Source organism: Nicotiana tomentosiformis, chromosome 2 (assembly GCF_000390325.3).
Source record: "Nicotiana tomentosiformis chromosome 2, ASM39032v3, whole genome shotgun sequence".
NCBI classification, from domain to species: domain Eukaryota; kingdom Viridiplantae; phylum Streptophyta; class Magnoliopsida; order Solanales; family Solanaceae; genus Nicotiana; species Nicotiana tomentosiformis.
This window is the reverse complement of record NC_090813.1, coordinates 26,818,914-26,886,335: the sequence shown is the minus strand read 5'-3', so window position 1 is coordinate 26,886,335 and position 67,422 is coordinate 26,818,914. Positions and strand designations below refer to the sequence as shown.

Here is a 67,422-nt window from a genome sequence, read left to right as displayed (position 1 = left end):
TCAAATGTTGATGTTGGTAATGCCTTAGTGAATAAATCTGCTAGATTGTCACTTGAACAGATTTGTTGAACATCTATCTCACCATTTTGCTAAATATCGTGTGTGAAAAAGAACTTTTGTGAAATGTGCTTTGTTTTATCTCCTTTGATATATCCTCCTTTAAGTTGAACTATGCAAACAACATTGTCTTCATACAATATCGTTGGAATCTTCATTTTTAAAGAAAGACCACACAATTGTTGAATATGTTGAGTCATCGATCTCAATCATACACATTCTCAACTAGCTTCATGAATAGCTATTATCTCTGCATGATTGGAAGATGTAGCAACAAAAGTTTGTTTTGTTGAACGCCATGAAATAGTTGTACCCTCACAAGTAAATAGATAGCCTGTTTGAGATCGGAATTTATGTGGTCAGACAAATAGCCTGCATCTGCATAACCAATCAACTGTGAATCGAATTCATAAGAATAAAATAATCACATATCAATAGTCCCTAAGAGGTATCTAAAAATATGCTTAACACTATTACATTGTCTTGTTGTTGGAAAGGAACTAAATCTTGCTAATAAACTTACTGCAAAAGGTATATCTGATCGAGTATTATTTGCAAGATACATTAGTACCCCAATTGCACGAAGATATGGAGTTTCATCACCAAGAAGCTCTCCATCATTTTCATGAGGTCGAAATGGATCTTTATTTATATCAAGTGATCTCACAACCATCGTGGTACTCAATGGATATGTTTTATCCATATAAAAATGCTTTAGGATCTTTTCGATATAAGTTGATTGATGGACAAAAAATCCATCTTTCATATGCTCAATTTGTAGACCAAAATAAAATTTTGTCTTTCCAAGATCTTTCATTTTAAACTCTTTCTTCAAACAGTCTACTGCTTTTGGAAGCTCCCCAGGAGTTCCAATGATATTTAGATCATCAACATACACAGCGATTATAATAAATTCTGATCCAGACCTTTTTATAAATACACAAGGACAAATTAGATCATTTTTATACCCTTCTTTCAGCAAATACTCACTCATGCGATTATACCACATTTGCGCTGATTGTTTCAATCCATATAAAGATTTTTGAAGCTTTATTGAACAAGTTTCCCGAAAACTTTTATTAGTTTCAGGAACTTTGAGCCCTTCAGGGATTTTCATATAAATTTCGTTGTCTAATGTGCCATACAAATAGGATGTGACAATATCCATTAGATGCATATCAAGTTGTTCATGGACTGCCAACTTTATAAGATACCTGAAAGTGATTGCATCCACTACAGGAGAATATGTCTTCATATAATCAATGCCAGGTCTTTGCGAAAATCCTTGTGCCACAAGTCGTGCTTTATATCTAACGACTTCATTTTTATCATTTCATTTTCGCACAAAAATCCATTTGTATCCACTGCTTTATCCCTTCAGGTGTTCGGACTATACGTCCAAATACTTCACGTTTTTCAAGTGACGCTAATTCTGCCTGGATAGCGTCTTTTCATTTTTGCCAATCATTTCTCTGTTTACATTCATCGACAGATCTTGGTTCAAGATCCTCATCTTGTTGCATTATTTCAACAGCAACATTATAAGCAAAAATGTTGTCGACAATAATATTATTTCGGTTCCACCTTTTTTCGTAGAGACATAACTTATTGAGATCTCTTTATTCTTATTATTTTCAGGTACCTGGACCTCCTCCGAGGTCTTATCATTTGTTATGTCACAGGGCTCTTTTTGAGCAATTACCTCCATATCATGATCTCCTAGATCATTTGCTCCTTTTCGCTTTCGAGAATTTTTATCTTTGGAACCAATTGGTCTACCATGTTTCAAGCATGGCTTAGACTCATTTGCATTTATAGATTGTCCAACTGGGATATCAATTCGAATAGGAGCATTAGCAGCTAGAATATGTGACTTAGTCATGTCACGATCCGAAATTTCCCACTGACGAGACTGTGATGGCGCCTAACATTTCACTTGCTAGCCAAGCCAACGTTAGAGAATCATTAAACCAATTCCTTATTTCCATTCAGTAATTAACAATAATTAACTAAGATGAAATATAATAAGTGCGGAATATCATAAAACTGTATTAATTACTACCACCCGAATCTGGAGTCACAATTCACGAGCATTCTAGAATTTACTACAAGTAATAGTATGAAAGAAATACAACTGTCTGAATGAAAGAAACAGTAGAACAGAAAAGATAGATGGGGACTTCAAGGTCTGTGAACGCCGACAGATCTATCTTGAGTCTCTGGACAGTGGACCAATAGCAAAAATATCGATCAACCCGAGCCGGTATCAAAATCTGCACAGAAAGTACAGAGTGCAGTATCAGTACAACCGACCCCATGTACTGGTAAGTGTCGAACCTAACCTTGACGAAGTAGTGATGAGGCTAAGGCAAGGCACCTACAAATCAACCTGTACAATTTAATAGTGTATATACAAATCACAGAAATGAAGAACTATACAGGAAATGTTGGGAAGGGAACATACTGAGGGGAATGCAAGATAAAAAACTACAATAGAATGATCACCGGAGCACTCAATATACCAGGAATCAACAGGAATAATGAATACAGTAAGAAAAAATTCACGGCACCACCCTTCGTGCTTTTACTCTCAATCTCACCATAAAATTAATAGAAACGGCATGGCATCACCCTTCGTGGATTAACTCTCATATCATGGCACGACATCACTCTTCATGCATTAACACTCACAATATGTCACGGCATCACCCTTCGTGCATTAACACTCACAATATGGCACGGCATCACCCTTCGTGCATTAACACTCACAATATGGCACGACATCACCCTTCGTGCATTAACACTCTCCCTTACCATAATGCAATGCATAAATAACAATAGGGAGATATAATAACAATAGGGAGATATAATAACAAGTACAAACCTTACTTTAACATTTGGTTCCATAACATCAATCTCAACTTTGAAATAAAAACTCAATTATCACCGAAAAATCCGTAAACATGATAAGGACGATAAATTGAACAACACGAGTATAACACATAGCAATTAGGCATAGGAATAAGGCAATATAAGAAAAACTGAGAAACATGGAAAACAGGTAAATTGGCGGCGCATAAGTACTCGTCACCTCACATATACGCCGCTCACATGAATTTCACTTAGCAAGTAATCTAAGGTTCCTAATTCCCTCAAGTCAGGGTTAGACACAATACGTATCTCGCTCTGAAGGCCACTTAATTCTCAATCACATCTTTTACTTTGGAATTCACCTCCAAACCACTCGTATCTATTCAAAAATGACTCAATAATATCAAATATTGCTAAAGGAATCAATTATATTGCGTAAGTTAAAGTTTCCCAAATGTTTTTCCAAAAAGTCAAAAAATCGACCCCGGGCCCGCTTGGTCAAAACCCGAGGTTCAGACCAAAATCCTTTTACCCATTCACCCCCGAGCCCGAATATGTAATTAGTTTTGGAATCTGACGTCAAATTGAGGTCTAAATCCTTAAATTTTGAAATTCCTAAGTTCTACCCAAAAATCATAATTTCACCATAATAATTCCAGATTCTAGGTTGAAATCTTGTTATAAGATGTAAAAGATTGAAAGAAAAGAGTTAGGAATCACTTACCTATGATTTGGGGAAGATTTGGTCTTTGGAAAATCGCCTCTTAAGGTTTAGGGTTTTGAAAATATGAAGAATGAAAAATACCGTCTAATCCCCTTTTACTCAGCTGCAGGTGTCGCAATTGCGACCTGAGCTTCACAAATGCGAAGGAACAATCGCAATTGCGATGCTCTTCACAATTCCGTTGCCTTCGCAAATGCGAGGAAAGTGTCGCATTTGCGACCGCTGAACCTCGCAAATGCGAGTAGATGTTTGCATTTGCGAACCTGCCCTTCCCAGATTCCCTTCGCAATTGCGAAGGTAACCTCGCAAATGCGAGAACTGCTGGCCCAGGCTTGTGATCGCAATTGCCATGAAAGCCTCGCAATTGCGGACCCTGTTATATTCGCATTTGCGATGTCTGATCTCGCAATTGCGAGATCAGAGGCCTGAAACAGGTTCAATTATACCAGCAAAAGTTTCTAAGTTCAAAACATCTCGTGGCATATCCAAAACTCACCTGAGCCCTCGGGGATACAAACCAAACATGCACACAAGTCTAAAAACATCATACGAACTTTCTTGTGCGATCAAATCGCCAAAATAACACCTAAAACTGCGAATTTAGCACCAAATCAAATGAAATTCTTAAGAACACTTTAAAATTCATATCTTCTCAACTGGACGTCCGAATCACGTCAAATCAACTCCGTTTCTCACCAAATTTCATAGACAAATATTTAATATCATAATGAACCTGTATCGGGCTCCGGAACCAAAATACGGACCCGATACTAACAATGCCAAATATCAATCAATTCTTAAAAATAAATAATTTCCTGACTTTTTATTTTCATCAAAAACTTCATAACTCAAGCTAGGGACCTCCGAATTCAATTCTGGGTATACGCTCAGGTCCCATAATTCGATAAGGACCTACCGGGACCGTCAAAGCATGGATCTGGGACCGTTTACCAAAAATGTTGACCGAAGTCAACAAAAATTAACTTTTAAGGCAAAAATTCTTAGTTTCATTAGTTTTCAACATAAAGGCTTTCCAGAAACCTGCCCGGTCAGTGCACGTAAATCGAGGAGGGTAAAAATGAGATTTATAAGTCTTAAGAGCTCAGATTCGAGTTCTAAAACATAAGATGACCTTTGGGTCATCACATTCTCCACCTCTAAAACAACCGTTCGTCCTCGAACGGACATAGAAAAGTACCTGGGCTGGTGAAAAGGTGGGGATATCTAGTCTGTATATCGGACTCGGACTCCCAAGTAGATGCCTCAATAGGCTGACCTCTCCACTGCACTCGAACTGAAGGGTAACTCTTTGATCTCAACTAGCAAACTTGCCGGGCTAGAATTGCCACCGGCTCCTCCTTCTTAAGGCAAATCCTTGTCCAACTGGACAGAACTGAAATCTAACACATGGGACGGATCGCCGTGATACTTTAGAAGCATGGACACATGGAATACCGAATGAAAAGCTGCTAAACTAGGTGGCAACGCAAGCCTGTAAGCCACATCTCCCACTCTCTCCAGAATCTCAAAAGGTCCGATATACCTAGGGCTCAACTTGCCCTTCTTTCCGAACCTCATTACACCCTTCATGGGTGATACCAGAAGTAACACTCTCTCTCCGACCATGAATGCAACATCACGATCTCTACGGTCGGCACAACTCTTTTTCCTGGACTGAGCTGTGCGAAGTCGATCCTGTATAATCTTGACATTGTTCAAGGCCTCCTGAACTAAATTTGTACCCAATAACCGAGCCTCCCCCGGCTCAAACCACCCAATTGGCAACCTACACCATCTATCATATAATGCCTCATAGGGAGCCATCTGAATGCTCGACTGGTAGCTGTTACTGTAGGCAAACTCTGTTAATGGCAAAAACTGATCCCAAGAACCTCCAAAGTTAATAACACAGGCGCAGAGTATATCCTCCAAGATCTGAATAGTACGCTCAGACTGTCCGTCCGTCTGAGGATGGAATGTTGTGCTTAACTCAACCCGCGTACCTAACTCACACTGTACTGCCCTCCAAAAGTGCGAGGTAAACTGCGTACCTCTATCAGAAATGATAGACACGGGCACACCATGAAGACGGACGATCTCACGAATGTAAATCTCTGCCAACAACTACAAGGAATAGGTAACTGCCACATGAATGAAATGCGCTGACTTAGTCAGCCTATCCACAATAACCCAAACTGCATCGAACTTCCTCTGAGTCCGTGGGAGTCCAATAACAAAATCCATAGTGATACGCTCTCACTTCCACTCAGGAATATCTAACCTCTGAAGTAAACCACCAGGTCTCTGATGCTCATACTTTACCTGCTGGCAATTTAGGCACCGAGCTACATAGGCAACTATATCCTTTTTCATTCTCCTCCACCAATAATGTTGCCGCAAATCTTGATATATTTAGGCGGTACCTGGATGAATAGAATACTTGGAATTGTGTGCTTCTTCAAGAATTAATTCACGAAGTCCATCCACATTAGGCACACAAATTCGACCATGTATCCTCAAAACGCTGCCATCTCCAACAGTAATCTGCTTCGCACCACTGTGCCGCATTGTGTCTCTAAAGACAAGTAAATGAGGATCGTCATCCTGCCGATCTCCGATGTGCTCAAACAAAGAAGACCGAGCAATTGTACAAGCTAAAACATGGCTAGGCTCAGAAACATCCAACCTCACGAACTGGTTGGCTAAGGCCTGAACATCCAATGAAAGCGGTCTCTCACCAACGGGAATATTTGCAAGGCTACCCATACTGACTGACTTTCTACTCAAAGAATCGGCCACCACATTGGCCTTCCCGGGATGATACAATATGGTGATATCATAGTCTTTCAATAGCTCCAGCCACCTCCTCTGCCTCAAATTGAGTTCCTTCTTCTTGAACAAATACTGCAAGCTATAATGATCAGTGAATACCTCACATGGGATGCTATAAAGATAGTGCCTCTAAATCTTCAGCGCGTGAACAATGGCTGCCAACTCTAGATCATGAACAGGGTAATTCTTCTCATGAACCTTCAGCTGCCGCGAAGCATATGCAATAACCTTTCCACCCTGTATCAACATCGTACCCAGATCAATACGCGATATGTCACAATATACTGTATAGAATCCTGAACCTGTGGGTAATACCAATACCGGTGTCGTAGTCAAAGCTGTCTTGAGATTCTGAAAGCTTGCTTCACACTCGTCTGACCACCTGAACGGGGCACCCGTCTGGGTCAATCTGGTCAACGGGGCTGCTATGGATGAAAACCCCTCCATAAATCGACGGTAATAGCCCGCCAAACCCAGGAAATTACGAATCTCTGTAGCTGATGTGGGTCTAGACCAGTGCTGAACTGCCTCAGTCTTCTTAGGATCCACCTGAATGCCCTCTACTAATACAACGTGACCCAAGAAAGCAACTGAATTCAACCAAAACTCACATTTTGAGAACTTAGCATATAATTGGCTGTCTTTCAGAGTCTGAAGAACGATCCGAAGGTACTGCTCATGCTCCTCTCGACTGTGGGAGTAGTTCAAGATATCATCAATAAACACAACCACCAAGGAATCCAAGTAGGGTTTGAAGTTTGAACACTCGGTTCATCAAATCCATGAATGTTGTCGGGGCATTTGTCATCCCAAATGACATCACTAGAAACTCATAATGCCCATACCGAATCTGAAAAGCTATCTTAGGAACATCGGATGCCCTAATCCTCAACTGATGGTAGCCAGATCTCAAATCAATTTATTTAAAATACCTTGGCACCCTGAAGCTGATCAAATATATCATTAATCATCGGCAATGGATTTTTGTTCTTGATGGTGACTTTGTTCAACTGCCGATAATCTATTCACATCCTCATCGATCCATCTTTCTTCTTCACAAACAACACGGGTGAGCCCTAGGGCGAGACACTAGGTCTAATGAAGCCCTTATCAAGCAAATCTTGCAACTGCTCCTTCAATTATTTCAACTCTGGCGGGGCCATGCGATATGGCGGAATGGAAATAGGCTGAGTGCCCGGAGCCAAATCAATACAGAAATCAATATCCTTGTCGGGTGGAATCCCCGGCAGGTCTGTAGGAAACACTTATGGAAACTCACGAACAACCGGCATCGAATCTATGGAAGGAACCTCTGTACAAGAATCGCGGACATAAGCCAAATAAGCTAGCCACCCCTTCTCGACCATATGTCGAGCCTTCACATAAGAGATAACCCTGCTGGCAGAATAGCCAAGATTCCCTCTCCACTCTAATCGAGGCAGCCCCTGCAAGGCTAAGGTCATCGTATTGGCGTGACAATCTAATATAGCATGATAAGGTGACAGCCAATCCATACCCAGTATGACATCAAAATCAACCATGTCAAGAAGTAAAAGATCTACACGGATCTCAAGACTCCCAATGGTGACCACACACAAACGATAAACACGATCTACAAGAATAGCATCTCCCATTAGTGTGGACACATACACAGGAGTACTCAAAGAATCACGGGGCACAACCAAATAGGAAGCAAAATAGGATGACATATAAGAGTAAGTAGATCCCGGATCAAATAGAACTGAAGCATCCCTACTTCAAACTGAAACATTACATGTGATAACATCGTCAGATGACTTAGCCTCAGGCCTGGCTAGGAAAGCATAACACTGGGGTTGGGCCCCACCACCCTGAACTACGACCCTGGATGACCTCTAACTGGCTGGTCTCCATTTCTAATGGCTTGGCCTCCACCCCTAACAGTCTGGCCTCTACCTATGGCTGGCTAAGCAGGTGATGCAGAAACTGGTGCCGGAACTATGGCACGAGAACTCTGATGCTGTGAGCTGCCTGTTGCTCCAGGGCAAAATCTATCAATATGTCTCGGATCACCACATGTATAACATAACCTCGGTTACGGTGATTGCTGACCCTGAAGCTGACCCTGTCGACCCGAATAACCACCCTGATAAATATGGAGTAGAGGTGCACTAATAGGAGATGGTGGTGCACCGTAGGATAGCTGGTCGGAATAATGCATCTGAGGGCCACGACCACCTGAAGCACCGTGGGATGACTGAAGCGCTGATTGAAACGGCCTGGGAGGATGGCCTCTACCAAAAGTACTATTGCCTTTAGATGAGGCACTGCTGAACTCACCGGAATGACGAGGTCTCTTTTCAGACCCCTAACCTCCCTGAGTAAGAACCATTTCAACCCGTCTGGCGACATTAGCAGCCGCCTGAAAAGAAATCTCACTCCCAATCTCCTTAGACATCTGCAATCTGATAGGCTGAGCAAGTCCATCAATAAACCTCCTCTCTCTCTCTCTCTCTCTCTCTCTCTCTCTCTCTCTCTCTCTCTCTCTCTCTCTCTCTCGGTGGGAAGCAGAAGAATGGCATGACGGGCCAAATCCACAAAGCGGGTCTCATACTGAGTAACAGTCATACTGCCCTGCTAGAGACGCTCAAACTGACGATGACGCTCCTCTCTCAATGTGATAGGCAGAAACTTCTCTATGAAGAGCTGAGAGAACTGGTCCCAAGTAAGAGCAGGCGACCCAGCTGGTCTGGTCAACAAGTAATCTCTCCACCATTTCTTGGCAGAACCAGTCATCTGAAATGCAGCAAAATTGACCCCATTGGTCTCCACTATACCCATGTTTCGTAGAACCTCGTGACAACTGTCAAGATACTCTTAGGGATCCTCTGAAGGAGCACCACTGAAGTGAACAGGAAAGATCTTGGTAAACCTGTCCAATCTCCATAAAGCCTCAGAAGACATAGCTGTCCCATCTCCGACATGTGTCACAATAACCGGCTGAACTAATCCGACCGGCCGAGCTGCTGGAGCCTAATACTGGGAAGCTATCTACTTCGGAGCGGGAGTGGTAGGAGTCTGGGCTCATCCTCCATCCTGAGAGACTGTTGGTGCCATGGGAAATGCGCCAGTCTGGGCCACACTCTCCATAAGGCCCACCAAACGGACCAAAGCATCCTGAAGTACTTGGGTGGCAATGAACCCCTCAAGAACCTGAGCTGGTCCGGTAGGAACACTCTGGGCTGGAACCTCCTCGTCAAGCTCTATTTGCAACTCCACTGCTGGGGCTGCTGATCGGGCCCTAGGCTGAGCCCTGCCCCTACCTCGGCCTCTAGCACGGCCTCAACCTCTGCCCTGCGTAAGAGCTGCCACTGGAGGCTCTGGCTGCTGCTCAGCTGAGAAAGCGGTGCGTGTTCTCGCCATCTGCGAGAGAATAAGAGTAGAAGAGTTCAATAAGTATTGAGAGAGCAAAATCACATGACATAGAAGAATATAAGTGAAACTTGTTCCTAAACTTCATAGCCTCTGGAAGATATGCACAGACGTCTCAGTACCGATCCTCCAGACTCTACTAAGCTTGCTCGTAGATCGTGAGACCTAGGCAACCTGGCTCTGATACCAACTGTCACGACCCGAAATTTTTTATCGACGGGACCGTTATGGCGCCTAACATTTCACTTGCTAGGCAAGCCAACGTTAGAGAATCATTAAACCAATTCCTTATTTTCATTCAGTATTTAACAATAATTAACTAAGATGAAATATAATAAGTGCTGAATATCATAAAACTGTATTAATTACTACCACCCGGATCTGGAGTCACAAAATCACGAGCATTCTAGAATTTACTACAAGTAATAGTCTGAAAGAAATACAACTGTTTGAATGAAAGAAACAGTAGAACAGAAAAGATAGACGGGGACTTCAAGGTCTGTGAACGCCGACAGATCTACTTTGAGTCTCCGGACAATGGACCAATAGCAAAAATATCGATCAACCCGAGCCGATATCAAAATCTGCACAGAAAGTACAGAGTGCAATATCAGTACAACCGACCCCATGTACTGGTAAGTGTCAAACCTAACCTTGACAAAGTAGTGATGAGGCTAAGGCAAGGCACCTACAAATCAACATGTACACTTTAACAGTGTATATACAAATCACAGAAATGAAGAACTAAACAGGAAATGTTGGGAGGGGAACATACTGAGGGGAATGCAAGATAAAGAACTACAACAGAATGATCACCGGAGCAGTCAATATACCAGGAATCGACAGGAATAATGAATACAGTAAGGAAAAATTCACGGCATCACTCTCTTTTCTGTTCTACTGTTTCTTTCATTCAGACAATTGTATTTCTTTCAAACTATTACTTGTAGTAAATTCTAGAATGCTCGTGAATTGTGACTCCAGATCCGGGTGGCAGTAATTAATACAGTTTTATGATATTCCGCACTTATTATATTTCATCTTAGTTAATTATTGTTAATTACTGAATGGAAATAAGGAATTGGTTTAATGATTCTCTAATATTGGCTTGCCTAGCAAGTGAAATGTTAGGCGTCATCACGGTCCCATCAGTGGGAAATTTCGGGTCGTGACAGTAGACCAATAGCAAAAATCTCGATCAATCCGAGTCGGTATCAAAATCTGCACAAAAAGTGCAGAGTGCAGTATTAGTACAACCGACCCCATGTGCTGGTAAGTGTCGAGCCTAACCTCGATGAAGTAGTAACGAGGCTAAGGCAAGACACCTACAAATTAACATGTACAATTTAATAGAGTATATACAAATCACAAAAATAAAGAAATAAACAGAAAATATCGGGATGGGAACATACTAAGGGGAATGCAAGATAAAGAACTATAATAGAATGAATACCGGAGCAGTCAATATACCAGGAAACAACAGGTAGGGCTGCTTATCGGGCGGATTGGGCGGTTAATTGCTCTTAACGGTTTGGCTTAACGGTTATCGGATTTTAAATGTATTAATCCGCTAGCCACCCGATAAGATATCGGGCGGATTGGTATCGGTTTAGCTCTTATCGGGCGGTTATCGGGCGGTTTATCGGCCTAATTAAATCTATATTGCGTGCATTAATTGTTTGTTGACCACCTAGCATACAAATTCATAATAGGAAATTACACATTGAGTCCAGACAAACATGTCTGCTAACGCCTACATAAGAATGATGTAGTGTGTCATGTGTTGTAGAGTGAAAAAAGTAGAACACATTGTAGGCTAGATTACATCCCAAAGCAGACTACATATGAGTCCAGACATATGTATGTTAACGCCTACCATTAAATCCCAAAACAGACTACATTACATGAGTCCAGACATACATATGTCTGTTAACGCCTAGCATACAAATTCAAAATAGGAAATTCCAGTCTATATTCAAAGTGAGTCCAGGATACATATTTCAAAATGATTAACCCATAAGTGAGCAGACTACACAGAAATGTTTGGCCTGCAGCTAACGCCTAACAGAGCTTGAATTTATGTAGCTTCAAAGTTCAAACAACAACTTCAAATTTCTAACTTAAACTCTCAACCAGGCATTTCACGCTATATCATTAACCATACAAACAACACCGAGCAAAAGCAGTTATGTATAGAAATAGGGATGGATTATAAGTAGTAAACAATTTACAGGAAACGCAGATGCGCTATTTCCCCGGAACATAATTCAAGACAGTACTATCGTCAATATTGTGGGATAAAAGTTGTGGCAACAACACTATTGTTCTTCTATTAAACATAGACAACAGGCATTAGTTTTAAAAAACAAAAGCAGAGGTGAACCATACACAGCAGCTTAAACAATCTTATAGTAGGGTGGGAGAATAAGCTAAGCTAATAGCCAGAAGAAGTGGAAGAATTTTTGATATTTAATATATATATGGATAAAAATAAACTATATATCTTATCTATCTATCTATCTATATATATATATATATATATATATATATATATATATATATATATATATGTTCTTAACGGATTAACAGATTATCCGTTAAGAAAATTAAATAATCCGCCCTCAAACCGATAAGCCGTTAATAAAAAAATTTCAATCTGTTCCCCGTCCGTTAAACCGTTAACCCGATACCAATAAACCATTAAGCTTCGGTTTCGGTTCGGTTTTTGATTTCTGTTCGGTTTTGAACACCCCTAACAACAGGAATAATGAATATGGTAAGAAAAAATGTACGGCATCACCCTTCGTGCTTTTACTCTCAATCTCACCATAAAATTAATAGAAGCGACACGACATCACCCTTCGTGCATTAACTCTCTGTGATGATCCAAAAATGTCATCTTTAAATTTAATAAATAATTTTATGTTCTAAGACCTCGAAAAGTATCATTTATCATTTCTCGACTTGCGTGCGCAGTCCGTGCAATTTTTCGAAAAGTTTTTATATGAAAAATAGATTAAAATAGAAAATAGAGCTTTAAAACTCAACTAAGTTGACTTTGGTCAACATTTTGAGTAAACGAATCTGGATCAGTATTTTGAAAATTTCGGTAGGTCTGTATCATATTTTGGGACTTGGGCGTATGCCTGGAATCAAATTCCGAGGTCCCTAGCTCGAGATATGGAATTTTGATGAAAAATTAAAAGCTTAATGATTTCTAAGAAATTACTGATGTTGAATTTATTTACCTCGGGTTCGTATTTTGGTTTTGGAGCTCGGTATAGGTCCACTATAATATTTTTGACTTGTTTGCAGAATTTGGTGAGAATCGGAATTGATTTGATGTGATTCGGACATCCGGTTGTAAAAATATAAGTTTTAAATTTTCTTGAAAACTTCCTTTGATTTGGTGTCCGATTCGTAGTTCTAGGTGTTATTTTAGCGATTCGATCGTGCGAGCAAGTTCATATGATGTTTTAGAACTTGTATGCATGTTTGGTTTGGAGCCCCGAGGGCTCGGGTGAGTTTTCGATAGGCTACTGGATGATTTCGGACATAGGAAATCTAGTTTTCTGCAGATTTCAGGTTTCTGGTGTGTTCTTCTTCGCGTTCGCGAAGGTACTTTCGCGAACGCGAAGAGCAAATTGGGCTGGCACATTTTGTGCTTCGCGTTCGTGACATAGTGACCGCGTTCGCGAAGGATTGAGGTTCAAAGCTTCTCCTTCGCGATAGAAGCCTCGCGTTCGCGAAGGGAAAGAGACTGGCCAGGAAAAATTAGCCTCCGCGTTCGCAAAGGGCATCTCGCGTTTGCAAAGGCCAAGCCAGGCATGCATCGCGTTCACGAGGTAGCCCTCGCATTTACGAAGAGTAAAATTTGACAGCACATAATTGTGCTTCGCGAACGCGAGGCACTGACTGCATTCGCGAAGGGTAAAAATCCCAGAAACAGAACTTAAGTTCTGGAAATGAGATTTTGACCCATTTTCAATTCTTTCCCATTTTTGAGCTCGGGTAAGGCGATTTTCACGGGAAAACATTGGGGTAAGTGTTCCTTATCCTATATTGATTATATTTCATGATTTCATACTCATTTATATCATGAATCCGTGAATTTATGGAAGAAAAAACAAATTTTTATAAAATCTTGCAAAAATGAAAAATTAAGATTTAAAGGTCCATTTGATATCGAAATTGGACAAATTTGGTATGGTTGAACTCGTATCAGAACGGGTGTTCGGATTTCGTGAGTTGTGGGTCCCACTGCCGAATATTTTAATGAATTTCAGATTTTTATCGGGAAAATTTGTAAATTCATATGGAATTAATTCCTATGATTAGTATTGAATATATTGAGTTATTTTTGAATAGATTTGAAGCTTTCGGAGGCAAATTTAAAAGGAAAAGTTGTGGTTGAATAATTGATTGGAATTTGCAAAGCGAGGTAAGTGTTGGGGTTAACGTTGACTTGAGGGAATAGAACCCTTAAATTGTTTGTTATGTGAATTGCATGTAAACGACGTATAGGCGAGGTGATGAGTGTCTATACGTCGTTAAATTAGTTGTTTGCCTGTTTACCTGAAAAATCATAAATTATTTTTAATCATAAATTAATTATTATAATAATTGTTTCTCTCTTATTCTTTGCAAATATGAATTCTTGAATTCCTTCATTAATTGTTACATGTTATTTGAATTATGTGCCTTAAATATTATTTGACATTTAGCATAATAAATATTAAACTGCCTATTTGCTCCCTGATTTTCATAATAATTTGCTATTTGTCATTGTTTGCTTCATAATTAAACCATAATTATTGTATGCTTGTTGTCTTGAAATTTTATATTAATTGTTACATTTATTGGGAAATTTCTTCTATAAGAATTGGTAAATGAAAATGTTGGAAGAGTGTGTTGCACGCCGCAACATGATTGATTATAATGAATATATTAGAGGATCGGGTTGCACGCCGCAACAGACTTATGGAAAGTCTATATTGGAGGATCGGGTTACACGCCGCAACAGACATATTAAAAGTCAATATTGGAGGATCGGGTTGCACGCCGCAACAAACTTATTAAAAGTCAATATTGGAGGATCGGATTGCACGTCGCAACAGACTTGTTAAAAAAAGTTAATATTGGAGGATCGGGTTGCACGCCGCAATAGACTTGATTAAAATGAATATGTTGGAGGAGCGGGTTGCACGCCACAACAGAACTGAATGTGGATATATTGTGAGAGCGGGTTGCACGCTGCAACAGAAATAATGAAAATGATAATTGGTTATGACTGCTGAGTTGCCTTCAATTATTATAAATAAATTACCTTATTTATTCCTATTATTGTTGTTGTTACTAATAATGTGTACTGGTTAATGTAAGTGAATCGCCTTAGCCTCGTCACTACTTCGTCGAGGTTAGGCTCAGCACTTACCAGTACATGGGGTCGGTTGTACTGATACTACACTCTACACTTCTTGTGCAGATTTTGGAGGTGGTCCCAGCGGCGTACCATAGACTTGCTCGGATTTCAGCTATCAAAGGAGACTTGAGGTATAACTGCATGGTGTTCGCAGTTCTGAAGTCCCCGTCTATTGTACTTTAGTTGTGTGTTTATTTCCAGACAGCTTTATTTTATTTAGACCTTTATTTGTATTTATTCTAGAAGCTCGTGCACTTGTGACACCAATTCTGGGGTGGTATTTAGACACCATTATTATTATTGATTATTTCAAAATTACTTCCGCATTTGCTTCCTTGTTATTAATAAATTTAAAAATTGTTTTAAAAATAGATAGTGTTATTCTAACGTTAGCTTGCCTAGCAAGTGAAATGTTAGGCGCCATCATGGTCCGGAGATGGGAATTTCGGGTCGTGACAGTTGGTATCAAAGAACTAGGTTACATAAGTCTCACGAGTCACGAGCAAACTTAGTAGAGTCTGAAGGATCGGTACGAAAACGTCTGTACTTATCTCTCAGAGGCTATGAAGTTTAGGAATAATATCACTTCTTTCTTATTCTGTCGTACGATTTTATTCTTTCATCGATGATTGAACCATTCTACTCTTATTCTCTCGCAGATGGTGAGAACGCGTAATAGTTCTACCGATGGACAGGGACCAGAACCCCCGATGGCAACTATGGCCAGGGGTAGAGGTCGAGGCCGAGGTCGTGCTAGAAGCAGAAGCAGAGGCCGAGGTAGAGCTCAGTCCATAGCTCGAGCAGCTGCACCTGTTGAAGAACCTCAGATAGACCTTGAGGAGGAGGTCCCAGTTCAGAATATACCAGTTGGACCAGTTCAGGTCCGGGAAGGATTCATAACCACTCTAGTGCTTCAGGACGCTCTAGTCCAATTGGTGAGTCATATGGAGGGTGTGGCCCAGAATGGTACATTTCCAGTGGAACCAGTCGTCTCACAGACTGGGGGAGGAGCACAAACTCCCACTACTCCCGCCCCGAAGTAGATGGCTCCCCAGAATCAGGCTCCAGCAGCCCCGCCGAGGTAATTTTGGTAGGGGTCATCCTCCCAGACCGTTTCATTCAGCACTTCATGTATCTCCAAGTGCTTCAGGGAGTCACGGTCCTATTATGCTTTACTTTGGGCAACCAGTATTCAGTGCACATTCAGCTCCTATCAGTGCACTACCACTCCAGAGTTACTATAGTGGTTATCCGGCCCATCTGGGTCAGCTTTAGCTTCAGCAGCCACGGCATCAGGATGCGTGTTATGAGTGTGGGAACATTGGTCACATCAGGATGTATTGCCCTAGATTGGCGAGTAACACATCTCGGCAAGATTCTCGTGCCATCATACCGGCACCGGTTGCTTCACCGCCTGCTCAGCCAGCTAGAGGTAGGGGTCAGGCAGTTAGAGGTGGAGATGAGACCGTTAGAGGTGGAGGCCATCCAGTTAGAAGCCGTCCCAGAGATGCAGTTCAGAGTGGTGGGGCCTAGCCCCGGTTTTATGCTTTTCCATCTAAGCTTGAAGCTAAGTCATCTGATGTTGTGATCACAGGTATTATTCCAGTTTTCCATAGAGATGTTTCAGTTCTATTTGATCCAGGATCTACTTATTCCTATGTGTCCTCCTATTTTGCTTCATATTTGGTTGTGCCTTGTGCTTCTCTGAGTGCTTCTGTGTGTGTATCTACACCGGTGGGAGACTCTGTGGTAGTAGATCATGTCCACCGTTCATGTGTGGTTACTATTGGTAATCTTGAAACTAGTGTAGATCTTCTACTTCTTGATATGGTAGATTTTGATGTCATCTTGGGTATGGATTGGCTGTCTCCTTATCATGCTATATTGGATTGTCATGCCAAGACAGTGACCCTAGCTATGTCGGGGTTACCTCAGTTAGAGTGGAAAGGAACTTCTGTCCATTCTGCCAGCATGGTTATTTCTTATATGAAAGCTCGGCGTATGGTAGAGAAAGGATGTCTAGCCTATTTGGCTTATATTCGCGATCCCAATGCGTATGTCCCTTCTATGGACTCAGTGCCAGTTGTTCGTGAATTTTCAGAAGTATTTCCTACATATCTGTCAGGGATGCCACCCGACAGAGATATTGACTTCTGTATTGATTTGGCTTCGAGCACTCAACCCATTTCTATTCCACCATACCGTATGGCCCTGCCAGAGTTGAAAGAATTGAAAGAGCAGTTACAAGACTTGCTTGATCAGGGATTCATTAGACCCAGTGTCTCGCCCTGGGGTGCACCAGTATTATTTGTAAAGAAGAAAGATGGTTCGATGCGGATGTGTATAGACTATCGATAGTTGAACAAGGCTACTATCAGAAACAAATATCCGCTACTAAGAATTGATGACTTATTTGATCAGCTTCAGGGTGCCAAGGTATTTTCGAAAATTGATTTGAGATCTGGTTACCATCAGTTGAAGATTAGGGCATCTGATGTCCCTAAGACAGCTTTTTGGACTCGGTATGGGCATTACGAATTCCTAGTGATGTCATTTGGGTTGACAAATGCTCCAGCAACATTTATGGATTTGATGAATCGGGTGTTCAAGCATTATTTGGATTCTTTTGTGATTGTATTCATTGATGATATCTTGATTTACTCCAGCAGTCGAGAGGAGCATGAGCAGCATCTTCGAAGTGTGCTTCACACCTTGAAGAATAATCAGTTATATGCCAAATTTTCAAAATGTGAGTTTTGGTTAGACTCAGTTACCTTTTTGGGACATGTTGTATCGGCAAAAGGCATAAAGGTGGATCCTAAGAAGATTGAGGCTGTTCAGAATTGGCCTAGACCTACTTCGGTTACAGAGATCCGGAGTTTCCTGGGTTTGGCAGGTTATTATCGTCGGTTCGTGGAAGGGTTTTCATCTATAGCAAGTATATTGACCAGACTAACCTAGAAGGGTGTTCCATTCAGATGGTCAGACGAGTATGAGTTGAGCTTTCAGAAGCTCAAGACCGCTTTGACTACGGCGCCAGTATTCGTATTACCCACAGGCTCAGGATCGTATACGGTATATTGTGATGCATCTCACATTGGGCTTGGTGCAGTACTAATGCAAGATGGCAAGGTAATTGCATATGCGTCGTGGCAGTTGAATGTTCATGAGAAGAATTATCATGTTCATGACTTAGAATTGGTAGCCATTATTCATGCGCTGAAGATTTGAAGACATTACCTCTACGGTGTCTCGTGTGAGGTATTTACCGATCATCGTAGCCTCCAGTATCTGTTCAAACAAAAGGATCTTAATTTGAGGCAGATAAGATGGTTGGAGTTGTTGAAAGACTATGATATCACCATTTTGTATTACCCCGGAAAGGCCAATGAGGTGGCCGATGCTTTGAGTAGAAAGGCTGTGAGTATGGACAGTCTTGCATATATTTCGGTGGGTGAGAGACCATTAGCTGCAGATATTCAGACTTTGGCTAATCAGTTCGTGAGGTTAGATGTTTCAAAACCCAGTTGGGTTCTAGCTTGTACAATCGCTCGGTCTTCTTTATATGATCGCATCAGAGAGAGACAGTATGATGATCCTCATTTACTTGTCCTTAAGGACACGGTGCGGTACGGTGATGCCAAACAGGTTGCTGTGGGGGAAGATGGAGTTCTGCGAATGCAGGGCCGTATTTGTGTGCCTAATGTGGATGGACTTTGTGAATTAATTCTTGAAGAAGCACACAGTTCCAGGTATTCTATTCATCCAGGTACCGCTAAAATATATCAAGATTTGCGGGAACATTATTGATGGAGGAGAATGAAAAAGGATATAGTTGCACATGTAGCTCGGTGTCTGAATTGTCAGCAAGTTAAGTACGAGCATCAAAGACCTGGTGGTTTGCTTCAGAAGTTAGAAATTCCTGAGTGGAAGTGGGAGCGTATCACTATGGATTTTGTTATTGGGCTCCCATGAACACAAAGAAAATTTGACGCAGTTTGGGTCATTGTGGACAGGTTGACCAAGTCAGCCCATTTCATTCCAGTGGCAGTTACCTATTCTTCAGAGAGGTTAGCTGAAATTTACATTCGTGAGATTGTCCGCCTTCACGGTGTGCCCGTGTCTATTATTTCAGATCGAGGTACGCAGTTTACCTCACATTTCTGGAGGGCTATACAGCGTGAGTTAGGCACGCGGGTGGAGTTGAGTACAATATTTCATCCATAGACAGACGGACAGTCAGAGCGCACTATTCAGATATAGGAAGATATGCTTCGCGCTTGTGTGATAGACTTTGGAGGTTCTTGGGATCATTTCTTACCACTTGCGGAGTTTGCTTATATTAATAGCTACCAATCGAGCATTCAGATGGCTCCATATGAGGCATTATATGGAAGGCGATGCCGATCGACAGTTGGTTGGTTTGAACCGGAAGAGGCTCGGTTGTTAGGTACCGATTTGGTACAGGATGCCTTGGATAAGGTCAAGATTATTCAGGATCGACTTCGCACAGCTCAGTCTAGGCAAAAGAGTTATGCCGGTCATAAAGTTCATGATATTGCATTCATAGTTGGAGAACGAATATTGCTACGGGTTTCACCTATGAAAGGTGTAATGAGGTTCGTAAAGAATGGTAAGTTGAGCCCTAGGTATATCGGACCCTTTGAAATTCTTGAAAGGGTGGGTGAAGTAGCCTACATGCTTGCATTACCACCTAATTTTTCAGCGGTTCATCCTGTGTTCCATGTGTCTATGCTCAGGAAAAATATCATGATGATCCGTCCCATGTGTTAGATTTCAGCTCAGTCCAATTGGACAAAGATTTGACTTACGAGGAGGAGCCGGTGGCTATTCTAGCCCGGCAGGTCCGATAGTTGAGGTCAAAGAGTTATCCTTCAGTTCGAGTGCAATAGAGAGGTCAGCCGGTAGAGGCATCTACCTGGGAGTCCGAGTCGGACATGAGGAGTAAATATTCACACCTTTTCTCCAACTCAGGTACTTTTTCTAACTCCGTTCGAGGACAAACGTTTGTTTTAGAGGTGGAAATGAAATCTTGTTATAAGATGTAAAAGATTGAAAGAAAAGAGTTAGGAATCACTTACCTATGATTTGGGGAACATTTGGTCTTTGGAAAATCGCCTCTTAAGGTTTAGGGTTTTGAAAATATAAAAAATAAAAAATCCCGTCTAAGCCCCTTTTACTCAGCTGCAGGTGTCGCAATTGCGACCTGAGCTTCGCAAATGCTAAGGAACAATCGCAATTGCGATGCCCTTCACAATCTCGCTGCCTTCGCAAATGTGAGGAAAGTGTCGCACTTGCGACCACTGAACTTCGCAAATGCGAGTAGATGTTCGCATTTGCGAACCTGCCCTTCCCAGACTCCCTTCGCAATTGCGAAGGTAACCTCGCAAATGCGAGAACTGCTGGCCCAGGCTTCTGATCACAATTGCGATGAAAGCCTTGCAATTGCGGACCTTGTTATATTCGCATTTGCGATGCCTGATCTCGCAATTGCGAGATCAGAGGCCTGCAATAGGTTAAGTTATACCAGCAAAATTTTCTAAGTTCAAAACATCCCGTGGCCTATTCGAAACTCACCCGAGCCCTTGGGGATCCAAACCAAACATGCACACAAGTCTAAAAATATCATACGAACTTGTTCGCGCGATCAAATTGCCAAAATAACACCTAGAACTACGAATTTAGCACCAAATCAAATGAAATTCTCAAGAACACTTTAAAATTCATGTCTTCTCAACTAGACGTCCGAATCACGTCAAATCAACTCCGTTTCATACCAAATTTTACAGACAAGTCTTAAATATCATAATGAACATATACCGGGCACCGAAACCAAAATACGGACCCGATACTAACAATGCCAAATATCAATCAATTCTTAAAAATAAATAATTTTGAGACTTTTAATTTTCATCAAAAATTCATAACTCAATCTAGGGACCTCCGAATTCAATTCCGGGCATACGCCTTAGTCCCATAATTCGATACGGACCCTACCGGGACTGTCAAAGCATGAATCTGGGCCATTTATCAAAAATATTGACCGAAGTCAACAAAAATCAACTTTTAAGGTAAAATTTCTTATTTTCATTAGTTTTCTACATAAAAGCTTTCCGAAAACCTGCCCAGACTGTGCATGCAAATCGAAGAGGGTAAAATGAGATTTGTAAGGCTTAAGAGCTCAGACTCAAGTTCTAAAAGATAAGATGACCTTTTGGGTCATCACAAGTCACCCTTGGTAGGTTAGTGAATGCATCAGGTAGTTGATTTGCAATATTTTGCCAATAAATTATCTTTTGAACCTCGTGTTCACATTGATTTATTCGAGGATCTAAATGAGATAGTGATAATGCATTTCAATCTATCTCCTTTTGCAACTGCTTATTTTCTCCCCCTAATATTGGGTATACTAATTCATCAAAATGATAATTAGCAAATCTTGCCGTAAATAAATCCTCAGTTATAGGTTCCAAATATTTTATAATAGAAGGAGATTCATACGCAACATATATTCCCAATCTTCTTTGGGGTCTTATCTTTGTGCGTTGTGGTGGAGCTATTGGAACATATACTGCACATCCAAATATTCTAAGATGGAAAATATTTGGCTCCTAACCAAAAGCCAATTGTATTGGGGAGACTTTATAATAACTTGTGGGTCTGATCCGCACAAAAGCTGTTGCATGCAAAATAGCATGGCCCCATGCCGAAATGGAAAGTTTTGTTATCATAAGCATTGGTCTAACAATTAATTGGAGGCGTTTGATCAATGATTCTGCTAGACCATTTTGAGTATGAACATGAGCAACTGGATGCTCAATTGTTATCCCAATTGATATGCAATAATCATTAAAGGCCTGGGACGTAAATTTTTATCAAGACGAAGTGTCTTAATTGCATAATCTAGAAACTGTGCTCTTAATCTTATTAATTGAGCTAGTAACCTCGCAAAGGCCAAATTGCGGGTTGATAACAAGCACACATGTGACCATCTTGTAAATGCATCTATCAAAATCATATAATATCTGAATGGTCTACATGGAGGGTGTATGGGCCCACATATATCACCATGTATACGTTCCTAAAATGCAGGAGATTCAACTCCAACTTTAATTACAGATGGTCTAATAATTAGTTTTCCTTGAGAACATGCAGCACAAGAGAATTCTTTTGTTTGAAGAATCTTCTGGTTCTTCAATGAATGACCATGTGAATTCTCAATTATTTTGTACATCATATTATAACCGGGATGGCCTAACCGGTCATGCCAAATAATAAAATCATTAGTAAACTCCTTGTTTACTATAGCATGTGATTCAACTACACTAATATTAGTGTAGTATAATCCAGAGGAAAATGCGGGAAGCTTTTCAAGCACATACTTCATTTTTGCTTTTATTGTAGTAATATAAAGGTATTCAACCTTTCCTTCATTGGTGGTATCAATATGATAGCCATTTTGGCGAATATCTCTGAAACTCAACAAGTTTCTTTGAGACCTACTACAATATAATGCATCATTAACAATCAATATAGTTCCTCGTAGTAGTAATACATTCGCTCTTCCAGAGCCATCAATTAATTTTGTACTACCAGATATTGTTATGATATTGGCTTCTTTCATAATTAAATAAGAAAAATATCTCTTATCTTTTAATATGGTGTGCGTCGTAGCACTATCCAGAAGACATATTTCTTCTTTATTATTCATACGCCCAACTGAAGACTGGGAAGTTTTCATATTCTTCAAGAAGAAGAAAAAATACATCATAAGTAATATTGAAAAGTTTAAGAATAAAAGAAACTACATTTATGAAATTAAATACTGACAATATAAAAAGTTTTATTCAAAATATGAACTTCATAAAAATAAATACATTTATTCTTATAAGTTTTTCCAATAATAAGTCTTCAGTTATGATGCTCAAAGAAGTCTCCACCTTTTAAATGAGTAATATCTGCAAGGCCTTCAAAAATATCATCCTTATAAGCAAGGTTTGCTTCAACTTTATCATGATTATTGATAGGGTCTGCCTCAACATCATTTTGAAAAGTCAAACGAGTCGCAACTTTATTTTGTTTCTCTTTTATAGATGCTTGATAAAGTTTGACAAAATATTCAGGTGTACGACAAATTAGTGCCCAATGATTTTTCATACCACATCGGTGGTAAATATTACATTTGCCTTTTGAAGGATTATTCTGAGAACCCTTATTGTTCTCTTGTTTATAACGACCACCACCATGGCGATTATTATTTCGCCCCTTTGCCACGCCCACGTATATTTATATGGCCACGATAATTATTTTATTTTTTTTCAGACTTTAGATCTATCGTTCCCAGATTTGCTTCTGGAAATGGAGCTGATCCAGTGGGGTGGGCTTCATGATTTTTCATTAAAAGGGCATTATGCTGTTCAGTCACCAAAAGGCATGAAATTAACTCAGAATATTTCTTAAAGCCCTTTTCATGATATTGCTGCTGTAAAACCATATTTGAGGCATGAAAAGTGAAAAGAGCCTTTTCCAGCATGTCCTCATCATTCATAGGTTCCCCACATAATTTTAGTTGGGAAATTATTCTATATACAGCTGAATTATATTCACTTATGGTCTTATAATCTTGTAGCCGTAAGTGCATCCACTCACGACGAGCTCTTGGCAATACCATGGCCTTTAGGTGGTCATATCGTTCCTTCAAACTAGTCCATAATTGAAATGGACATTTCAAGGTTAAATATTCACTTCTTAACCCTTCATCGAGATGATGGAGAAGGAAAATCATGGCTTTTGCCTTATCCTGGCTTGATGCTTCATTTACTTCTTTAATAGTGTCACCAAGACCTTTAGCGCCAAGGTGAATTTCAGCATCAAGTACCTATGACAAATAGTTATTCCCAGAGATGTCAAGTGCCATAAATTCAAGCTTTGACAAATTCGACATAGTGAAAACTATCATAGAAATAAGTGAATTAGAATGACAAGAATTATTATCAATTTAGTGCAGTACATAATCGTGTACTAATATCGTGTATACAAGCTTATAAAAATAAAAAGTAATTACATGCAATGCAATGTTACTATATCATGCTTGACTGTAAATTAGCACACAATTATTACCCTATGTATACATGAGAAGCCAAATACGTTTACTCAATAGACAATAATCAGAGAGTTACAAAATTAAAGTAAGTATATCATGTTCCGACACTTATTGTATCTCTCAATAGTGTAGTTAGGCATAAATCTTAATGATATCACTATTTCTAATTTCCAGCAAAAGACACGTCAATATCTAATTGATAGTTTTCAAAGTTCATATTTCTAACCAAATAATAGCTCTAACATAGACAGAAAATATTCCTTACTCTATATAATTATCTACCATATTAAATGGAACTCGTTCAAAAGCATAATATCACAAGGTTCTTTTAATATCATGGCAAAGAATTGATAGCATATTGTTCTATTTCATAAAAGTAAACTTAAAAGTAGACATACCGGCATGACAATGTAAAATTAAAGCTTACTCTTTAGGAAGAAGATAAAACTCAGACGAAGCAGATAACTTCAATTGGTTAGAGACTCATGCTGATAATGTATTATAAAATTATGGTAATATAAGCCAAGAAATATAAATAAAACTTTTCTTCTATCAAGTTGTATTCAAGTCTATCTTATTGATATCTTTTGTAGAATTAGAAATACCGTATATATAGTGTACAATTTACTTGAGAGTTACAAAATATTAAATGAATGTAATAAACATATTCATGTATATCTAAAATAGTTCATGGATGAGTTATTGGACATTCACAAATTCAATGTTCATAACACTCTGTTCATTTTCCGTTATTGACTTTTGACTTTATACTCTCTTCAAGAAAAAGTAAATGAAGTGTGTATTTTATAATTTTACTCATTATAATAATAGCATTTTAAAAAGTATCGATAAATAAGTTGGAGAATAAATAGTTCATGATAAGAGTATAACAGAAAGAAAAAAATTATCTTTATCTTGATTTGCTAAAATGAATAAGTAAAAGTATAATAGACAAATAAAAGTAATCGGAGGAAGAATAATTTGGTTTTCACGTTGTGCAGGGAACATAAAATTGAATACGGATGGTAGTATCAAAACGCAAATCGGCGATTCTATTTTGGAAGGCTCTTTAGAAATAATCAAGGAGAATGGATATTGGATTACTTAAGTAAGTTGCAGCCAACTTCCAGACTTGTTACCAAAATTATGTAGCATCAAAGATCGGTTAAAACTAGCAAAGACACGAGATATAAAAATTTTGAAGTGGAAACAGATTGCCTATTAGCCGTCAAGCTTATCGATGAGGAAGACATACAATCACCAATCGATGGTTATTATTAAAAGGCAGAAGTCATCGATAAATCTTTAAAGTTGTTGATATTTTTCACTTAGACACTCCATATTAAATTCAGTTTATTTGAATACTCCAATCATATCTCAAATATGTCATTTAATCACAAAATTCATAAGCAACCAAGCATAAAAAATGCATGTAATTCATTCGTCAGAGTGACGAATAAAAAGAGGACTCGTGGATTTAACTTGAACAAAGTAATAAAATAAACCTTTTGAAAAAAAAAAGTTAAAAAGAAAAACAAGAACCCTATCGGGGATTTGCAGTCGTACCCTATATTTGTGCCACCTTTTAACTTGTACCCTATTTTTAAAATTTTTTGATTTGGTAGTCAGCTCACAAGAAATCAGTAATAATATGACAATTATACCCCTGACAAAAGATATAAAACCTGCATCACACATTAATCGCGTGATCTGCAACCTCATTCGTGAAAAAAGATCTCTTCCTCTCCTCTCAGCAGCCTTATCAAAAAATCAGAAACTTGAACCAGATTCATCTTCAGAATCACAGTTGCATGAAATTGTTTGACGGATATAGCATGAAGTTTTCACTTATAGATCTTCAAAAACTTTTCAAAACTTCAAATTTAATGCGTGAAGGATATAGAAAAAAGTTGTTTCATGTTGAAGTCTGAAATTTTAATCAAATACAAGCTAAAACTCCATGCTAATGTAGCATGAAATTGTTTCACATTGAAGCTAAAATTTCATGCTAATATAACATGAAATTGTTTCAGATTGAAGCTAAAACTTCATGCTGAAGTTATTTATCCTGCAGTCTACAGTTGTGTCATGAGTTTTATCCGAAACTTCAGTCTAAACATGTTGAAATTTTTTAGTTCATTTGCTAAAATTTCAGACTAAACATGCTTAAGTTTTTATCCTGCGGTATGTAATTTTCTAATGAGTTTTTGCTAATGCATGTTGAAGTTATTTAGTTCATTTGCTAAAATTTCATACCAAAACATGCTGAAATTTTGTCCTGCAGTCTACAGTTTTGTCATGAGTTTTATCCAAAACTTCAGTCTAAACAAGCTGATATTTTTTAGCTCATTTACTAAAATTTCAGACTAAACATGCTTAAGTTTTTGTCTTGCAGTATGTAATTTTCTAATGAGTTTTTGCTAATGCATGCTGAAATTATTTAGTTCATTTGTTAAAATTTCATACCAAAACATGCTGAAGTTTTGTCCTGCAGTCTGCAATTTTGTCATGAGTTTTATCCGAAATTTCAGTCTAAACAAGCCCAAATTTTTTAGTTTATTTACTAAAATTTCAGACTAAACATGCTTAAGTTTTTGTCTTGCAATATGTAATTTTCTAATGAGTTTTTGCTAATGCATGCTGAAGTTATTTAGTTCATTTGCTAAAATTTCATACCAAAACATGCTGAAGTTTTGTCCTGCAGTCTACAGTTTTGTCCATAGTCTTTTATTAAAGAAGGGCAAAATTATTTTTTTAAAACGCTTTTAACAAAAAAAGGGTACGGATGCAAACAGAAAAATAAAACGGGTACAAGTTAAAAAAGGGCGACCAAATAGGGCGCCCCATGTAATTTTTACAACCCTACCCCACCCTTAGTCATCTTCCCCGACACCCCGTCTTCATCTACCAAAGGTAAACATCAAAGGTACCCACATGTCCTCTTCTCCACTGACTCACACCTACCATCATTTTTCATTCTCCTAATCTCCACCACCAAAGTACAATAATTAATGGCATTCTCTTAAGAATGTTGCTAAGACTTTTGCAGCAATAGCCATAGTGACAAAACAGATGACAATCTAATAAAACGATGATCTTTAAATCAGGTGTTTTGAAGATCAAATGAAATGGAACAGGGTAATAGTAAACTACCACCATTAGTGTTCCTCCAACCTCAAACTATCCTCTTTAGATTTTCAGATCTAGGGAAGGGAGAATTTTATGTCAATTTTTTTCTCTTTTTTTTTGTGTGGTTAAAAATTCCTTCTTCTAACTAATTGGAGAAGAAAAAACCCGAATTGAGATAAGAGGAAAGAAACAAAAAAGAATAAAATATTTGGGGTTTTCCCGACGATCTCTCATTTTTTTGGCAATAAAAATTAAGACAATAAGGTATTGGTGGTAGCACTCCGAAAAATTTTCAAATGTTAAAGGCCTCACTAGAAGGTCATTAAGAGCTAAATGACAAAAGGTATGAATAAAATCCATTTGATATGTTAACACATGGTTTGAAGGGTTATAAGGACATTTAAAAGTGGGAGAGAGTAGTTTGGAACAAGTTAAAATTGTTATAAGGAAGAAGGCGACCAAAGTCGCACATAACCTATCTTCAAATAATCATATATCCATGTGTATAATCACTTGCACTAGGTTCAACCTATCAGATTAAAGAACTTTGAATCTAGTTTCCAACAGTTTAAACCGTTTGTTATTTGGACTTTTATACACAAAGTTATGACTAATTTTCTAAGCATTATGTGATACGCACCCGACTGTGCGGCTGCGCACCTTAAGAAGTCGGTTGCCCTAAGTGCGCGCCCAGATGCGCATTTAAGTCCCAGATGCGCGGCATCGCACCTGAAAATATTGTAAATAACCCCTAGGTCAGGGAGAGATGATTTGGTTCTTTTGAAGAAGATTTTGACCAAGGCTTCACTTAGATCATACAAGGTGAGTTTTTATCCAAGTTTTATGTTAATTTAAGTTGATTAATACCACTAATAACAAGATTCAACCATAAAATTCGTTAGATTCTTCCAAATCCTCAAAGAACAACAAATAGATATTTTTAAGATTTGTCTTCAAGAGGTAATCTCATTACTCAATGTTCATCTATTGTGTATAAATAAGTATATAGAAGGTGATTTGGAATAAAAATTATGGTTTTGCTGAGTTGGGAGATGAACCCTAGAAATGTGTATTGTGAATAAGAATGACTAGTGGATAGAGACGATGAATAGTGTATTTGGTGAAAATGAGTTAAATGATATTCTTTATAATCTTGTGAGCAATTCAATTATTGAATATCATATTGTTGTGTATGCAATGAGAGATTTAGAGTTAAAAACTCAAGAACCGACTTCTATGTTGGGAATATTAATTTTTTACTAGACTTATAAAGTTGGACCTAAGTGTTGAACACTTAGTTGACTTAGTTGGTGTTATCGTAGCATGTCGTTGATGAATATGAGTTGTTATGTAGATATTGGCTTGTTGGCGACGTTTGAGAGTTATAAATGAATTGGAGTCTTATATTACTATTTTGGAGTTTGGACTTAAGGTAAGTTGATTAAAATTTACTCTACTTGAGGGATTTTCTCTGAACATATATTTTGACTTAGTTCATGAGATTGTTCGTAAATTTGTATATGTACTCGTGGGAACAAACGGAAAGGATGTCACCATGTATTTTGAGTCGTGTTGCATATGAAGTGGTGTCATGTTATTTTGAAAAATCTTATTTTCAAAAACTTGTTAGCAAATTGCACTTGAGGCAAACGTTATAAGTTTTATTAAAAAATTATGTTGATGATAAAGAGATTAAACATTTGAGTTCTATTGTTACCTTTGTTTTATAAAACGAGAAATGCAATATTTCTAAAATCTTTATATTTTGAAGTAGCACTTGTTAAACCTTTAAAGATTGAAATCTCATATTTTTAATTGCTTAATATAAAATGAGAAAGGATACTCATTTGACTTTGTTCAAACGATTTGGATTGACTATGTACGTCATGATTTATAAAAATAGATACTTTGAGGCTATTTGGTTAAATATATTTTTGGAGTATTAAATATTTTGGGAGTTATTTGTGTTCACCGAGATTGGCTTCGAATATATCTTGTTTGTCGTCATGAAACTACACGTGTCGGTGTAGGCGTAGATGACCACTTTGTGGTATAGACTACGACATAGCATCCTCCTTAAGAGGGTGCTATTTTGTACTATTACTAGCATGGAGTTGATTCGTATGGCACTACGATGAGATGACCTGAGCAAGTAGGGTATATGATATTTGTCGCTAGGTACATAACCTAGTTGACCTTCTTGTGTCGGTGATGGTATAGTACTCCCGGTGAAAGGTAAAAGATGATTTTGTTATGTATAGGCCTAAGGAGTCGAAAGTGATTTTAATGACTTAATAGAGTTGAAATGATTTTGCATGATTTTTATAAGAATTATGGGTTGATATAAATATTTTAAAAGTTTGTATCATGATTTATATTTTACTAGTCTTTTTATTTAAAATAAAAGAGTATGAACTGGTGTAATGGTTTATCGCTTTATATAAAGTGTTGGTTGCATATATTTTGTAAAGCCTTCTCCCATGAACTTGAGTTATAGAGAGTCTATGGCATTTATTGAGTACCATGATAGTGTACTCAGTCCTTAAGGCCCCCTCTCTAGGGTCCCGCTTTCTTTACATATTTTCAGGATAAGATGTGGCATATGATGAGCGGATGAGGCTAGGATGACTCTCTTTTCAAGGTATATAGTGAGGCACCACTTCTATTTTGTGATAGTTGTCATGTTAATATTACGTTCTTCTGGTTGGGGTTTGTCCCAAGTGTTTATTCTATCCTTGTGTCATAGAGATTTCATAGACATATATCATTTTTTGGGGTTATAACTGAGAGTTATTCGTATTGCATGCATGAACTATATATCGTTATCTTTATGTATTTTCAATTATTGAAAATAATGGATTTAAAGATTATATTTCATATATTGTGTTAATCATTTAAAATGATTGTGTTTTCAAAATGGCTTCTGCATGCATCTATTAGGCATATAGATGGGTATTCTTGTACGGGTTGGTCCACCCAGATTAGGTAGTATGCCGGATGTCGGTCACGTAGTTTTAGGTCGTGACAAGAAACATGGTGACGTGGACAGTAGTGTGCCAAAGAATAGGTGGACAAAGAAAGTGAAAAAAATTAAAAAAAGAAATACTGGTCTCTCACGCTCTAGAAAATGGTATAATACACGCACTATGCCACATCACCAAGTGTGTCTAAATGACATTTTTGAAATATGATTGGAGTGTTCAAATTAATTTGACTTAAGATGAAGTGTTTAATTGATAAATATAAATAATTTTACGGGGTTATCGATGTATTCTGCCTATAATAAAAATTATAAATATTTGCTGAAAAGGTAACAAGGCCACAATTACACATATTTGGAGGAGGTGAACTAATGTGCCGATTTTGTGGCAAACAAAGTGCACAAACATTAAGACGATTTGTCGATCTGGGAAGTCTCTTGGTTTGACAATTTTCCTGTTTGGACTGTCAACGAGGCTTCATGTGGTTTTGTACCATTGACTGTTGGTTTGATTAATGCATACTTTGTTCCTCGAAAAAAAAAGATCTGGGAAGTTGCGCTTCAGAATATGGAGTTTCTTCTCCGATCTGACTTAAGTCATGTAGCTTACGAAAGATTTTAAGGATTTTGCTTAATACTTTCTATTCTACCAAAAAACAGTTAAGTTATTTTATACTAAACAGTGAATTTAACATATGTGATAGCAGATTAATTATTATTTTTATTATATTATTAATCAATAAGCATTATTAATTTATTTGTCATTATCTAATAAATGACCAATAACAATGACAAATCCAATATAATCTCACTAGTGAGATTTGAGAAAGTAGAGTGTACACATACCTTATACCTACCTTAAGGAGGTAAAGAGACTATTTTCGGAAAAGCCTCGGCTCAGAAAAGATTGAGAGGAAGGAGTGTTGGGTTTAAGCTTAAATAGCTTAAAATAGATGGGAAATGTGGGAAATTTTGAAATTTTTGAAATTTTTGAATTTTTCTCTTTTACAAAGGGACATTGTTTCATATTGGAGGAGGAAAATATTTTTGATGGGTATAAATACAATTGCACTTCTTCTAGATCTTAAAGAGTTGAGAAGAAGGCAATTGCATTTCTTCTAGCTCTTCGGCTACAGATCTGAATTCGGATTTGGTCAAATGATCTGATTTGATTAATTAAGTTTTTGGAACAAATTTATTTGTTAATATTAAGATTAAATTAATATTATTTTAATTCAAATCAATCATTTATATAACGGTAATTTGATTTTTCTCAGTTTTGATTTTCCCACTAAATTTTGAATTTGGTAGTTTGCGTAAATAGTCGTTTTACAAAACAACCACTTTGAATTGCAGCCTTACAAGGAAGAGTTGCAGCTCTTCGGTATTACCTAAATTTTTGGCTATGAATACATGATCTTTCTATCAAATTTTTCTTACGAAAATTCTGAATTCTCCTTCTTCCTTCTACATTGTTTTTAACATAAAGAAAATAATAGTAAGTGTGATTTGCTACCGATCTTTGAGTTCGTTAGTCACTAGGATTTGAAGTATCGCTACACTAGTGAGGGTAACCTGTTCTATCCTAAGAGAAAATAATCCTAAACCTCGGGTATTAGGAAGGGATTAAGTTCCTTAAGAAAACACTGTGAATTTAGTGAACGCTTTTCTGCTTCTTCTACATTTCTCACTTTTACTTGTTTTTGTTTTTGAATATATTTCGAATACAGATTACTAACAAGGAGTAACATCAAGCAACAACACTAGAAAACCAAACAAATAACTGAAGTGAAAGAAACAATAAGTAATAACAGAAATATAATAATAAGAAAATACAAGACTAACACTCAGTAATGCATTAAAACTACTGGAACAAGCAAGGACACGGTCGGCTGGTACGTCCAATCCTATACCTCTTAATGAAACGTAGTACGGTCGTTATCAATAATAAACCCAACAAAGGTTGAGGTCGAATCCCACAAGGAGTAGGTGCATGTTAGAGTGTCCAAATATATGCAAACTCAGTGGTTCTTAATGTAATCTTCAAACAAAGAGTGGTTGTTCAATTACTTCTAAGCTTACTATGAAAACTAGTCTAGCAATTTTATCAAATACTTGGAGTGCGAGTAAAGATGTAGTTGTAACAAATAAAAGAAAGGCGCTAGGATTGCTTCTCCTTTATGTAGGCTATGCTTTTGGGTATATAAATATTCAATTCTAGTTAATTAAGCATGTGTTATGGCCTCAATTTCTATTCCACCAACTTAATATCTTCCAACACTTAAGAGATTTTTACCCCAAATTACTCTTCCAAGTCAACTAAGGCTCAATGATGAACAATTGATTAGCCCAAATAGAAATCACACCATTCCTAGTTAGATTTCATTAATCAAGTGATTAGTCCACTTAATTCCTTACTAATTATCTTGTACCTAAGCTAAGTTCCACTCTTCCAAGTTAGAACAAGCAAAATAGGCATGAATTTAGTGTTTGCAACCACATAATCGATCAATAAAGAATGAAGTAATTAGATAACACAAAGCTTAATCAAATATAGAACTAATATTAATAACCCAAAAATATAACCATACTTGGGGTTCACAATCCTAGCTTAATAAACTTAGCTATACATATTAAGGAAGAAAAATACAAAAAAGAGATGAAAAACTAAACATAATAGCTAAAGAGGAAAGAAAGATTGTGTAGAATAATGGTGAAGTCACCCAAAATCTCCAAGAAGAAATCCCAAAAGTTGCTCCACAAGTCTCCTTGCCAAAAAGATGCCCTAGAATGACTTAAAATAGCTATTTATACTAAGTCCCAAAGTGGACAAAATTACCATGTCAGGCCAACCGTGAGATGCAGCTGAACCGTAACGAATTCTAGAAGCTTCATTTCTTCAACTCTTCGGGCTTTTGTTGAACCGTGTCCAACGGTCTGCCTAGCTAAAAGTCTTTTTGCTTCAACTTTTCTCCAATTTTAGCTCCAAAGTGATGACTTCTTGTCCATTTTGATATTCTCCAATTCTGTTCTCACACAACTTCAAAACCTGAAAATACACCATTCAAAGTACAATTATCCAATTTATTCCAACAAATGGGACATTAAACTCTATTAAAACATAAGAACAATTAGCTAAAAAGCTAACGAATCATCGGCTACATAGCCTTCTATCTTAATTCTCAACCTCCACACCTTCCTATCCAAGGTCATGTCCTCGGTAAGCAGGAGAATCGACATGTCTTGCCTAATCACCTCTCCCCAATACTTATTCGGCCTACCTCTACCTCCCCTTAGGCCCTCCAAGACCAACCTCGCACACCTCCTTACTAAGACATCTCCCTTTCACATGTCTATACCATCTAAGTCTGGCTTCCCACATCTTGTCCTCCGCAGAGGTCACACCCACCTTGTCCCAAATAACCTCATTCCTTATTTTATCTAACCTGGTATACCCGCACATCTATCTCAACATTCTCATTTCTACTACCTTTGTTATTATCTAGTAAATGACCCAATTATATAAACGAAAAAAGGGTCAAATATGCTCCTGAACTATTGAAAATAGAGCAATTATGCCCTCCATTTTTATTTGGGTACAAAATTTCCCTTGCCGTTAATAAAGTGGTTCACTTTTGCCCCTCCCCACTAACAGACTCCACATCAAGGATAATTTTGTACCCAAATACAAATGGAGGGCATAATTGCTCTATTTTTAATAGTTCAGGGGCATATTTGACTCTTTTTCGTATAAAATAATACTTTTTTGCTGAGTTAAAAATTATGTTGGAGAAAAAGTCTTCTTTGTAAAAAAAAAAAAAAAAGAGGGAAAGGAATGTCTTGCCATATTTTTTGTGTAGTAATTACTACAATGAGAAATCTCACCGGAAAATTCCTCCGGCCAACTGATCACAACCTCCTGCTTCACTTTTTTTTTACTTATTATTTTCTTACTCGATCAAATTCGTGTGATTTGATTTTTATATTCTTTGAACTCCTAAGTCCTAGCATGTAAGATAACCAAATAATACCCCATTATAGGAACTCGAATTTGGATCTGCTCAAAGGATACAATGCTATTGTTCATCATTGATGTATCCGTAATAAAATGACCTTTTACATTGTAATATCAATTCTTAATGTAAAATTTTATTATTAGAGTACCGAGTAATTAATGGTGAATTTTTTTCGTTTCGTCTTCCCGTTTTAATTGGCAACCGCATATCGAAACGTCTTCAGGGGCATATGCGGTTGCATATTAAAATAGGAAGACGAAACGAAAAAAATTGCAGATCCGGATTCGAGTCCCTCTAATGGGGTATTGTTTGGTTATCTTATATGCTAGATATTAGGAGTTCAAAGAATATAAAATCTAATCATACGAATTTGATCCAGTAAAAAAAATAATAAGTAAAAAAAGTGAAGCAGGAGGTTGTGATCAACTGGCCGGAGGGATTTTTCAGTGAGATTTCTCGTTATTGTAGTAATTACTATGTAAAAAATATGGCAAGACATTCCTTTCTCTCTTTTTATTTTTTTATTTTTTTTATCTTTACAGAGAAGACTTTTTCTCCAATATGAATTTTCAACTCAGCAAAAAAGTATTATTTTATAAGAAAAAGAGTCAAATATGCCTCTAAACTATTGAAAATAGAGCAATTATGTTATCCGTTTGTATTTGGGTACAAAATTATACTTAATGTGCAGTCTGTTAATGGGGATGGGCAAAAGTGAATCACTTTATTAACGGCAAGGGCAATTTTGTACCCAAATGCAAACGAAAGGAATAATTGCTCTGTTTTCAATATTTCGGAGCATATCTGACCTTTTTTCGTTATATAAATACTTTTACATTATCACATAGATCTCAAACTCACTCATTATTATTGGCTATCAATCATATTACATTCTTCCCCACTTCTCACGCTTCTCTAGCTTGCACCGAGTATATCTTGACATTTGCCTATTTGCCCCTTCTAAATGGAAGTCCAATTGGCGAACAATCATCGTCAGTCTCTCTTTTCATATGTAAGGATAAGGTTGAATTATTCCTCTTTTTAGTGGGACGATGAGTACACAAGAAATCAATTATTTATATATATATATATATATATATATATATATATATATATATGCGTTGAAATTTCCCACACCATGGGAGTCAAGACGGTTTACGGACAGTGGCGAATCCAACATATTAAGGTTATGAGTGCTCACTATTAATTAGTACTAGCAAATGATGGGAGGAGTCGGATTGATATGGACGGACTGAATACATTATAGACAACACAGATAAATTTTTGTACCACTCATACTTAATACATATAAAATATAGATTGAAAGACGAAAATATGAATATCGATATTTTTTTAAATGATATCATTATTGTGAGTATTCCAAACGATAATATGGGTTGTCAATTTGGTGGTGGTAAATTTAAAAAAAAAAAATGTGCCACGATGAAATAAATGAATTGTAGAAAGCAAAAACGGTAAAGTTAAGAAGAACCAAAGGGAAAACAATGTAAAAGGGACACGAAAAAGAAAGTCAAAGAGTGCACTACGTAAGAATCGAAGTCCGGATCACACAGAAAACATACTTATATTTCATTAACCAGTAACACCCACCTGTATGTTTGAGTAATGGGTGCTTCTCTCTCTCTCTCTCTCTCTCTCTCTCTCTCTCTCTCTCTCTCATATATATATATATATATATATATATATATATATATATATATATATATATATATATATATATATATATCATGAGCAATGGGTGTTTGAGCACCATAATTGTCTATGTGGATCCGCCCATGTCTACGGAGAACAACCGACCGCAAAGGAGATGTTTGCTGTCGACGAGGTAATCACGATGCCTGCGGGTTCGACATCAAGGAACGCGGAGCCGACCAAAAAGGAAGAAATTAAATAGCAATCACTGATGCCGGCGTCGGTCGACCGGAGGAACGAGGTGCAGACGAGGAGGATGATTACGGTGTCCCGAGATCATTCATAACTCCTGATGACACCGACGCCACCAAATCGATGATAGGAGAGTTGGAGCAAGTCATATTAATCGGTATATATATATATATATATATATATATATATATATATATATATATATATATATAGTGTGTATGTATGGTAGGAACCTTCCTTTTGTCGAGGAGGTAGGAACCTTCCTTTTGTCGAGGAGGTAGGAACCTTCCTTTCAAGTTTCAAGCGCTTGTACGTAATATTTTCCTAGTCCCTTCCGAACAACACTTTGGACCACACTACATACCAATCACTCAAGGCTTTATGTGTATATATCTTTTTGGTAAACAATTCACACGAAGAATTTCATCCATCCACATATAGTCTGATAGTAAAAGATGCTATGTGATGATTGAAGGATTCAACTATTACTCAAAGTTTAATCACATTCAAATGTTGATATATGCCTAGCCTAAAAATCGCAAACCATTGATCCAAAAAGACGTTGAATCGACAATGTTATTTACACCAGATATCCACACTTTCAAAATTAGACTTGTGGTTTGAATAATAGTTTTGCATTTTAAATTTGAGATAAGGAGGTCACATTCAGAATTCATGATCTACTTTTGACAAATTAGCCATTTCTAAATACTATGCTTAAACAAGTGGCTATTTCTGCAAATCAGCCTGGGCGGCATACCTCATTTATTGAGAACATGTTTGGTTTAATGTTCACAAAGAAATAATCATGGTATATAGAAGTTGTAATAGTTATTTAAATTTGGTTTTATACATCATATTCATGTATAGTTAATCGAGAGAAATCATTTATAGCCCATCGGGCCAAACATATATCATTCGGTAGCCACAAATTGACCCATACAAGTCATAGCCTAAAAACACTAACAACTGCTAGCCGGAAACCTCACTGACCGAATTCTTTTCATTTAGATACCTCGCCGAAAAATTCTAAAACCGGCCAGATCTAAGAAGATCTGGACTTTTACCCGTTAAAACAACAACAAAATAAAAGAAATAGAGATGAAGGAGGAGAGGGATGACATATTAATAGCATGGAACAGTCGCCATCGATGGGGGTAATACCGTCGCCAGCCAGTGGTCAATTCCGGCGGTGACTAGTAAAAATCAGTAGCAACAACCTATAGGGAAGAAGAGGAAAGCGAGAGGAGCAGTCATGGTCATCGTTGGCCGACCGGATTTCGGCAGAGGTGTAGCATAAGGCAATGAGAGAGACAGCATTGTCCTCTTTTTCTGATTTTCTCTTATAGTTTCTGTGAATATGAAGTTAATATTTTGAAGATCTTTTGCTGAAAATTTAAAACTCCGGTTATCTTGTTACCATTTTCGTCGACTGTGAGGCCATGGACGCCGGTGGTTGGTCCCGCGATGAGAGGAAGATGAGAGGAGATAAGTATGCATAAAGTTTAAATATATATAAAATAGACTGTCGCTATACAAAATAGATTGTCGCTATACAAAAATTATACAAAATATACTGTCACTATACAATTTATATACAATAGAGTGTCACTATACAAAATATATACAAAAATAGAATGTCATTATATAAAAAATATACTAAATAGACTGCCACTATACAGTTTGTATACAATAGAGTGTCACTATACAAAATATATACAAAATAAACTGTTACTATACAAAAAATATACAAAATAAATTATCACTCAACAAAATATATACAAAGTAGACTGTCAATATACGAAAAATATACAAAATAGACATTTCGGGCTACTAGATGCAATATGTTTGGGCCGAAGGGCCATTTCGTGTCAATGAGAAAAAATACGAGCTATTAAAATTTTGAGGGGTTATAGAGGGTAGTTTTCTCTAGTTAATCAGCATATAAGGTTTTGCCAGTTTTGATATTATTATTTTATACATGGGTAATGTACCCTAAAGGAGAAAATCATGCTTGTCTTTTTCCGAGAAGCCTATGAAGCTCAAGCATCCAAGGGTACAATTATAAAGTCATTACTTTTAATTTAAAACATAAATAAATATTTTAAACGGATACTTTCTTCGGCCCACTTTAATTAATTTTTTGGTTATTGTTTTGTACATATTAAGGAATCCACTTTTTAACATTAATTAACAATGAAATTGACCATATTAACCTTAATTTGTCTATTGAAAATACAACAAATACTCCTATGCTCTTTATTCTAAGGGCAACTTAGGAAAAAAGAAGTTAATTCCTTCTTGATATCTTGAAAAATTAAATATTTTGGACCGCAAGAAAAAAGCTAAAAAATCAATTAAAGTGGATCGGGTGCAGTTTATCGTATACCCAATTTTAGTGCAGTGATCCAAACACCAAACAAAGAAATAATTTTTGTATTACAATCCGTGTTATAGTAATCCCTATATTATTATAATCTACATTTTCGAACCAAACGGCCCTTCAGAGTCGGAAACATAGAATAGGGGGAAAGTACACAAACAATCATTTTTAGGACTTCTATTTAGAGATTAATCATTATTTTTGATCCTGAAAATTTAAACTTAAAATCTTAATTTCATGACAATTCAAGACATTTATTTCCACCGTAGAATCTCCTCATATATTTTATTGGGCCTCAAGATTTATGGAGAGACCCAATGCGTGAAGACTTTTCATCTTATAAGCAATCTAAGGGAGTATTATCATTTTTACCCGCGCCAGAAATTATTTATATTTGATAGCCGAAAAAGTATATAAAACTTGTATAATTTTTATATATAACATACATAATGTATTTACGTACAAAAAATATACAAATTTTATATATTTTTTCGGTTATTATTTTTATAGCGGCTATACAATATCATTTTTTCCAATCCAATCAATCTTCTAATCCCGTGAAGCCCACGAATAGTTGGGCAGATGAATTGGACCGGTTGGGCTATTTGAGCTCTATTTTCCTTGTATAAAGATAGGATTGTCCTTAGGGTTTCTCTTCGTCGAGAGGGAGGGCACGCAACAGCATCAGCCATGGTTCTCAAGTAAATTTTTTGCCCGTCTCTTTTACGCTCTTGTTTGTATTTTCTGTGTGTATTTTTAAAAACCTCTAATACATGCCATGATTTCTTATTCTACTGTTTGTCGTTGATAAAACTTGGTTATTTTTTACAAATGATATCTTATGCTCCTTTACATTTACCTAGATTTAGCTTATGGAGAAGAATCAACTATTTTCGGAAACGGTTTAAAATCCATATTTATATGCATATTAATGTAGATGGGAATCTGTAACTTTGGGGAAATTGTTGCTCGGATGTACAAATAGGAGATATATATAGTCATACGAGGAGCAGAATAAGGTGTAAGCGTAGTGATTTCGGTGATATTTTTGATTATTGAAGGTCTGTAACAAAATCTAAATGTCAATTGGAGCAATTGATATGGGTAAGAGTTTGAGGTATTTGTAATTTTGACTTTTAGGGGAAAATATTCTCATGGAGAGAGCTTATGGAGAAAATGTTGCTTAGGTATAGAAATAGGAATAGCATAAGGTACAAGGTTAGTGGGTTGATTATAATGTATGAGTATTAAAGGTTTGCAACAATGTCGCGACTAAGGGTGTGGCCCGTTGGTCAATAAAGTGGGAGGAGAATTATGAGGTTTTAGATTCAATTCTGAGACAAAAACCACTAGGTGTTTTTCCCCAGATGTGTGGATAGAGTTACCTGGTGCGTGTGAGGTAGCAGATATGTCGTAGAATTAGTCGAGATGCGAGCATGCGGGTCCGGACACCATGGTTATCAAACAAAAAAAAGAGGTTTGTAACAATGTTTTATGACAACTGGTGCATGTAATATGGATAAAAGTTGAGATATTTGCAGTGTTCAACTTTAGGGGAAATAAACTACAGTGGAGAACATTTTCTAAAATTTGATATTTCCCAAGTTATCATATCAAACACCCTAATTCATAGCTAGATTCGACAAGGTTGAAGCTTGCTCTTGAAGGATTAGTTTTACCTGCAATTTATTTTCTTATTTGATTGCTTACTCATGCATAGAGACTGGTGATTTGGTCTTCTAATTTTCATTATATTGCATCTCATTATCCATTGAACATGATATTCGATAGTTCTTTTTAATTATTTATGAGGTACTCTAAATTTTAGTACTCGAGTTTTATGCTGCTTATGAACCTGCATTAGGTGTGAACAGCATTGCCGGTGGACGGCACTCTGCAGTTATTTTCTTGGTCATCTGTGATGTGTCTACTAGGCTTACATAAAATAGTAGGGTAATTTCATTCTATGTTCTACTAAATCCTATATGAAATCGTGTTGTAATTTCAGAATGGGTATTGCTCCTGAGAGATTAGTAACCACCAGTTTTATTTCATATGAATTTGTTGGAGCTTGCTCATTTCCTTTAGTTTGGCTATTCCCCTGGTAATCGTACAACATAAATTCGAAGTGATGAATCATAATTGTTTTCTTACATTAATTGCAGGACAGAACTCTGTCGTTTCAGTGGCGGCAAGATTTACCCCGGGAGGGGCATCAGATTTATTCGTTCAGATTCTCAGGTATTCTTTCAATAGATAACCTGCCATATTTCTAGTCGGTTATGATTAATTTGTTTGTATTCTTAGGAACAGGAGGAAATTCCAAGCTAGTTTCCATTATCACTTTATGATATTTTGACACTTTTAGGTGTTCCTATTCCTCAATTCAAAATGCAAAAGATACTTCCACAACAGGCTGAAGCCATCAAAACTTACTTGGACAGCTATGTATAGGAAGCAACACAAGAAGGTGAGTTTTCAGTAAACCTTCAGAGTTCAGACCAGAATGTAGAACTTACTCAAGCTCCCTTTTTTTGCCGTTTTACTTTTAAGTTCCCTCTAACTCTGAATGATGGTAATTTTGTTTTGTCTCATAATCTGGACTATTACTAGGGAATATGCCCTTTTCATAAGTTGCCTCTTGTTTTGCTTGAAAAACTTGCATTAGCTACTGAATTTTCCTAGGCTTTTTATGTTTTTGGATATTATGCTAATATAGTTATGCAACCTGTGTTTGGTTACATTAGGATATTGCACAAGAAGCTGTTAAGAAGAGGCGACGTGCCACCAAGAAGCCTTACTCTAGGTCCATTGTGGGTGCAACCTTGGAGGTTATCCAGAAGAAAAGAACTGAAAGGCCAGAAGTTCGAGATGCTGCCAGGGAGGCTGCTCTTCGGTTCGTTTATACTAATTCCTGATTTTGTTTATGTTGGTGCATGCCCACAGCGTGCATCTAGTTTGTGTAGCTTTTGGCAGTCTTATCTGATATCTTGTACCAGACTTAGTCAGGTATTAACATTTTCATCATGTGGTTAATACAGTTACTAGTCTGGGAAATTAATGGTGTCTATCGTTACAGATGTGCTGATACCACTAAAGCACCTTCTGTTCCATATGGGCCCAACATGAAGTAACCCATTTCTTCTCTTAAAGTTTAAGTCTGACACATTCCTGATTTTGTTTATCAGTGTGCATACCAATGCCTTGCATTTGGTTCGTGTGTTTTTTGGCAGTCTTATCTGATAATCCGATATCCAGACTTAGTCAGGTATTAACATTTTCATCCTGTGGTTAATACAGTTACTAGTCTGGGAAATTAATGGTGTCTATCGTTACAGATGTGCTGATACCAGTCAAGCACCTTCTGCTCCATATGGGCCCAACATGAAAGTAACACATTTCTTCTTGTGATAAAAAATTAGTGTTAAAAACACATAGAGCCTTAGGTTAAAGCGTATATGTGATACCTGGTATATCATCCTGGTGCAAGGGGAAAATGAATTATGGTGTTAATCATGGAAGTTTAAGCTGATGCATGTTTTTGGCGCTGATGTGAGTAAACTGATCTGTGTCTATGGCTTTTGTGCAGTGAAATTAAGGAAAGGATTAAGAAGACGAAGGATGAAAAGAAGGCTAAGAAAGCAGAGGTGATGGCCAAGTCCCAGAAAGCTGGAGGAAAGGGCAACCTCCCCAAAGGAGGTGCATCAAAAGGTCCTAAGCTTGGTGGCGGCGGAGGAAAACGCTAAGCTGCTGTTCCTTTTGTTTCCTTATTAGCAATTAGAGTGGCTTGTTTGAAGACACTGTAAACGACCATCATTTACAATAGTTACATCTGCAGACAAAAGTTACTCGTTGACGATTTTGCAGTTAGTTAAAAATGCAGCTATTAATTCCCCGTAGACTGCTGACCAGTTGTGTGGGTGCATTCTCTATTACGGCTGTGTTTTTTTCACTCTATGTTTTCGAAATCTGTCTTTGCTTCAAATGTGTGAAAACTCTTGCAATTTTTATATATTGCAGCTCTTATGTTCCTTGTCAAACAGATAACGGCCTTTTATATATTGCAGCTCTTATGTTCCTGGCCATTTAGCTAGTGTAGCCACAGCTGCTATTGTGGCGAACCAAACTTTGTTAAAGCAAGCTCTGATAGAATAATTACGCTCGAGCCTTGAGTTAAAGTGAGGTTGAGACGTTTAGTTGACTCTTCTACATTTGTTTTCGTGCGTATGTGGAAGAATTACTTTCACAATTAGTAAATTGATACGCAAGAATCATCCGTTTTAATTTGAATATTTGATGATTGAATTCATCTGCAATTTAATTGTATAATTTACTAGTTCAAATTATAACCTAAATTTGATGTGGGTAAATAATTCTCAAAACACAAAAATGAATTTCTGGCCAACCCAAGTGACCTTTCAAATTTCAATCACATTATCCCAATCCCTTTCATAAACGACACAACTGCAGTTGCTTCCCTTGTTTCTACATCTCAGCCGGTGGGAGTAGGCAATCATTACACTTATTTCAGAAAAAGAGAGATAAGACAAGTTTTTGGTATGGAAAACGGTGGCGTGTTTCTCAAAATTGATTTTGATTTGGATTAGAGGTCTTTTTCTCTTCTTCTTTTGGGATGAGATTGTGCGAGCAGTATAAGATTGAGGAAAAGCTCCGCCGAGACCGAGATATAATGACTCAAGGTTCCTCACCTAAATTGAACACAAGACGAACAAAAGTCTTGTGCCTTTTAAATACTCAATTGACAGACAGAAAGAAATCGCTAGTGTTTTTGCTCATGCTGGGATATAAAGTTGAAATTTCATGATTTTCAACCCACTTCATTGACTATTAGGCTACATCTTTGGGTTTACAATGACTCTTCGGACTTTGCTTCCTTGATGACTCAAACTCCTTTTTTGAGTTCTCTCGCCAATGGAGCAAAATCTAGCATCAAAATAAGTCGAATTCCTATAATAATAGGAACTCGAAGTATATCATTGTTCAGGACCACAAATCTACATTATGAAGTAGGTGACAGCTTATATTTGCTTTCCTATCAGCATGAACAACTGTTTTGGTAGACTTTATGCTGAAGTTGTAGGATTGCTTAATAAAAGACAAAAATCTAACAGCCATGCCAGTACCTCAAGAGAATGTTCTGAAGGCGCCAAGCCAAAAAGTATAGATGGATCTTGTCTACATTTGTCTATTATATTGTTGGGACATAAACCCTCCACCAGAAACAAGAAAAACCAATCTTACAATCCTGCTTTAGATGTTTCTTCATGTATTTGACAAAACCCCTTAAAAGTCCCACGTAAATACATTATGCGACAGGAAGAGACTTGGTTGGGGGGAGAGGATAAGCTAGTATTAAGTCTAAATTGGAACAAGGATTAGCCAAGCAGATGTCCCAACTATAGAATGATAAGAAGAGAAGAAAACTATGGCCATCGCATGTAACAATCAGAGACAACTTTCCTGCAGTTGAGAGCACATTGACTTACCATTAAATGCAAGTGAATCCAGCAGATAGAAAAGGTTGTTAATGATCAAGATGTCATAATAACCAAAAATAACATAACAGAAAGACTATAGTAAACAATAATACAACATAAGCGTAGCAGTAAGAGAGAACGAAAGGAGGGTTCTACAAAGTTGAGAGCTTAAAGCGCTGAATTGTACCATATTTTTCTGTACATAAAATGACTAAATAGTTAGAACTTTTCTCTAATGGAAAATGAGCAAACTATATTTTCTTGATCTTCTGCAAAAAGTATTCTATGCAACAAAACTGGATCATAACAGTAACATTTACATGGAGAAACAAGACACCTAAGGCAAAAAAAATTACAATGACATTCTCCACAACATAGATGTTGTAAGGCAGCAAACCCAACTAAATTTTCTGGGAGCGTTGGCAAGAAAACATGTCACTTACAGATACTTCAAACCCCTTTGCTCGTATGGACTTTCAGATCACTGGGGGTAATTGATACAGAATCTACACAAAGCCCACCTTTGGAATGTGTGCAGTCAATCTGTTTCATTGAAAATCTAACTTCAGTCACAGGATCTGACGAACTGACAACAAATTCACCCACCTTGTACTCAATCCAGCTCCCACGCTTGATATTCCCATTTGCATCGTCTTGCCCAATGTCATCTAGAAAGCACTCACTAACTGCATGTTGCCCATCAGAAGTAGACAGTTCAAACCGTACTGGCCCCAAATCCCATCCATGAGTATGCTCAAAGTTGCAAGCACGTCGGCCGAGTCTTTTGAAAATTTTCCCAAGGTGAACTCTAAATGTTAGTGTGTATATATCAGGAGGAAAAGGAAACTTCACCTTGCCGCTTAATTCAAACCACCATACCTGCTGGCAATATGCCACAACATGGAACCTGCAAGAAAAAGTGTCAAAGTTTGTGATATCCCTCATCACCAGCAATGGTCAGTTGTGCAAAAGTAAGGAGGAGGAAAAACTAGTACTTTCATGTATAATTCAATGGAGAAAAGGAGGAGACTTGGGCAGGACCACCCCCTCGCGCGTGCGCGCGCACACACACAAAGGGAGAGATTGCATGAATGGTTAACCGAGAAAAAAGTTTGGAGTTCATGAACTATCACATATTGCAACGAAGAGAATAAAAAGGAATTAGCATGCAACAGCAGGTAGTACCACAATCTGGTACTAGTGGTTCGGTTTATACTTTCAAGAAAGTGAGTTCATTGTCGAAAGGTTGAGTCATAAGAAGGCAATTGTTGCCATTATCCAGTCAGCTAGTATGAATCAAAATTAGCAAAAAAAACAATATGTAAGTTAACTTCAGTTTTAAATTTTAACCAGAAAAATAATATTTGACATTTTGATTTGAACAGGCAAATGCTCCAATAAAATCCTAACACAGCTAAGTCAAAAAGTCATGTAGCTACGAAAACAGAAAAAACGTCCCAACTACTCTAGGTCCACAATTCGATCTTATTTTTTCCTTTCTTTTCCCTATTATCTACAATTCTATCTCAGTTCTAACTACTTCAACCTATCAATTGATGAAGAAAATCCATGTAAATGCACTCAGCATCAAGGCTGCATGACTTCTTTAAAGAGGGAAAAAGGAAATACTTTACAAGACCAGTTCATTGCATGGGTCTGCTGTCTTCTTGTCTCTTCAGGGGAAAAAACGCTTTCAGATCCTTTAAGAACATTGCTTCAACAATTTCTCAAATGGATGAACAACTGGCGTTCTTATAACTTCATTTCATGTTCCAGTTCATTTAGGAATATACCATGGATATTGGATGCAAAGAAGACGCAAAGGGAAGTGTTAAGCCTTGAGCATTCAAATCCATTACTGCTTCTAGCTACACCAGTAAGTAAATAAGATAACGAGTTAAAGCTGATCGTATATTTGCTAGAAAAGATTATTAAGGGATTGATTTGGTACTTTATACCACAGAGCAGGCCTGACAAGTTAAAGGCTTCAATTGCCACAGAAATGAGTTGCCAAACCACCAGGCACACTTCCAGACTATGAACATTAAATAAGACACTTCCATTAAAATCTTAATGTTCTTAATTTATCTGATTCTCAGTTATGGATTTTCAACACAATGACATATTCAATAAAATAAATCTAAATATGACAACATAACAGCCATTTCCCCATAGATGCAACTAATACACATCAGATACCTCGTTCTAACCAGAACTGGAAGAGGTATCATTAATTAAAATGGAAAATACTTTATCGCATTTGCCATGAGTTGTCCGAAAAAGATGCTAAATCAGTCAAATTTTGCTCTTCCAAGTACAACCTCATCTGGTAGAAAAAGATGTCGAAAGCAACCCACTAATAACTCTAATCAGACATAAAAGCTAAGGGTATTGTAAGTCAAGCGGTGTCAACACCATACACTGGGAAGTAAATCAGAAAATTTTCCACTTAAAAATCCGCTCCAGCACTCGGGTTTAGAGAGAAGGCTGAAAGTGAAGCTAAATAATGACTACTCCAATTGAGTTTGTTTTGTCCATTTTTGCCTCTTGGTGAATACATAGACCTCTTTCACATGTCCCCAAGAGAATGGCCTAGTGATTGAGGCAAGGGAGGAACAACTTGGAAATTTTAGGTCCGAATTCCTTCTACAACACTTGGTCTGCTCCAACCTTAGTAGGCATGGTTACATTGGCAGCCTATGCTTGTGCAGTGGTCAGTGGATTAGGACATTGGATTAGTCGAGGTCTGCATAAGCTGGCCAAATACCACCAATATTTTCAAAAATCAAATAAAACATTAAAAAAAAAAAAACTTAAACTTATTTTAACATGTATTGCTCATAATACATGTTATGAGCAATACTAAGAAAGCGGAAGAGCATAGGACGTGTAAGGAGTGTTATAAGAAGGCAAGGAGAGAGACGAAGCTCGCGGTCACGGCGGCTAAGACTGCAACTTTTGAAAGATTATAAGAGGATCTTGGGGGGTAAAGGAGGGGATAGAAAGCTGTACAAGTTAGCCAAGATTAGGGAGAGGAAGGCTCGGGACCTGGATCGAGTGAGGTGCATCAAAGACGAAGATGGTAAGGTATTGGTGGAAGAAGCGTGTATCAGGCGTAGATGGCAGGAATACTTCCATAGACTCTTGAACGAGTAAGGGGATAGGAACATTGTGCTGGGTGAGTTGGAGAGCTCAGAGAGTTGGACAGATTTTCGGTTTTGTAGGCGTATTAAGTGTGAGGAAGTTGATGTGGCAATACAGAAGATGAGCAGGGGTAAGGCGACTGGGCCTGACGAGATTCCGGTGGAATTTTGGAAAGAAGCAGGCAGGGTAGGCTTGGAGTGGCTTACTAGCTTGTTTAACGTCATTTTCAGGACGAAGAAGATGCCCGAAGATTGGCGGTGGAGTTTGATGATTCCGTTGTACAAAAACAAAGGTGATATCCAGAACTGCAACAACTATAGGGGTATCAAGTTGCTGAGTCACACTATGAAAGTTTGGGAGAGGGTGGTGAAGAGGAGAGTGCGGACAAGTGTATCTATCTCTGAGAACCAGTTCGGATTTATGCCGGGACGGTCAACTACATAAACCATTCACCTTGTAAGACGATTGGTGGAGCAGTATCGGGAGGGGAAAAAGGACTTGCACATGGTGTTCATTGACCTTGAGAAGGTTTATGACAAAGTCCCGAGAGAGGTGCTATGGAGATGTTTGGAGGTTAGCGGAGTCATGGTAGCGTACATTAGGGTGATTAAGGACATGTACAAAGGAGCTAAGACTCGGGTGAGGACTGCGGAAGGAGATTCGGAACATTTCCCTATGGAGATGGAGTTGCATCAGGGATCGACCCTTAACCAGTTTTTGTTTGTCCTAGCGTTGGATGTGCTGACACGACACATACAAGGGAGTGTGTCATGGTGTATGTTATTTGCTGATGACATAGTACTGATTGACGAGACGCACGGGGGTGTTAACGCTAGGTTGAAAGTTTGGAGACAAACGCTGGAGTCTAAAGGTTTCAAGTTGAGTAGGTCGAAAATTGAATACTTGGAGTGCAAGCTCAGTGACGAGAGAGATGAAGAAGAAGTGGAAGTGAAGATTGATACTCAAGTCATTCCCAAAAGAGATAGTTTCAAGTATCTTGGGTCTATAATCCAAGGCAACAGGGAGATTGACGAGAATGTTACTCACCGCATTGGAGTGGGGTGGATGAGATGGAGGCTAGCTTCGGGGGTTTTATGCGATAAGAATGTGCCGCCTAAACTTAAGGGCAAATTCTACAGGGTAAGACCGGCTATGTTGTATGGAACTGAGTGTTGACCCGTCAAGAAGTCCCATGTCAGAAGATGAAAGCAACTGAAATGAGTATGTTGGGATGAATATTCGGACATACCAGGAAAGACAAGATTAGGAATGAAGTTATTAGGGACAAGATGGGGGTGGCATCTGCGGAAGACAAGTTGCGGGAATCGAGGCTGCGATGGTTTGGGCATGTGAAGAGGAGAGACATAGATGCCCCGGTCAGGAGGTATGAAAGGTTGACCATGGCGGGCCTGAGGAAGGACAGAGATAGGTCAAAGAAGTATTGGGGAGAGGTGATAAGACAAGACATGTCATTGCTTCACCTAACCGAGGACATGACTCGCGATAGGAAGGTGTGGAGATCGATGATTAAAGTGGTGAGTTGACAGGTAGTTGTGAGTTTCTCCTAGGTTTACCAGTAGTACTAATCGGTTTGCTTGTTATTGCCCCTCCCCTCTCCCCTTCCTGAGCCGAGGGTCTTCCGGAAACAGCATCTGTCTTTTTAAAAGCAGGGGTAGGGTCTGCGTACACTCTACCCTCCCCAGACCTCACTTGTGGGACTACACTGAGTATGCTGTTGTTGTTGTTACCAATAGTACTAATACTATTCTTGTATTCTTTTATTCTTAGTTCTTTATTACTTGTTATGTCACTCGTTTCCATTACCTTATTATATTACTGTTGTTATTGCTTGTTGCTTTATTTTTACCGTTCCTTAAGTCGAGGGTCTATCGGAAACAACTTCTCTGCCTTTATAGGGTAGGGGTAAGGCTGTGTACACACTACGCTCCCCAAACCTCGCGTATGGGATTAAGCTGGGTTTGTTGTAGTTTTTGTTGTTGCTCATAATAATTTTATCTTGTGATGCATGGGGAAATCCCAAAATACGTACATAGCCCAATTGATTGGGAAAAAACTAGTTACTAAAATCATTTCAGAAGCGGATATCCAAGCAGTTCAAAACTTCAAAATCATTTTATCACTGCAGCAATAAGCTTAAACGACATTGTTACACATGGTTTCAACCGATTATTCTAACCTTGATTCTTCTGTAGGAAACCAGTTCCAGTGTCTCCTGTCTTCCATACCAGTTATCGACATCGCTTTTGAGGATATCGACATGCAAATCCTTCCACTTATTCTGTCCAACCATACTTCCTGCATTTTCTCCCCCATAAAAAACATACATCTTAGTGAGATCAAACATCACTCCAAAACATTGTAGCTAAAAATGAACTCATAAAATATACCAAATTCAACTGGAACAAGAAGATCAACTTATTCCTCAAACTTTCTTTCCCAGACCTCAAGAGCAAGAGTGAGGTGAACAGTACACACAGAGAAATTAAGCAGTGGTGACTTCACATTTTATAATCCCTCCCCATACAAGCAAATGAACAGAATGCACCCAAAAACTCATAGTCATAGCAAGCTGGCCTAGACACAACCTTTATCAATTTAGAGAAAACCATACTTATTGTTAGCCAACACCACTTACCCATTTGGTCAGGGAAGAAATGGGAAAAAACTAACAAAAAACTAAAACATGTGTAAATAACTCTTTAGTGATAACACTGTTCCACATTCAAAACGGAGCAGGGTAGAGGGAGCAGCATAAAGTACGAATGCTAACCACCGAACAAATATTACCACTCTAAGCTGGATTCGCACTGGAAGTCCCACTTTTAGGAGTAAAGCAATCCCTACCAAGGCAACTCCATTCCAGGCTCAAACCCAAATTTGGTTAAGGATGGAGGGGTACTACCACCCCACCACAATCTTTGGTGGTATCACTCCCGTCCAACTTGAATACTACATACATATATATATACATACATATATATATATATATATATATATATATATATATATATATCAAATGGTAAAGTTATATACATATCAAAAGTGAAAAATAACGAAAGTTAACCCCAATTTATAAATTATCTATTACCAGAAAATATAGAAAATCCTTTAGGAAAAAACGTCAGCAGTATAACGAACTTCACAAAAAAATCTACATGCCTTATTGCCATCATCAAACGGGACGGAACGAGCGAGGAGAGCAAATATGTCTTTCTTACAGAGACCCTCGTAATTTTGTTGAGGCAAAAGGTCGAGCAGTTGGTGATAATTACAAGGAAGTTTAGATTCCCAAACAGCGTCAGAAGAAGCGGCACCACGAAAAGCACGATTAAGCCGAGCAAGGTTACAAATCTCCGGCGGCGTTAGGTACATGAAAACGCACGCCACGCAACTTTCCGGTATGTCACCAAGCCCTGGTCTGCCGTCGGCTGACCCGTTTTCCGTCAGGTTAGATAATGATGCGCCCATGCGATTTGGCAGTTTTTGTTTGGAGAGGAGGGGCAATTGTATCAATTCATGGTTTGTCCCGGTGGTGATGCGGTGGTCGCCGGTGAGGTAAAGTGGCGGAGCAAAGGCGGGGAATGGCTTAGTCGGTGGTGATCAGTAAGGAAGAGATCTGCGTGAGAATTTTCTTAACAACCCGGTTTCGTGATGTGGAAGATTTCCGCAGTTTAGAATTTGCTTTCTCCCTTTTATTACTCTTTTAAGAATATTATAACAGAGAACTCTGCCTAAATATCTTTCCGATATTTTTCAGATGGGTATAATGTATAAATTTATTTGTTTTTTAAAGGATATATAATATAATACATGTATGAGTAATATTTATCTGATAAAATATTGCTATTTTAAAAAAGGGACACTTAAGTTGTAGGCTACTACCAGTAGTGTCATCCTTATCCAACAACCAAATAACAAAAATTATTTGAAATGATTCTAATATATTGTATTTGGTCAAATCATTAACAAGCTAATTTTTGTCAGTATTAGAAAAACAATTTATGTTTGACTATTTTTTTTCAAATGTAATTTTAATCATCAAATTATGAAAAAATGGACATGTATATATTTACCTTGCAAGTAATATTAGTTTAAAAGAATAATGACTTTACTTATTTATTATTTGAGACGTTAATTAAAATTTTCAATTTATATAATTAAAGTGTTTCATTTTTTATTTGAGATTTGGTTAGATATACACAAAGAAAGAGTTGGGAAGATAATGGAAAAACAACCATGGTTGAAGAAGGAGAAGAGAACAATATTGTAATGGTTTATTTCCCTTTAGACATCAATAAGTGGTAGTATTATAAATAAAATTGCTATTAGCATATTCTGGTTTTGAAATTAAGCTAGCGATTGACCATAGATTCCTAAATTTATTCTGAAAAATCTGATTTGGGTGAAATTTGGTTTGAAGATGAAAATGTGTTTGGACATCTATTTTGGGTGAAGTTTGGTTTAGAAAAACATGAAACATGACTTATACCCACAAGTTTTAAAAATTATCACAAATACTCAACAATACCATTATCAATAACATTCATTATATTATCGCAAACCATAGTCCTGAACATAAATAAATTTGATACAAAATTATCATATTTATAATGAACTACATGATACACTATCAGATGACCGAGAAGACGAAGCAACATCGTTACAAAATAATAAATGGTGGGCTCTTTTATAAAATACAAAAGTTTGGGATAATTTTTAAAAAATATACTAGTGATATTTTGGCGGGATTTGGAATTTGGCAAAAAATATAAGCAAAATTTATGGCCAAACATGTGTTTGCCAAATAAAACCCAAATTTATTTTGATAAAATCTATAGCCAAACGGGTCCTAATTTTCTTCTTATGCTTCTGAGTAATTTGTGATTTCTTTTCCATATCGGTAAAGTTATTTCTCTTGCAGCTCAAAATCACTTTTCCTTTTCCCGGTAATTAACATATTGAATCTCCAAAAAAAATTGCATTGGTCAAAAGAAAATAAAAGTACTTTTAGCTACCAAAGAGTTTGGCGAATATAGTATCATTACAAAAATTTAAACTTTCACATTGTGTGAGCCGTCGACAACTTTGTTGGCCTCTTTGGTAAAGAGATGCGGTTGATCTTCCACATGTCTAGATCAAAAACAAATAATTTGCAACCATCAATTATATGTAAATATAAAAGGAATGTTATACTTGACCTAATCAGATAACAATTGAATTTGTTATTGATTATAAGGATATATGGATTAACTTGATATAAAGCGATAAATTAGATTGCAATTAAAATAAATAGCGATAAAATAACTACAGACCACATGAATTAGATGATTTCAGCTTAAGAATGCAAGCCATCCTTGAGTTGAATGCACTTTGATTGACACCGAGATAGCAAAGAAATACGTATAACGGTAATGTTGCTTATGAGTGTATGTTACCATGTTGCTAATGAATTCTCAAGTCCCCTTTATATATTAGGGTAGATCTCCCTTTTAAGGTATTATTTTATTGTTCTATAAAAGGCAAAAGTCCTTGTTTTGTTGACCGTTAGTTCCCTTTTTGAGTTGTTCTATAATTTCTGCCATAATGACCGGTTAATGGCGAGAATAACGGATCCCTGTTGGATAAGTTGGCAAAGCTTTCTTCGAGGCCGTTGGAAGCAGGACCGGTTACGCCTTCGGTAAACTCGAGGGCAAATCTGATGGTTTCGATGGCTAACTTTGACAATGTTTTGGGTTCGATCATAATCACCATGTGCCGATCTTGGCCGATGGTGTTAGACGTCAGATCGATCTTCGAGCTCGACTTCACACGATCACAGATTTTTCGACCCTGGCCTAATCAGGGAGTTCGGAAGCTCGATCGAATATCGAGCTCGGTTTTACCAGTATACAGATAGTCCCCTAGTTCTTCGGAGAGTAGCTGACGAGGAACGACATGAGCCTCAGATTGTCACTTCGATATATCATGATGCAAGTGACAAAAACATGACGTCAAAATCCCTTTGTTTTTTGGAGAGCAATTGATGAGAAATGATACGAGCTTCCGATTCCCATTCCGATAAATCATGACGACGAATTCATGACATAAGTGACAAGAATAGTTAAAATGTCCCATCGGCCCAGTCTTCAAGGCATTAAATGTGTGTCAATTAATGGTCGGCCACTTTGAGATGTGAACCGTCATTTGAGAAACCTATAAATATCCTTTAATCCATTCATTAGAACTTTTACATTCAAACTCTTCTCTTGTGTTTTAAGAAAGCTTCATCACCTTCATCTTCTGGTTTTCTAGCTTAGCCTCAAAACTTCTTCTCTTCTAGTTCTTTGAAAATTTACATAAGTTATCTGCTAAGTTCGCCTCCTCTTTTACCAACACTTTCTTTTCTCCATTATTTATAAGAAATGGCAAAGACTTCAAAATCAGCTCCTAAAAACGAAACCCCTTCTTCCTCGAAACCATCTGAAAATGTTTCGCCTGCTGCTACTGAGGAACCAACACCGACACCCCCTCTAAAATTGTTCGTACCTACGGGGTGCCCAACCGATGCTGATTTTAAGGTCGAGAAAACCTCCTTGGTGCCGGGTCGGTGTGAGCCGGTCTCGAGATATATCTGCTTGGTCACCGAGGACGTCCTCTCTGAGGTCAAAAAAGATTGTAACTGGGATGGCAATCATGTGGTGGTACCCAAGCCCGAGGAAGCCATTACCACCCACGTGGAGGGTTTTTTGAGTGTTTACACTTATCCCTTCACGTTGGACCCCTTGGACCGGTCATCGTCGCCTTTTGTAAGAGGTACGAGGTGACCCTTGGTCAAATTCACCCCTCATTTTGGAGTATAGTAATTCTTCTTCATTTCTTCGTGAGCAAGATCGAGGGGTGTCCCTTTACCATCGATCATTTAATGCGTTTGTATAGTCCCCGACTTTATCGAGGGGATTAATCAAGCTTGCACGTCGGGCCAGTAAGGCCCCATTCTCGAGCATCGACGAGGATCGGGACCGAGGCTGGTTGGGCCGATTTGTTAGAGTGAAGACCTCGAATTTAATCCCTGCCAAGGATATGCCATTTCCTGAAAAATGGAACATGAAACGTAAGTAAAACCTTGCCTTCAAGATTTATTTTATAGCTTTTCTTTTTCTTTCCTTCTCATCGATATTTTGTGATGGTGCAGCTACTGCTCGGATGCCTGATGTAGTATCTCGACTCAAGGAGTGGGTCGAGGGTATCGCAACACAGAGATCTTACTCTGAGCGCTCATGGCGTGAGCTTTCGAAGGGGCGATGGGAGGCCCGTTCTCATGGTGAGATTTTTTCTTTAAGTTACATTCGACCTTACTTTCACGCCGTCGATTTTTAACTTGTTTTACTTTTCTTTTGCAGGTTTGCCAAAAGACGTTGAAATGAGGCCTCCGTCTAGTGATGATGATATCTTCACTGAGCCCTCTGCCTCGGGGCAGGATAAAGAGAAGAAAAGGAAAAAGGCTCAGAGTTCCCCAGGCCCTGAGAAGAAGAGGCCAAAGAAAAGATTGGCTCGTTAACCCAAGGGAAGCACCAATGGTCGAGCATTGTCCCTGGATTCACTCCATCGACTGAGGGATGAGTCTGAGGTTGAAGGAGAGGCTTTTGATCTCGTGGCCAGTATGCCGTCGCAGCTCGAAGGGCAAGGGGCTTCCGAACTAGGGGGAGGCGAGGCCGAATTTCATCATGTCAGGGAGACCGAGGTGGAGGCAGGAGCTGAGGCTCCCCGAGATGCTGGCAAAGCCCCGCAGGAAGCACTCGACCCTATAGAGATTGCTGACTCGCCCTCGTTCACAGAGTCTATGTTTAACGAGGCCCAAGTCGCAAAAGAATATCCCCTTGAGGGGGTCCATATATCGAACGATCCCTTCCGTGGTTTTTTCGACGGTGTGGATTCGACGGCCACGGAGGATGCAATTGGATTTGGCGATTTAGAGATACCGAGTAAGAGCTCTCCCTCATAAGCAAGCGGGCCTTCCTCGAGCCGGAAATTGGTCGATCGATTCCCTGCCCCGAGTGCATATCCTGATCGGAAGTGCACCATTTTTTTTTCACTTGCGGAGGATTCCTGGGTTCTCTCCGCCCCCGTAGGGGTGGCCAACTATCTTCGGTGCCTGGTGATCGAGGATGATCAAGCTAAGATGAACGAGATGGATGCACCCTGTCTTTTCAACGAAGCACAACAGGCGCTGAACCGGGTAACTTCTTGCTTTCCTAAGTGATTTTTTTATTTATACTTAGATTATTTCGCAGATGTTTTAGCATTTCCCGTTTTGCTCGTAGGCATCAGTGCTTCATCACGAGGCTTTTTTGAGGTACCGTGATGACCTGAAATGACTCGAAGCCGGAGTTCAAGAGCTTACCGAGAAGAGAGATACCTTTAAACTTCTTAGTGAGCAACTCGAAGGGGAGACTAAGAACCTCGGTGCCAAGCTGGAAGTGGCCCAGAAGGATCATGCTGACTTGGTCGAGCAGGTAAAAGTTTTCGAAGTAAGTGATGATGAATTTGATTCGGTGATTGATGGTCAAAATCCACAGGTCCATCAAAAACTCGATCGGATTGCTCAGCTACGAGCTAAAATGGACATAATCAAAGCTGAGACCGATGAATAGAGAGGCAAAATGGATCACTTGGCCTCGGAAAAAGAGGTTGTTCGGGCACAACTAACTTCGGCCGAAATCCAGCTAAGAGCGGCAAAGGAAAAGGCCGAGGTTCAAACAAAAAAGGTCAAGGAGCTCCAATCTCGGCTTGGTTTGGTCGTCTCTGATAGAGATAATCTGGTCAAGGAGCTAAAAACAGCCAAGCCGGAGGTCGTCGTGGCCAAGTTCGAAGCTGCTGAAATGGTGGCCCAATACAAGGCTGATGCCGAAGCTGCTTAAGACCAAACAAAGAATATGGCCAAGCATATAAAGTGGCAATCCCGAAGGCAAGCCCTCGAGGAAGTTCACGCTTGGGGCTTTGACTTATCGGTCGAGATATATCAAGGATGCCAAGGTGTTCGAAGCCGAGGCCAGGAAGTTGGCCTATCCCGAGGAGGAGGATTCCGAGGACACAAGCAGATCCGAGGATTGAGAAGACCCCGAGAATCCTGATGATGAGGCGGGCCCCGACCAAGATCAGGCAGCTTCTGTTTGATTTTGTTTCTTTCTGTACTTAGTACTCTATGTTGAGTATGCTTGGCCTTTGTAAAAACAACAATTTATAAATACAAATTCTCTATTTTTTGATAATTTTTGAATTTTTCCTTTGCTTTTTTATTTGTATTCGCAAAGGTCGAAATGCCTTAGCATGAAATTATTAGGTTATGTTCAAAGATTCGAATAAACCTTGCCTTTAACGTTACTTGAAGGCATTGTAGGGATTCAGTGTTACCGAAAACTTTTCCCCAAAATAATTTAGGTTTATAGCTTGGCGAGAGTAGCCTTTAGAACCGGTTTATGAGAATTTTCGAAGGCCTTGTGTTTGTTACGAGTCTCGGACGTCTCCGAGTCGTGTTAATATGGTCGTAGCCTTTTTAGTTCGGGAAATGCCAAATAATCTTTTGTTCCCTCGGGTTTTGTTAACTCGAGAATGACCTTAGCCTTTAGTTCGGGCAATGCTAAATAAGCTTCATGCCCTCGAGTGTTATTAACTCGGAATGGCCTTAGCCTTTTATTTCGGGCAATGCCAAATAAGCTTCATGCCCTCGGGTTTCATTAACCCGGAATGACCTTATCATTTAGTTCGGGAAATGCCAAATAAGCTTCATGCCCTCGAGTGTTATTAACTCGGAATGGCCTTAGCCTTTTAATTCGGGCAATGCCAACTGAGCTTTATGCCCTCAGGTTTCGTTAACCCGGAATGGCCTTAGCCTTTTAATTCAAACAATACCAAATAAACTCCATGCCCTCGGATTTCGTTAACCCGGAATGGCCTTAGCCTTTAGTTCGGGCAATGCGAAATAAGCTTCATGCCCTCGGGTTTTGTTGAACCGAAACGGCCTTAGCCTTTTAATTCGGGCAATGCCAAATAAGCTTTGTGCCCTTGGGGTTCGTTAACCCGGAATGGCCTTAGCCTTTAGTTTGTGCAATGCCAAATAATCTTCATGCCCTCGAGTGTTATTAACTTGGAATGGACTTAGCCTTTTAATTCGGGCAATGCCAAATAAGCTTTATGCCCTCAGGTTTCATTAACCCGGAATGGCCTTATCCTTTTAATCGGGCAATGCCAAATAAGCTTCATGCCCTCGGGTTTCGTTAACCCGGAATGGCCTTAGCCTTTAGTTCGGGCAATGCCAAATAAGCTTCATGCCCTCGGGTTTTGTTGACCCAGAACGGCCTTAGCCTTTTAATTCGGGAAATGCTAAATAAACTTTGTGCCCTCGGGGTTCGTTAACCCGGAATGGCCTTAGCCTTTTAATTTAGGTAATGCCTAAGCAGCAGTCCCCGAGTGAGAGTGAATGTTCGAACTCGGATTAGGGTGGCTCTTGTGCTTTTTTTCTTTAGGAAATTCCTTGAAGGATGCACGGTTGGCAGTCCCCCAGTGAGAGTGAATGTTCGAACTCGGATTAGGGTGGCCCTTGGGCTCGATAGCTTTAGGAAATTCCTTGAAGGATGTACGGTCGGCAGTCCCCGAGTGAGAGTGAATGTTCGAACTCGGATTAAGGTGGCCCTTGGGCTTGATAGCTTTAGGAAATTCCTTGAAAGATGTAAAAAAATATTTTAAAGGACAAGATGTTTATGTGCAAGGAAGAATATTCTTTTATATTCTTGTGCGCAATAGTTATACATGTATACATGTTTTGTGCCAGGGATCGAGCGGTCTGTGTGGGCACGGTTCATTTAACCGTTTGGCCTTTACAGAGAATCCTATCAATCAAGCCTAGAATTATCTGAGTTCGAAGTTCCCATTTTTTTCAAAATAGATCAAATCATTGCCATCCTTGCCATCATAGATTAAATCATTCCCTATGAGTTATGCCTACTAGTGTTCGAGGTTTGTCGTAGAGAAGCCTCGAACATTATTAACTCCGATTCTAAGTTAGCACGATCTACTGTTACCTCATTAAAAACCGTGCCGTAAAAAAACCCTTTGTTGGGAAAAAATTGGATTAAGGAAAAAAGAGTGCAACGCATACTTTCAGGTCTAGGAATTTGTTCCTTGGTACCTACAAACATTAGTTTAAAATGTAAATGAGAAAAATAAGGTGATCGGGGTCGTACCTTAGCAGTAATATCGCTTTAAGTGAGTTACGTTCCAGTTGTTTGGTAGTTGTTCACCGTTCGGATCAGCTGCTTCTTCGATCCTTATCGTACGACTGATACCGTTCCCTGTTCGACCGAGGTTCATGACCGATATCTCTTTTGGTTCGGTCAATGTTCCTAATGGGGTGTACGGACCCGGAAGGGGTCCCAAGTTGATAATCCTCAACCCTGATTTTTGATTGGTACCGGTTATGGACGTCAATCCAAGTGACGGCTGGATATTCTACCAGGTTTTGCTTCACCTGCTGTGAAGCCAATGAGCTTAGAATGTTGAGTCCTTGGGTGAAAGCTTGAACGGCCCAATCATCCGTGATCGGGGAAAAATTCATCTGTTCCATCTGGAATCGAGACACGAATTCTCTGAGAATCTCGTTGTCCTTCTGCTTCACTTTGAAAAGGTCTGACTTCCTAGTCTCGACCTTTATAGCACCAGCGTGTGCTTTTACGAAGAAATTTACAAGCATAGCAAACTAATCAATATAATTAGGAGGAAGGTTTTTATACCATATCATAGCTCCTTTTGACAGGGTCTCTTCGAACCTTTTTAGCAAGATAAATTCGATCTCATCATCTTCAAAGTCGTTCCCTTTGATGGCACATGTATAAGAGGTTACATGCTCGTAATTAGCCAAGACACGAGGAGTTGGTTTCTCAAGACTAATTAAATATTAATCACTTGTTGCTTAGGGAGAACAAACGTCATGACAGCATGAGACTGATGTCATAATAATCCCCACAAACAAAGGAGAGGGAGCTTCCATTTTAATATAGGTTTTTCTTTTCTTTCTTTCTTTCTTTTGGCTAGTGCTTGTGCTACTAGCTATCATCAAATCTTTGAATTAGGAAAGACTTAAATAAAAAACATAAGTACAGGAAAAAGGAGCCCTAGCTAAAAAAGTTAAAACAATGGGGACCAAAGTAGCCATGCGTGCGACCACAATATAGTTACAAAAGAAAACGCTTCCATTAGCTTCTACATGATTCAAAGTGAAGGACACTTCGATGCACAAAGCATTACGTATTCACATAGGATTTGGAGAAGGGTCGCATTCAAGAGGTGTGATATAGATAATCTATCCTAATTAATACAAGCATTAGTGACTATTTTCACTGCTCGAACCTTTGACTCATAGGTCAAACGTAGACAACTTTATCGTTGCTCCAAAGACTCCTCTAGCCTTCTTCTACATGATTCAAAGGGGTTTATATATATGAAACTCAGAAAATTATACGGTCCAAATATAACAAAAATGTATATCGAAAAATTATATGCAAATCGGACAAAAATAAATATAGATTTTGTGTATATAGTTGAATCTCTTTGACATAAGTGAAACTTTCAATGTAGCTCAATGTTAACTCAAAAAATAATATAAACGTCCTTGAATTTTAGATGTGACATTTTAGTTTTTTTTTTTACAGTTATCTTCCTTTTTTCCTACTCGGTATACTGTATTTATATTCGTGCCCTAATTGATTCGGGTTAACTGTGTTATTGCCATGCAATAACTTGATTCGTTCCTTTCCCCTTCCCTCACAAAACAAAAAGGAAATTTATAAAAGGAAAAAGAATAGTACTTGCAATAGCAGACAGACAATTGAGGAGTGACCTGACAATGTGAAAAGAAGAAGGGAAATCCGTACTAAAGATAGAGTAGGAAGAGCACTAATAAGAGACATTGGAAATGAACATGTTTTTCTTCTTCATATACTTAGGTAGTTCGGGCATACAAGATTTCTTGGGGATCGACTTCGGAGCCGCGCTCGTAGAAAAAGGTTTTTGCACGAACTTCTTGGAATCCAGTCCTTTTAATATCGGAGGTGCTCCTGGATTTGATCTATCCTGGAATTGTAGGTTTCCACCTTTTTATTGTTCGCTTCGATTTTATTTTTCCTTGATTCTATCCGCCTTGTCAACTCCTCGAGCATCTTTATAATCTCAGGGTTAGTACCTGATTCTTGTTCATTTAAACTTACTGCGCCCGGTTCATTTCTGCGGGTGATTTCACGGGGCGGATCGGGTTTAACCCTGCTCGATGCCTGGCTTTGGTTCTGTAACTGAGCTATCGCCACCTGTTGACCTTGCAGTATTTCGAAAATCATCCGTAGTCTAATTCCGTCTTCTTCATTGTTTTGTGTGTTTCGAGCTGTCGATCGGGCCCCATCACGAAATCTATTTTCGGGGTCGGTAGGCAGGTTTGCTTCGATAGCCATATGAGAATTAACATCAATCGGATCCTCGGTCCAAATTCCAACGGGATCAGTGGGTGGCCCAATGTTCCCGGGTGCCATGTTGTTATTCTCACCTTGATGACCGGATTTGTTGTCGATATGTAGGGGGTGCTAATTGAGAGTTTGTCATTTTTAGCCCGAAATCAAAGACACTTCGAAGAGCAAGTGTAAAGTAGGGTTGTGCATGGATCGAATCGAATCAGATTTAGCACATTTCAGATTCGGATTTCAGATTTCGGATTCTACAAAATGCAATCCAAATCTGATCCGAATTAATATCGAATCAGATCGGATTTTAAAGTTTGGATCGGATTGGATTTTTGGATTTCGGATCGAATTATTATGCCTCAAAGTTGCAAACTCGTATGTATATTTTCTTTGTAAAAGAGGCAATACAGTAAGAAACATTCACGTTTCTGCAATTATAAGAGTACTATGGTGTCAATATAGCTAAATCCAGCAATTGTAAAGGTAATAACTTGGAGGAAGATGTAAAGGAAGTACTCACTATCCGAAGTTAAAGTTTATTATTTATACATGCCCTAATAATTTCGGATTTCGGATCGGATCGGGTTACTATTATACCAATCCGAATCAGATTCGAATATCCAAGATTTTAATAAACACAATTCAAAATCCGATCCAAATATCCGAAATCCAAAATTGAGCGGATCGGTTCGGATTTCGGATATCCGATCCAAATGAACAACCCTAGTATAAAGTAGTGTGTGTTATAGAGATTTGTATCAAATAATTACTATTATCCTTAGCTCCAGAGTGGATGCCAAACTATTTACCCTAAAAATCGGATAACAATTGAATTTGTTAGTGGTCATAAGGACATATGGATTAACTTGATACAAAGCGATAAATTAGATTGCAATTAAACTAAATAGCGATAAAATAACTACAAACCACAGGAATTGGATGAATTCAGCCTAAGAATGCAAGTCACCCTTGAGTTGAACGCACTTTGATTGACACCGAGATAGCAAAGAAATAAGTTTAATGGTAATGTATTGCTTATGAGAGTATGTTACCATATTGCTAATGAATTGTCAAGTCCCCTTTATATATTAAGAGAGATCTGCCTGTTAAGGTATTATTTTATTGTTCTATAAAAGGCAAAAGTCCTTGACTTGTTGACCGTTAGTTCTCTTTTTGAGTTGTTCCGTAATTTTTGCCATAATGACTGGTTATTGGCGAGAATTAAGGACCCCTGTTGGATGAGTTGGCAAATCTTTCTTCGAAGCCGTTAGAAGTAGTACCGGTTACGCCTTCGGTAAACTCGAAGGCAAATCTGATGGTTTCGATGGCTAACTTTGACAATGCTTTGGGTTCGATCATAATCACCATGTGCCGATCTTGGCCGATGGTGTTAGACGTCAGATCGATCTTCGAGCTCGACTTCACCCAATCACAGATATTTCGACCCTGGCCTAATCAGGGAGTTCGGAAGCTCGATCGAATATCGAGCTCGGTTTTACCCGTATACATAGAGTAAGTACAACATGTGAGTTCACATAAACTTTAAGAGGTATTATAAATTATTTTTTCTTTGTTATACATAAACCTTGTAATAATGCAAGTAATTCCCCATTGTATATGTTACTTTTTCTTTGTTATACATAAACATTGTAATAGTGCAAATAATTCTGAAAATCACCTCATGCCCTTTTCATGATTTTTTTGGGTTTACTTTCATTATAAGCAATAAAATGTTATAGATTTATGCCTCATTTGTTTGTACTTAATGGAGGTCTGAATCTTAATCATTCAGATCTGAGACATAAAGTGTGTATGTTTTTATAATCTGAATCTTAATCATTCAGATCTTAATTATTAAGTGTGTTTATTTTTTTTACTTCACAACCACTTAATGGGTCTGAATAGGTCTGTATGATTAAGATCTATAATAAGGACTTAATTTCATTAAGATGCTATCATCCACATTCATTATTAACTGCTGCTACCGCCTACCATTATTAACTACCACTATCCCCAACCATAGCTGCCACCCTACCATGACCCACCACCATCATCCTCAACCATAACTACACACTCACTCACCTCAACTACCATATCACCAACCACCCTATCACCATCAATAACCATACCCGACACCGACCACCAATATAAACTACAACCACCCACCATCATATTTCTCAATCACAACCCCAACCAGCTACCACCCACCATTATTAACTATCACCACTCACCACCACCATCCTCAACCATAATCGCTATCGCTGCCAATCACCACTAGATACTACCTAGAACCACCATCATCAACCAAAAATACCACCAACCACCGCCGCTAGTCGGCACTCACAAGTACCTCTGTTAGCCCCCTCCCCCCCTTCCCTCCCCCCCCACACATATATATATATATATATATATATATATATATATATATATATATATATATATATATATATATATATATATAAAAACAATATCTCTGTCGTTTTAAAGGCAGGGGTAAGATATGCGTACACTCTACCCTCCCCAGACCTCACTTGTGGGACTACATTGGGTATGTTGTTGTTGTTGTATATATTCAGATGTTTAAAAATCAAACAATGTTAATCATTTAGTATTCAGATCTTAAAACACATCTTAATATTCAGATGTGTATTCAGATTCAAATATCTTCATCTTAATACATGTCACGACCCAATTTCACCTATAGGCCGTGATGGCGCCCAACACCATAGTTAGGCAAGCCAACTAATAAATTAGATATATATCGTTAAAATTTGAATTTAAGAAAAAAATATAAGACACCAAATTATATCAATGTGTGTGCCAAGACCTAGTGTCACAAGTGTATGAGTATCTAGTAGATTATACAAAACCTCTACTACTATCTGAAATAAAAATAGATAGAATAAAAAATACAAGGAGAGACACTGGTAGCTACAGAACGACTCAGAAAGGCAGCTCACCACTATGCCCCTGGATAATGTGGGTGTAAGACGATAGGTCCCCCGCTAGTACTTGCCTCAGGTCCTGCACAAAAAGTACAGCAAGTGTAGTATGAGTACGTAAACAACGTGTACCTAGTAAGTATCAAGCCTAATCTCGAAGTGGTAGAGACGAGATGACCGACTTTGACACTCACTATGGGTCAATAATAATAATTGAAATAAAACTAGAATATCTAAATCAACATGATTTACAGTATTTACAATAATTTATTTAACCAGTAGAAATAATCAAATTCATTCAAATGCAACAATTCTCAATATATTAATTAAATTTCTTCAATTCAAATAATTTTCGATTTATCAATTAATCTCATTTACAGGAATAACCAATAATTCCTTAGCAAGCAGAAATAATAATTCTTTAAATTCCAAGGATTCTCCAATTTATCAATTAGCTTCGCAACCTGAAATAAACTATCAAAGTATCGTGTAATTATTATTATTAAGCACGATTTCTGCCGAGGTCGTACGACCCGATCCAGAGTTTCGTGTACACTGCCGAGGGCCGTGTGGCACGATCCATAGATGCATCTATCCTGCCGAGACGTTCGGCCCGCTCCACAAGAAAGGAGAATATTTTCTTATGCACCTCTGGAAGGAGAGTATATTTATTATAAGATAAATTCGGGAGGAAGAATAATTTCTCTTAACAATTAATTAATTTAAACAGAAAATTAAGCGTATGAGATTTTCATCCTTTAATATTTTTATTAAAAAAAATAAAAAAAATAATTCACAATATATTCATATATATCAATTAATATTAATTAAACAAAGAATACAATTTACACAAGTAATTCATGCTTTGAGTCCCAAACTACCCGGACTTTAGCACTAATAGTAGCTACGCATGGACTCTCGTTGCCTCGTGCGTACGTAACCCCCACAATTAGCAATAATTATTTAATTTAATCACCTATGAGGTAATTTCTCCCTCACAAGATTAGACAAGAGACTTACCTTGTCTCAAAGTCCACTTTCTGATTACCGCGTCGCGTAAAATTCTCGATTCGATGCCGAAAAATCTGAAGCTATCCAAATATTATACACAATAATTAATATATGTTCAATAATTCAAAATTCATCTATTAAATAAATTACCCTATCCAAAATGGTAAAATTCTAAAAATTTATCCCGGGCCCACGTGACCGGATTTCGGAAATTTTTAGATGAAAACATTACCCATAATCTCAAGAACTCAAATATATAATTTCTATCCAATTCCATAACCATTTTCGTGGTTAAAATCTCGTTTTTATAAAAAACTAGGGTTTTCACCTAAATCCTTGATTTCTAAGATTTACTAGTTATAATATACTCATAATCTATGTATTTAACTCGAGGTGTGTAGAATTAACTTACCTCCAAATTGCTAGTTGAAATCTCCTCTCAAAGAGCTCTGAAATTGCCCAAACATGGAAGAAAAATGAATAAAAATGGATTGAGATTCGTCCATTTTAAGGTTCTGCCCAACAGTGATTTTCGCACCTGCGGAGCTGTGATCGCATATGCGGTCCCGCTTCTGCGGCTACGCCCATCGCACCTGCGCCCTTTCTGCTTCTGCGGTCATGGTCTTCGCACATGCGGGCTCACAGGTGCGCTTCCTTGGTCGCTTCTGCGGTCAGTGCCAGCCTTTCCCTTTTTTCGCATCTGCGGCTTCCCAAGCGCAGATGCGGTTGCAGCAGAAACTGGAAGCTTAAGCTTTGGCTCCAAATTTCTAACTTGGTCCGCTCCTCGTCCGGTTAACACTCGGAGCCCCCGGTGCCCCGCCCGAACATACCAACAAGTTTAAAATCATAAAGCGGACTCACTCGAACTCTCAGAACGTGTAAAACAATATCAAATCTAAAAATCATACCCCAAACTAAATTAATTCAAATTTAAGAACTTCAAGTTCTTCAATTTACTACCAACGCGCCGAAACATACTTAAACTACTCGGAATGACACGAAAGTTTGCGTGCAAGTCTTAAATTACTATACGGGATTATTCCCAAACTCAGAATTCCAAACGGAATTCAATTACTCAAAAACCTACTTCAAACCAAATTTAAAGAACTTTAAACCTTCAAATAGTTGAGTTTTCACTATTAAGCGCCAACATACTCTCGGCTTATTCAAAACCCGATTCAAACATACGCTCAAGTCCGAAATCATCATACGAACCTTTTGGAACAGTCAAATCCCGATTCCGGGGTCGTTTTCTCAAAATGTTGACCGAAGTCAAACTTGGCCTTTTAAGGCTAACTTAAGGAACCAAGTGTTCCGATTTCAGCCCAAACACTTTCAAATCCCGAACCAACCATCCCCACAAGTCATAAATTAATAAAAGCACATACGAGAAGTTTTATTTTAGGAAACGGGGTTCTAAAAGTCAAAATGACCGGTTGGGTCATTACATTCTCCACCTCTTAAACAAACGTTCGTCCTCGAACGAGTTTAGAATTGTACCTGGAGTGCCGAATAAGTATGGATATCTGCTCCGCATGTTTTCCTCGGCCTCCCAAGTCGCTTCCTCGACTGGTTGGCCCCTCCACTATACTTTTACTGCAGAAATCCTTTTGGACCTCAAATGGCGAACCTGTTTATCAACAATGGTAATTGGCTCCTCTTCATAACCCAAACTCTTATCTAGCTGAACTGTGCTGAAGTCCAACACATGTGACAGGTCGGCATGATACTTCCGGAGCATAGATACATGGAAACCGGATGAACTCCCGATAGACTGGGAGGCAATGCAAGCTCATAAGCAACCTCCCCAACTCGTCTCAACACCTCAAATGGACCTATAAATCTTGGGCTCAACTTCTTCAGGATGCTCTAGTCTGTTTGGTGGGCCTTATGGAGAGTGTGGCCCAGGCCGGTGCATTTCCTGTGGCACCAGCCATCTCTCAGGCTGGGGAGGATAACAGACTCCCACTACTCACACTCCAGAGCAGATGGCTCCCCAGTATCAGACTCCAGCAGCTCCGCCAGTTGGGGTAGTGTAAGGCACCGTAAAATTTTTCCTAAAAACTCGGATTCTGTGATACCGAAGTAGGCGTAGAGGTTAATAATAGTGGTTCGGACTTTTTGGATTGAATAGTGTGCTAGGGAGTTGAAGGAAAATATTGGGTAGAAGTTACACTTAAGATTAATGAAAATGAAATTATAAGAAAATTAACACATTACTATTCTCCAATCACCACAAAGTTCTTATTCCACATGCTTTTCAGGGATATATGCACCAAAAAACTTCTAATGTAAAGATATTTGGCACGAGTTCTTTAATATTCTCACCTTTTTTAAAAAAATTAAAGAATAAAGCATGTTTAGTGCAGACATGTTATTTTCACGCGAGGAACATTGTAAATTATTTTAGAAGATAAAAGAAACCAAATTTTTTGTATAATTAAATTCTCATACCATAATATATATATATA

At 38.3% G+C, this 67,422-nt stretch overlaps 2 protein-coding genes across 2 annotated transcripts; one reads left to right on the top strand and one right to left on the bottom strand.

Annotated features, from left to right (window-relative positions):
• Positions 1-39,417: 39,417 nt before the first annotated feature.
• LOC104106040 (large ribosomal subunit protein eL24-like) lies at positions 39,418-42,753 on the top strand. Its single transcript, XM_009614508.4, has 5 exons — positions 39,418-39,555; positions 41,020-41,095; positions 41,223-41,324; positions 41,602-41,750; positions 42,444-42,753. Exons 1-5 carry the CDS (start codon positions 39,545-39,547, stop codon positions 42,598-42,600), a joined length of 495 nt encoding a protein of 164 aa, XP_009612803.1. The 5' UTR covers positions 39,418-39,544; the 3' UTR covers positions 42,601-42,753.
• Positions 42,754-44,452: 1,699 nt separating this feature from the next.
• Positions 44,453-51,304, bottom strand: LOC104106039 (F-box protein PP2-A15-like). Its single transcript, XM_070195106.1, has 3 exons — positions 50,673-51,304; positions 49,694-49,808; positions 44,453-45,259 (listed from the first exon to the last, which is right to left on the bottom strand). The coding sequence occupies exons 1-3, from the start codon at positions 50,983-50,985 to the stop codon at positions 44,803-44,805; spliced, it is 885 nt and encodes a 294-aa protein (XP_070051207.1). The 5' UTR covers positions 50,986-51,304; the 3' UTR covers positions 44,453-44,802.
• Between the last annotated feature and the right edge of the window lie 16,118 nt (positions 51,305-67,422).

Coding starts and splice junctions, on each gene's coding strand:
- LOC104106040 (XM_009614508.4), top strand. Junction 41,096..41,222: donor TTATTCGTTCAGATTCTCAG/GTATTCTTTCAA, acceptor TGACACTTTTAG/GTGTTCCTATTCCTCAATTC. Junction 41,325..41,601: donor ATAGGAAGCAACACAAGAAG/GTGAGTTTTCAG, acceptor TGGTTACATTAG/GATATTGCACAAGAAGCTGT.
- LOC104106039 (XM_070195106.1), bottom strand. CDS start 50,985: ATGGGCGCATCATTATCTAACCTGACGGAAAACGGGTCAGCCGACGGC. Junction 49,809..50,672: donor TGATGATGGCAATAAGGCAT/GTAGATTTTTTT, acceptor AAATGCAGGAAG/TATGGTTGGACAGAATAAGT. Junction 45,260..49,693: donor TTTCCTACAGAAGAATCAAG/GTTAGAATAATC, acceptor TTTTTCTTGCAG/GTTCCATGTTGTGGCATATT.